Raw genomic sequence first — 72,089 nt, 5'->3', positions numbered from 1 at the left:
TACAGATGTATAAGATTAGTTCTTTAAATGATACATTAAAATCATGGCCAATTATGGTCCATGACATTAGCAAAGAAGTTCAAAGAATGTGCACCACATGGAAAGGAATCGGACTCTCATGCATCGGGCAGAGCAGGCCTTTCTGGAGGGTAATCTGGTAACATGTGCTACAAATATCAAGATTATACTGGCCTCTAACTCAACATTCCTCTATTTACAATCTTACCCCAAGTAAGTAACCAAAAATGCATGTGAAAAGATTTGTCTATAAGAATAACTCATTTCAGAAATTATTTATAATAGCAAAAATGTGTGAACAAACACATGTCAGTGGCAGGGAAGTGGTTTAGTGAGTCTGTAGTGATGGGACACCAGGCAGCCATTACAAGTGAGGCTGTGGACAAACATCTAATGACCTAAGAAAATCTTCATGAGATAGTGGTGCACAAAACCACAGCTTACAAAAGAGCATTTTCAACATGGCCACCTAAAAATATATAGGGTGCCTTAAGAGGACCTGAAAGAATCTATCCCAGAATATTAATGAATAATTTAATTGTATTTGTTGAATTTCCTAAACTTCGGAAGTATTTTTCAGTTAATCTCTATTACTTAGTAATCAGAAAAATACAATTATAAAATTAAAAGCATTGTGTATTGCATTATTTATACATACTCAAGATAGAAAAATTGTGTCAAAGTTCATCTAAATAACAATCTAAAATTGTAAGAAAATACTTGGACAGTAAAATGCCTTTATTTCTTGGAATTGCTTATTCCACTTATTTGTAACTGTCCATTTTTTAATACAATGTACTCTTTTTGCTTCACCTTATATAGTAAAAGGTATTTAATATCCAAGAAGCTTCTAAATATTTCCATATTGACAGAAGACATATTAGCTGCTTGCGCATGTTTACTAAAGAGACAGTAACTCAAAAAGCATAACTAGACCCGTCTTTTCATGCTTCCATCCGATGCCCACAGGAACCTGCTGGGTAGTGGGGGCAGAGGGGAAATCAGGTCCCCTCATAAGGGAGCACACAAGGGAATCCAAGGCAGTGACGGGGCAGAGTAGAGCTGACAAAGGAAACAGGGAGCCAGAATAGGCTTGGCAACTGAGTGCAATGGCAGGGGAAGGGAACCACTGGGATGACCCCAGAAGTAAACTGAAAGCTGTGCCCATGCATCATTCATTAAACTCAAGAAACAGCACTTTCCTCTTCCTCTGCTTGCCAAGAGTTTGGATTTATCTTGCTGTACTTTGTACTTTCCAACCCACAGTATTTATTGAGGGCCTGTTCTGTGCAGAGGACTGTACCAACTGTTATGACAGATATAAAGATGGGTCTGATGAGACCCCCCCGCCCAGCCCTCAGATACTTACAGTTTAGTCAGGTTGAATGACAAAGCCTCAAACAATAATAAGGATCATATTAAAACACGCTACATGTTTCTTTCATCTCTCTAAATCTCCCTCAATGCCTAGCAGAACGGTATTTAAATGTTAAATGCCAGTGTCTTTTGATACCATCTTAATTATTTACTGCTCCAAAAACATTCAGTAGTTTCTATGATTTTTAATTTTATTATATCTAGCATTTTTCTGACATGAAGAATATTTGCCTTAATAATTGCCTTGTATAATTCAAGATTATATAATTTCACTATTCATTTCATTAATACAAACTTTTCCAATAGTTATGTGCTTCAACATATGTCAAGGTATAAAATACCTCTAGCAATGTTAAACCTAAACCAAACAACATCTAATAAGAAACTTGTCTTACATCCCTTTTACTTGGTTCTTACACCAAAGTTGAATGATATATGTAAGTGAACACCACTCCCCACCTAAACACACAATTCAATATCATCTTTCTAAGTAGAAAAAAATATATACAATACATATACACCTCCTTTTTTATACTCATTTGAGACAACACAGACATTTAGTTATTCACACATCAATGAATTCATTTGGATCTTTGAATACATGGGCTTCAAATTCCATTTGGCTCTGTAAAATAAAAGTGCTAAAATTAGTACAGACTTACAAAAAAGGCAGAACAAAATAAGATATTCCGTATGTCTCCTTTGAGGAGACACAAGATAACAACATCAAGAACTTGTGATGGTCATGCATCTTCTGTTCACTTACAGATGGTGACAGTACAGACTATATTCCAAGTACAATACTTAGCGTGGGACTAGAAGATGAGCAAGACCACATGACCCAGATCTTCAGGAGCCTGCAGTCTAGTGGCAGAAACCAGGCAGAAACTGATGAGCTTAATTCACTGAAGTGAGGGCTGCAATAAAGTAAACACACAGTAGACTCTGGAGGCCAGTGGGAATAATTATGTCACAGCCAGTCTGTGGCAGGTAGCAGAGATGCTTCCTAGAGCAAGAGAAGCTGGCCCAACAGTTGGGCATAGGGAAGGAATGTAGTCCAGTAAGACAAAAACCCAAAAGCTGAATTCTTGGGATTTATTAATAGGGAGGGTGTGGTGACCTCAGCAAGAGCAGTTTCAAGTGTGGAGAGGAAGAAGTAATGGTAGTGTAGTTGAAAATATGGACAATTCTTTCAAGACAGTTGACTGTGAAAAAGAAAGCCACTGGACAGAAAATAAAAGTAGTTGTGTAATTAAGGTAAGATCTCTCTTTTTCTTTCCTTCCTTGCTTGCTTGCTTCCTTCCTCTTTCTTTTGCTCCCTTCTTTCCCCCCTTTCTCTTTCCTTTCTACCTCTTTTTTCTATTCTTTTCTTTTTCAAATGGGACAGGTTTAGACCTGTTTAAATCCTGATGAGAACATTTTAATAGTGAGGGAAGAGGCTGAAGATATAGGGTAAAAATAAAGCTTAATGATGAAATAGTTCTTGAGAAGAGGTAAGGGGCTAGATAGACCCAAAACTTTCCAACAGGCACTTCTGAGATCTATCCATTCAGCCAGCCAGCCAGCCACTGAACATGGTACCTACCATGTGCTATGCACAGTATATGGGGAAATGTGGTAGAAACAAGACAAGTTCCCATCCTCAGGGAGCTTATATCTATACTAGAGGCCTGGTGCACAAAATTCGTGCCTGGGGGTGTGTGTCCCTCAGCCCAGCCTGCACCCTCTCCAATCTGGGACCCCGCGAGGGATGTCCGACTGCCCATTTAGGCCCAATCCTACCGGGATTGGGCCTAAACGGGCAGTCGGACATCCCTCTCAGAATCCAGGATTGCTGCCTTCCTGATTGCCCCTAACCACTTCTGCCTGCCAGCCTGATCACCCCCTAACCACTCCCCTGCCAGCCTGATTGATGCCCAACTGCTCCCCTGCCAGCCTATTTGCCCCTAACTGCCCTCCCCTGCAGGCCTGGTCACCCCAACTGCCCTCCCCTGCAGGCCTGGGTCCCCCCCAACTGCCCTCCCCTGCAGGCCTGATCCCTCCCAACTGCCCTTCCCTGCTGGCCATCTTGTGGTGGCCATCTTGTGTCCACATGGGGGCAGCCATCTTTGACCACATGGGGGCAGCAATCTTGTGTGTTGGAGTGATGGTCAATTTGCATATTACTCTTTTATTAGATAGGATAAAGGCCTGGTGCATGGGTGGGGGCCAGCTGGTTTGCCCTAAAAGGTGTCCTGGATCAGGGTGGGGGTTCCCTTGGGGCATGGGGTGGCCTGGGCGAGGGGCCTGTGGTGGTTTTCAGGCTGGCCACGCACCCCGGTGACCCAAGCGGAGGCCCTGATATCTGGGGTTTATTTATCTTCTATAATTGAAACTTTGTAGCCTTGAGCGGAGCCAAGCCTTCTGCTTGCTCTGTGGCCGCAACCATTTTTGTTGGGATTTATCTATCTTCTATAATTGAAACTTTGTAGCCTTGAGTGGAGGCCTGGGCCAGCCAGGGTGTGCGGAAAGCTTGGCTTCCTCCATCGCCAGGGGTAACTCAATCCTCCTGCTCTCTCCAGCTCCGTGGCTGCCGCCATTTTTGTTGGGATTTATTTATCTTCTATAATTGAAACTTTGTAGCCTTGAGTGGAGGCCTGGGCCCGCCAGGGCAGGCGGAAAGCTTGGCTTACTCCATTGCCAGGGAAACCCAAGCCTCCCTCCTGCTCTCTGTGGCTGCAGCCATCTTGGTTGGGTTAATTTGCATACTCATTCCTGATTGGCTGGTGGGAGTGGCTTGTGGGTGTAGTGGAGGTATGGTCAATTTGCATATTACTCTTTTATTAGATAGGATGGTGACACACACAATAAGTATTTAAGTAGATATAGTCTATGTAATCATAAGAACTATAAAGTAAAAAGAAGTAAGATTACAGGATAAAGGAAGGGAGGAGTAGTTAAGATGGTCAATGGTATTTGAGCATCATGAGGAAATAGCACTTGAATAGAGACTGAATGAGATGACAGTCTGAGGCATGTGAAGGTCTGTGGAAAGGATGTGCTAGACATAGGCTATAGTAACTGGAAAAGGAACTAGTGAGGAATAGCGAGGTAGCTGGGAGAGGTCCAGGGGTAAGAGAGATTGAGGGAGAATGGGAGAGGTGGTTGGAGAGAAAGAGGCAACTGTATAAGACTTCAGAATCCATTGAGGGGTTTTGAGCAAGGGAGCAGCATGATAGCATTTGTGTTTTTAAATATACAGGATATTGTGAATAATAGTACGGGGACAACAGTGGAAGCAAGAAGGCTAGTGATCTAGGGACAGATGCTGGCAACTTGATTTAGGTTTGTGGTCAACAGACCTGTGGAAAAGAGGTTATATTCAAGGATACATTTTGAAGGAACAGCTAAAGGTGCTATTGGAGAAAAATTAAGGATGACTCCTAGGTTTTTGATTGATCAACTGAATGTATGGGGTGTCATTTATTGAGACAGAGAAGATGGGGAGGGACAAATTTTGGGGAAAAACCAAGAATTTATTGAGATTATCTATTAGACATGTATAGTAGGCAGCTGGAGATATAGACTAGAGACTGGGGGAAAGTATATTGTAATATTTATATACCAAATCATTCTACCTGCTTAAAATTTTCCAATGAATCCTCATGCACTCAAGATAAGATCCAAACTCCAAGCTCCCTTGGGATTGGCCCTTCTATGCATCTCTAGCATCATCACTCATCACCAGTTTCATACCACACCAAATACTCTTCACATACAGATTCATTTCTCACTCTTGCGCATGTCATGCCTTCCCTTTGCTTAGATTATTCATTATTTGTCCCCATTTTGACCTAGCTGACTATTGTGTCCTTGAAACCTAGCCTTCCTTGTCCCACCAGCCATTTACCAGTCATTTGATACATCTGGTTTTGATGTGCTCTTCATGACCACCACAATATTCTATGCATATCTCTATGGACTCTAGAACCAGGATACTCCATAATTATTGCTTGAACTTCAACAAGTGGGCTAAACTCTTCAAGCCTCAGTTTCCTCATATGTAAAATGAGAATAATAATACTACCTACTTCATAGGGTTGATAAGGGAATTAAATGAAGTGATGTGGGCCATAGTGCTTATAATACTGGCTGGCATAGATGAAACCTGTATAAGTCATTAACTATTATTATATTAATACTTATCACACTGTTGAGTAATTATTTTCATGTTGATATTCCCCCTAAAAATATTAACCCTTGAGCAATTCAATTAAGCCTTTCATATGTGCTTCTGGTCCACATTAAGCTTCAATAATTGTTTCTACATAAATGAATGAGTTAATGAGTAAACAAACAATAGCATTGGGCCACAACAGCACTATAAAATGACCCATCAGGTTCTTCTTCAGTGGGCTTTCTCTATTTAAAAGCTATTCTCTGTGGGTGAAGGTTGTTTGTTTGATCCACAACTCACCAAACCAAGAAGACTTGGATTGTTGATCCTACATTATATTTTGGTCACTGTTTAGTAAAAAATAATATCTTTCTTCCTTTTTAAAATACCTACCCTAGGATGTGTTTTATTGATTTTATAGAAAGGAAGGGGTGGGGGGAGAGAGAGAGAGAGAGAGAGAGAGAGAGAGAGACAGACACTGATCGGTTGCCTCCTTCACATGCTCCAACCAAGAATGGGACCATAATCCAGGTATGTGCCCTGACTGTGAATCAAACCTGCAGACTTTTAGTGCACTGAATGGTGCTCCAATCCCTGGCCAGTGTAATAATATCTTTCTTTACCTTTGGATCAGGTAGACATGGTCCAAAAGCTTCCAGTAGAAGAGTTTCTTCTCTCACAGCTTGTTCATAGTCTGAGAAGGACAGTTTCCCATCATGGTCATTATCCTAGGAGTGACCAGCCATATATTAGTCAACATGTAAAATACTTATTGCAAATACAACTGTCTTTTCATGGTCGAGTGTTAATGGAAAAAAAGTATTAGAGAAATGAGACTAATTAAATTGTAATGAACTATCAATATTATAAAAAAAGAGCACAATCCAACTGTTTGATTTCACCAAGCAGAAAACTGATAGTTACTATCATTTGCATTATTATTTTTATCCCACAACTAGCCTTTAAATTTTAATATAAAACTCTAAATTATACATATTTACCATTTTCTTAAGTGTTATTTCAACCAAATCTTTGATTCCTTCATCAGGGTCTTCTTCAGATGGCTGTTTAAGAAGGCTGTTCTTCAACATGTGGAACATTTCCTCCTTTGAAATGAATCCATCACCATTCAAATCAAACACTTCAAAGCAATCTTTTAAAAAATAGCCAATTAGGAATTTGATATTATCCTTAAGGTAACATTTGCTCTGATAAAGTTTTCAAGACCAAGGTCTATATTGATGTTCTTATCAATGCCATAGGCTTAAGACAATCTAATTTCCATAATAAATGCTTAATGTTCACTTGTTGAATATATGCAACAATGCTTAGAAAAATTTTCATTCCAATCAGCTATGGAAAAGCATGACAAGAAACAATAAGTTGGCATAATACTCTCCAGGTATTATGCTGAGTGAAATAAGCCAGTCAGAAAAAGACAAGTTCTTACCATTTGCAACAGCATGGATGGAACTAGAGAGCATTATGCTAAGTGAAAGATAAATATCACATGATCTCACTCATTTATGGAATATAATGAACAACATAAACTGATGAACAAAAATAGATCCAGAGACAGAGAAACATCGATCAGACCATTAAACCTCAGAGGGAAGGTAAGGGAGGGTTGGGGTAAGGGGGAGAGATCAACCAAAAGACTTGTATGCATGCATATAAGCCTAACCAATGGACACAGACAACAGGGGGGGGTGGGGGAATGAGGGGGGGGCAGGGGGGTAATGGGGGAATAAGGACACATATGTAACACCGTAATCAATAAAGAAATTAAAAAAAGAAAAAGACAAGTATCACATGATCTCACTTATATGTGGAATCTAATGAACAAAATGAACTGATGAACCAAATATATCCAGAGACATAGAAGCATGTAACAGACTGAGGATCCTCAGAGGGAAGCAGAAGGAGAGGGGAGGGGGGAAGTGATTAACCAAAGAACTTACATGCATATTATGCATATGTGCATAATGCATAGTCACAGACATAGTGTGGTGAATGCCTGGGAAGGGGGGATCGAATTGTGAAGGGGGTCAATGGGGGAAAAACAAGGGACATCTGTAATACTTTCAACAATAAATATAAATTTAAAAAAGGAAAATTAAGATAAAAAAGAAGCAATAAGTTGAAATTTTTCATCTTGAAACTCTTGGAAAACTGATTGACATTTAATTCTTTTATTTTTATTTAAAAATTTTAATGTTGACATAATTCTTAAACAGAGTTCATCAAAATTAAGAATTTACTAAGAATCAGAGCACTAGAATCAATATCCCCTACTTTTATGGTTATAATTCAAGTACTTAAATATGCAAAAACATAATCTTAAGACCTTTAATGTAAATGTATATATGCATGATTAGCATCTATAACATGTGCCTATATAGTCTTGCTTGACATGAATTACTCTTCAAAATCTCTTGATTTTCCTTTTAATTATTTTTTTTCAACCTTTAGCATTGACTTGAATTTGCTCCATAAAAGAGGCTCATGGGAATTCAAACCAACCAACCAACAGACAACCTACTCCACTGGCTGGGATGGGAGAGATCAATTTAAAATGTTTCAGACATGTTAATCACAATGTGCAAACCAGTAGGATAACCTGAAATCTTACATTTCATTTTTTCTTCCAAAGTTCCTCGAAGAAACAGTGATAATCCATATACCCACTCTGATACACTTACACAACCATCATTGTCTTTATCAAAACCTCGGAATACTAAAAAGAAAAAGAAGGGCAATATAACACTTGTGCTGCATTTTAAATCTCAGTAATGTATCTACATTGGTACTACTCACTTTTAAAATTTAAACAAAAGTTCAGGATCATATGGTCGAACATTCCCATTTGACAAAGGAAGAAACTAACTTTCACATTTTCTCCTCATATTTTGTGGGAACAAAGTAAATTCTGAATATCTAAATATGTTAATAACTAATTATTAACATGTAACTGTGTTGGTATATTAAATATGTTGCTGTATTAACATAAAATATATAATTTTGAACTTTTGTTACTCAGCAAATGTAATGCTTTATTACATGGTAACCGGAGTATATCTTAATTCTTATTGAAATACTTTCAATGATGTAAAGAAACTTAAATGTCCTTTTAAAACTATTCTTATTATTATATTTACTAAGTAAAAATAGAAATATTTTAGGTTTTCTGTTATAAGGTAAGGGAAACCTAATTATTCAAGCTGACTCTGTCCACTTCTTAAATACACAAAATAGAGTGGATACTATTTCCATCCCTATGGATCTTTTTCTTTTAAAAAAATTTATTTATTGGCATTACATTGGTTAACACAATTATATGGGTGCAAGGTATATAATTCTGTATTACATTATCTATATATGTATTGTGTGTTCACACCCCCAGTCATGTCTTTTTCCATCACCATTTATCTCCCCTTTCCCATCTCCTGCCTCCCTCACTCTCACTTCCCTCTCCTATGATCTTTTTCTTGAATATAAAGATTTAAATGTTATATTCGAGTGAAATTGGGAATATAGAACATCAAGCTTTTTACAAACAGTAAGTCCAACTCCATACTTTTTTTTCAGTTATGGCTGGATTTGTATTTCTCCTTACCTCTGTCCATAATCATGTCATCTGTCATTCCAAATGTCACATGCAGGATGTTTCGAAATGCATTACGATCCAGTCCATTGACCACACCTTGTCGCTCTGTTATATCTCCCACCAAGTTATAATAAAGTTTTATAAGACAATTCACTTCAAATTTATTAACTGTGGAAGAATAAAGTTAAGATATAACAAAAATGTGTTTTAATCTTTAATTTCTAACTTAAATTTTGCTTTAATGAATTTATAGACTAACATTTTAAAGCCATCAAATATGTAGTTGTCAGCAATCCTGTGGTATTTTTTAATCCTTATCCCAGATTATGTTTTTATTGATTTTAGGGGAGAGAGGGAGAGAGAGAGAGAGAGAGGGAGAGAGAGAGAGAGAGAGAAATTGCCTCCCCTACACATCCCCACCAGGGATCCAACTGCAGCCTGGGTATGTGGTATGTGCCCTGACCTGGAATCAACCCCCAACCCTGTAGTATATAGGGCAGTAGGGGATGCTCCAACCAACTGAGCTACCCAGCCAGGGAGAAGACAGTTCTGTTTTAAGATTCATGACCCTTAAGTCAATAGAGGATGGTTACTACAGAGGGTTTTCCATTAAAATGAGAGAAAAAGCCTTCCCTCCAATATCAAAAAGATGCAAGTTCAGTCACACTTAGGAAAAAAGAAGATAGTATCAGTCAAGTTACCTGAATAATGATCGTGAGGTCCAATCCTAAACTTTAAAAGGCAGTAGTGATATGATTCAAAGTAAGTATGGTAATGTTTAAGAATGCTAACTTTCCTCGCATTTTGATTATAGGCACTCATGAGACTTGTAATTTAGCATTCCCCTGGAAATAGATACCAGGCTCCTGAAAGTCAGGAAACAATTTTTATTTCATATTAGCCTTAGTAAATTCGTAATTGAGATTTTGGAAATAAAAATCACCCATTTTCCAATAAAAAGTGTTTAAGCGTATTTTAGCACTCTTGTAGCTCTTATTGTAGATGATATGAAATTAACATGCAATTATTCAGCAGTACTTTGAATGAAGGCAATTTTTATTGAAAGGATACACACACATTCATATTTGTCAACACACATCATTGTATAAAGGGTGGTGTTTTTAAAGACTGAGATAATTATCTGTGTTCCAATCCCCATTTCAGATATGTTAAGTGGAAGGGTTATTGCCTAGCATTAAGAGCAAAAAAGTGAGTTTAAATATGAATTATAGGTAGAAGATGGGGATGAGTTTATTTCAAAACAAGACAGAGTATTTTTTTAAAACAAGGACAAAAACTGCATGCATGTAAAAGAAGACAGAACATAGAAATGGAGAAATCACATCTAATCCTACAGGTCAGGACAGGCCTGAGTATGATTTCTGGTTTGGGATACCAAAATGTAAGAGGGGTATTAAAACCTTAAAACACAAATGATTTAGTAAATACACTAAATAATAGACAAGAGTATAATGATTATAATTTTTAAAAGAGCTGTTAGTTGCAGTAGAAAATGGTATACCAGTTTGTCAAAACATTAAACAGAAATTATGTGTAATCCAGTGATTCCACTTCTGGGTACATACCCAAAGAACTGAAAGCAGCGGCTCAAATACTTGTACACCAAGCATGTCAAACTCAAAGGATAACATGGGCCAAATAAACAAGGTTTAAGTTTACGTGGGCAACAAAACAAAAGCTTCAATTTTCATAGAAACGTAGGTTTACTTCAATAGAGACATGCTGAATGCAAAGGGCTGAAATAAATGAGTAATCGTTAACATAGAATAATGGAATATTTTAATAAAAAATAATATTTTTTCTTGAACATTAACTTACCAGACACTGAATAACTGCACAAATTATTAAGTGTAACTCAAATAAACCTATTTTTCTTGTTCTTCGAAAGCGAAATATTTCCTGTTGCGCACACCAAACAAGTTAGTACAAGACTAATGATGTGGCAATCACCGCTAAAATATTTGCTGCTAGTATTAGTGGAGAGAAATGGCGCGCCTGCGCATAAGGCGCGTAAGGGAAATGAATGCAACATGATTACAGTAATCAGTCATCAGCAAATGTTGTAGTTCATTATAATCCTATCTAATAAGAGAGTAATATGCAAATTAACCATCACTCTGCTACACCCACAAGCCACACCCACAAGCCACGCCCACCAGTCAATCAGGAGCAAATATGCAAATAGACCCAACCAAGATGGCTATGGCCACAGAGAGCAGGAGGGAGGCTTGGGTTTCCCCGGCAATGGAGGAAGCCAAGCTTTCCTTACACCCTGGCTGGCCCAGGCCTCCGCTTAAGGCTACAAAGTTTCAATTATAGAAGATACATAAATCCCAAAAGAAATGGCTGCCGCCACAGAGCAAGCAGAAGGCTTGGCTCCGCTCCAGGCTACAAAGTTTCAATTGTAGAAGATAAATAAACCCCAGATACCAGGCCTTCCGCTTGGGTCGCCAGGGGGTGTGGCTGGCCTGCAAACCACCACAGGCCCCTCGCCCAGGCCACCCTATGCTCCAAGGCAACCCCCACCCTGATCTGGGACACCCTTCATGGCAAACCAGCTGGCCCCCACCCATGCACTAGACCTCTATCCTATCTAATAAAAGAGTAATATGCAGATTGACCATCACTCCAACACACAAGATAGCTGCCCCCATGTGGTCAAAGATCCTGCCCCCATGTGGACACAAGATGGCCACCACAAGATGGCCAGCAGGGGAGGGCAGTTGGGAGGGACCAGGCCTGCAAGGGAGGGCAGTTGTGGGTGATCAGGCCAGCAGGGGAGGGCAGTTGGGAGGGACCAGGCCTGTAAGGGAGGGCAGTTGGGGGCGATCAAGCCTGCAGGGGAGGGCAGTTAGAGGTGACCAAGCTGGCAGAGGAGGGAAGTTGGGGGTGACCAGGCCTGCAGGGGAGGGCAGTTAGGGGTGACCAGGCCTGCAGGGGAGGGCAGTTAGGGGTGACCAGGCCTGCAGGGGAGCAGTTAGGGGAAAACAGGCTGGCAGGGGAGTGGTTAGGGAGTGATCAGGCTGGCAGGCAGAAATGGTTAGGGGCAATCAGGAAGGCAGGCAGGTGAGCAGTTGGGAGCTAGCAGTCCTGGACTGTGAGAGGGATGTCCGACTGCCCGTTTAGACAGGCAGTCACACATCCCTGGAGGGGTCCCAGATTGGAGAGGGTGCAGGCTGGGTTGAGGGACAGCCCCCCACCCCCCGTGCACGAATTTCATGCACCAGGCCTCTAGTTATGTGTAACAGGATATTGTAATGAAATTTTTATTAAAACATTTCTTACATACCGTTATATTGGCTGGGCCACAAAAATATTCGTTGTGGGCCACATGTGGCCCAAAGGCCGTGAGTTTGACATGATAGTTGTACCCCCATGCTCATAGCAACATTATTCACAGTAGCCAAAGGTGGAAGCAATCAAGTGTCCACTGGTGAATGAATGGATAAACAAAATATAGTAAATGCATACTAGGGATGATTATTTGGTTTTATAAAGGAAAGAAATTTTGGCACATGCTATAGCATGGATGAAACTTGAAAACGTTATGATGAGTGAAATAAGCCAAACCAAAAAGAACAAATACTGTATGATATAACTAGAGTGGTGCAATAAATACAGACAGAAAGTAGAATGGTAGTTGCCATGGGGTTTTGGGAAGGGGAAAATGGGGAGTTATACTGTAATGGATATAGAGTTTCAGTTGGGAAAGATGAAAATGTTCTGGAGATTAATGGTGGTAACAGTTGTGCAACAATTTAAATAAACTTAATACACAGAGCTGTATAATTAAAATGCTTAAAATAGTAAAATTTAGCCACATCTTAAAAAAATTCTCTAAGTAAAAAGGCTGTTGGCTAGTTGGGAAAGAAAAGACTGCATAAAGAATGACTATACAACATCCCTTTTGCTAAGCATTTTATGTTTCATCTTTTCCATCTCAGCTGAAATAAAGATTATAGAATATTAGCTTAATTTATTACCCAAGGATTCAAGATTAGCCATAAGAAAACTTTCCTTGCTGAAATGTTTCTTAAGTTCTAGAATACAATACTAAATACAATTAAGAAAAATTCAAGGATGGGCTTTCATTTTTTCATATTGGTTTGATTGTGCTTCAGATCATATCTGTAGAATCGCAGATTAACTATATGACCACTGAAGATACTTTCTTCTCTGATTCCACAAAATTTATCCATTTAATCCTAGTGGGATTATCATCTGCCAACTGAAAGGAAATATAACTTTAGGTGAAAGGTCCTCTGTTTAAAGGAATTTTAAATTATTATAATGTCAATGACTTGAAACTCTCTCTATAGAATTTAACTACTAATCATCAAAGTTTTTCAGGCTCACTTTAAAATGTTTATGTAAGTATAAAAAGCAAAAGAGTTTCTCTTGCCATGTGTCCCTTTATCTTTTAATACGCTCACCTCTTAATTATTCACAGAATGTCTATTTGCAAACTTACTGAACACCGAGTAAATTAAATTCAGCATCATATATTGAAATTATTGCATTTTTTATTCAAAGTGTTTACCAGGTGTTTTAGAAGGTGTGGTCTTCTCCCAGAAATGGAAGTATTTTAAGAAAAACAACAACAGATTATAATAACCATAATAATGCCTTAAATGAAAGGATGGCTATTTTTCTAAGAAGTTTAAGATGCTTATACACACTCTAATTTTCATTTACAGCACCACTCCACTAAGAGAGCCTTTCTTACTACTCATTGCATTAGATACACATACAATTAAAAGAAATGAGATCCTGTAATCTCTACTAGTAGAACTATATTAAAACATGTCTGTTCCTCCTTTGCACCGTGGGGGTGGTCTTGGGGTTATGTCTTCTTCTATTTCCTCAGGTGGCCAGTAGTTTTGCAATCAGCATATAATTCATAAGCTTGACCATCCTAAACCATGTCCTTATCTTCCTGGTCCAGGTACTGTTCTGTTTTTCAGTCTGAATACAATTCTAAAGTTACCTATGAAATTCTCGGACCACCTTTTAGAATGTGCAATTGGAGTAGATACCTTTAATAAGTGCTCATCTTGGCACCTGCAACCCCACCATCAACTGGAAAGTGGAAGTCTGGAGTTGGGAACAGATTCTTTACCGTGTGTTTAGCTTTGGTGAGCTCTTTGGGCCCACTTTCCTTCCAGCTCTGACACAGGTTTGTTTCCTAAGGGTGTTCAGTCGTTGATAACCATTTCCCCTTATGGATCTCTTGGTAAGCATCTAGAATTGAACCCTGTCATTTTATTTGCTTTAGAAAGCTATAATGCAGGTGTATGTTGCTTGTGATACTTTTCTCAACTCCCTGGTTTTTAATACTTACTTTACACCTATGACTGAGTGTAAAACCACGTGTCTCCCGGGTATATAAATCACGTTTCTGTAATGTAAGGGTAAATTAAGAAGAACGCTTGAGAAGCACGTAAGTGTACTTGTGGGAGTACAATCCTAGATGCCGGGACACCTGGATAGTGATCCTTAAGACGACTGGCAGGCGTGGGAGCCTGCTCCAAAAAACTAACATCCAGGTATTTTCTTCCAGACTTCTCTTTAAGTGTGGTGGAGGGGGCTCCAAAGCCCTAAGGCTTGGAGTTAGAAAGCAGGTTGGGCAGAAAATTTTGGCACCCGGTAGGACAAGAGACCTGGAGCCTCTGCTAATCCAGCACTTGATTCTTACTTACAGTGCTTGCAATTTTTTGTTAAGGTGTCCGTCAACTTCTGCAACTTCTTGCGGTTCATGCCGCGCGCTCAGGAAACCGGGCAGAGGCGGGTGTGTAGGGATGCGGCTGCCGGGAACCTCGCTGGGCCTGGGTCTGAGCCGGGGAAAAGCGCCCTGGGTCTCCATCGCCCCACACCTGCTGTGCTCTAACACACAAGGTAGCCATGGCAACGCCCTGGCCGGCCGCTGATTGGTTCCCTGGCGCGCGCAGTGTGCGTGCACCGCGCTAACACACAACGTGGCCATGGCAACGGCTGGGCCAGCTGCTGATTCGCTCCTGGGGCTGGGGCGCGCAGTCCCACTTGGAGGGTCCTGGCCGGACACACTGCGGACTATGTTCTGATTGATGTCGGAATTCTAATTTTTCAGGTGTTGCTGTCTTTTGGGTTCACAGCACCTTTGATGGACTGCACTGGGATTCATCAAGGTCTAAAATATCTTGTGGGCCCCTGACTGGGTTGGCTCAGTGGACAGAGCGTCGGCCTGGGGACCCAAGGGTCCCAGGTTCGATTCCAATCAAGGGCATGTACCCTGGTTGTGGGCACATACCCAGTGGGGAGTGTGCAGGAGGCAGCTGATCGATGTTTCTCTCTCTCATGGATGTTTCTAACTCTCTATCCCTCTCCCTTCTTCTCTGTAAAAAGAATCAATAAGGTATATTTTTAAAAAATAATAAAATATCTTGTGCGCGCTGTGTGAAGGGTGTTTGGGGTGGTGAGTGTTGTACCAAGGGAAGCTCAAAATCTACAGGGAGATTTGGGGAACTTGGAGGAACTTCCAGAATTAGCAGGTGTGTAATCCAGACGATTGTTTTATGGGGTACAGAAGGGTGAGAGGAACTTGGAATAGTTCTTCCCCCTCCCTCCCCACTTATTCTTGGGGGTGGGTGAGGCTGTCAGTAGAATCTGGGAAAAGCCACTGGCAATTTTTAAGCTAGTTAAAGGGGCAGCCTTTCTAATAAACAGACTGACCACTGCCACTTATCTGTGGGGTTGAGCCCAATCTTGCTTTTCGGGCAAATATTCCTTTAAGTAAAACTGAAGGAATTTTTTACTTATTTGAAAGACAAGTGTGCAAACAAAGAATAGTTCTTACATCTTTAAGGTGGGAAGACTTTCTGCTCTTCTTAACCACAGATGGAACACCATCTCTGAATTAGGACAACAATAAAATGGGTTAGGTCAGCCAGGAATACAAAACCTACAGTATTGCCCAATGTATCTACTTGTTTAACTTTAGAAAGGAAATACGTTGGAATACAAATTATCTTATAGTATACATACTGTCATTGTTAGGCTGAAACCAGAAAATTTCTGCCAACCATGAGTAACAATCCAATATAAAATAGTTTCGCCTGGCTGATGTGGCTCAGTGGCTGAACATCGACCCATAAACCAGGAGGTCACAGTTAATGTGAATCTTCCAGGTCAGACACATGCCTGGGTTGTGGGCTCAATCCCCAGGAGGGGACATGCAGTAGGCACCTGATTGATGTTTCTCTCTCATCGACGTTTCCATTCTTTATCCCTCTTTTCCCCTCTCTCTAAAAATTCAATTAAAAAATAGTTTCAGTGTTGAGGTCTCTGATTTTTTCCTTGTTTTATTTATTTGTTGAATAAAAAATTGGGATGCTGTTTGACACCAGAGTCAATGATGCTTGGTGAAGGCAGGGACTGTATTATCCCAAAGAAAATTTGCTGAGAACAGTTAACCAATATAATGATAGTTAGTGATTATGAGTTTCCAACAATTTTCTGGTTAAATAGTATTCCTATATGTCTTCTTACCTAGCAGCTGTGACATTTCTAATGAAATTATAGACAACAACTGGGGAGGACTGGACATATTCTAATTACACTCACCTGTGAAACCATAGTGGCTTTTGTTAGATTATAAAATTGTAGGAGATATTTAATTCATAGAGGTTATTGTAGTGCTCATTTCAAAAGACATGGAGCCAAAAGAGCGGTTGTCAGTAGTTATAAGAGAAGCTGTAGGTCCCATATGTTTCTGCTCATGGATCTAGTAAGAACCTTCCTTCTACTAGGTTTTCTGAAGGGACCCCTGCTGGCACATATTGGGGAGCAGGTCTCCTCTGGTGGGGTCACATTGATGGGCCTCTTCAGGTATCTCTGCAGATACACTTGGAGCTTGTTGGGGAACACCTATGGATGAACTAAACGGTTCTTAATTCACAAGCTTTAGGCCCAGGACCCTTCAACCATGTTCCCTTGAAGTGGAAAAATTAAAGTAAGGACAAAACCACAGAAAGTTGAAAATAAGAATCAAATATACCCTGGCTGGGGGAGCTCAGTTGGTTGAGCACTCTCCATGCACCAAAGGGCTGCCAGTTCGATTCCCAGTCAGGTTCAATTCCCAGTCAGGTTCAATTCTACAAACCCACGTTCGGGTTCCATTCCCTGTCGGGGTGTGTATGGGAGGCAACTGATTGATGTTTCTCTCTCACAGCCACATAAATGTTTCTCTCTCTCCCTTCCTCTGTCTCTAAATCAACAAAAATGTATTTTAAAAAGAATCAAATCTGTTCTTCCAAGCAAAATAAAACTTTTGAGGTGTCCTCTTTACATTCTTCCTCCTTCCAATACTCTTTCTTCCATGCTATTTTTTAGCAGAAAATTTCCAAATGCATTGTTATATAAAACTTACTTCTCTGAGAGAGTGGCCTACAAAATTAAACTTCCTATGAGGTCTTGAAAACCCCCAGGGAAAAGAAGGTATTTATTAAGGGCATGTTTTGTAAGCATATTCTTAAACTTTAGAACTTTCCTTACATTTTTGTGAAGTTTTTGCACTTAGTATTTGCAGACTTTAGAAACAAGAGGTAGGCCTGATAGACTCAACTAATCACATTTCAAGGCAAATTGAAATTTCTGTTCTTGTGTTGAGTAGATATAGGATTGCTTTCCCCTCAGGGCTTTTTCAGAGTAAGGCAATTAAGCCAGAACAGTTACCTCATATCAAATCAATTGACAATGGAATAATAAAAAACTGTGTTTAATTGTACTGTACACAAATTTTACTGTGCATGAAATGATCATAGAACGTTCCAAAATTCAAGCAACTTTGAGATGGATACTTTTGTAAATAAAAAGTACATAAAAGTGACTATTAATGCTATAAATATTTCTAATTCTGTGTGCAAAACAATCTTCCCTTTAACTCACAATTAGTTGGAATTTTGCCATGATAAATAATTGGGAACTTGAATTGATGAAAGTGTTTTACTTAATGTGAACCCTTTATGATAAAGGCATTTGGAAACTGTTTAGGAAATGACATCATAGAATTGATTTCCAAGTATATTACAAACTTATTATGAAATTACTTTAATAAAAGAAAAATATAAAGGTTAGCTATCTGTGCAATTTCAGTTTAATTTTACCAATTTTATTTTGTAGAGATAGTGAAGTTATGAGGTGATTTTAGCCAATTATTTGGGTGGTTGAATCTCCCCCGCTCTCTCTCACCACGTTCCATTTTGGCTGCTCTGCTGAAATGACAATCTGCTTTCAGTACCTCCAACCACCCAGCTGTCTCACCCCAGGCCTTCTGCATAGTCTTCTCCCATCCCCAGAGGAAACTCTTCAAAGACTTTTTGACTCCCCATATGAAGTGAATCCCTCCATACCCTGTGGTATTTTCTCTGCCTCTGGACCGGTTTCTTTCTAGTGCTTGCCACAGTGACTGATAGCTTTCTTTCTCTAATCTCTCCTCCCCACTATATTGTCAACTATATGACCGCCCCCCCCTTCTGTGCTCTCACTCTCACTCACATTCTCTCTTTTCCTGTGTTTATGTCTATTTGTATCTCTGTATCTATCACCTATCTTTCTATACCTCTGAAGTTTGACAACACAGTCCACTTTCTATTGTCTGTATTAAAGGAGAGTGATGGAAGAAATCACCTGAGCAGAGATGACCCTCTCCCCTCCTCCCGCCCCCACACAGCACCCCTTCATGGAGAGCCCTGTGAATACATACCAGGGCCTTTAAAGGGGCTAAGTACTAAAGAAGAGCTTTTCCCAAAATATACTCTCAATATTCACTGGTGTTAATACATTTCTGCATAAGTTTTTTTAAACTGTAATCAAGAGGTAAGGTAAATGCCTAAGGCTTACTAAGGATAGGATTCTTATATCTTTTCTGTGTGTTTTTTTTTTTTTTTTAAACCTCACCGGAGGTTATTTTTTCCACTGATTTTCAGACAAAGTGGAAGGGAGAGAGGAAGGAGAGAGAGAAAAAAACATTGACCTGAGAGAGACACATTGATTGGTTGCCTCCAGCAATTGCCACATGGGGCTGGGGATCGAACCTGAAACCAAAGTACATGCCCTTGACCTGGAATCGAACCCTAGACTTTTTGGTCCATGGGCTAACGCTGTAACTACTGAGCCAAACTGGCCAGGGAAGGATTCTTATATCTTACAGGTAATTTGTGAAGCTGTGAATTAAGATGTGGCATGTGATAAGTAATTAATGTGATGGCAATTATGTCTGGGTTGAGTAAGGAAAAAACCTGTGGAACCCTCTGGGCTCCTTCCCACTGAGTGCTGGATCATGGGCACCCAACTGCCCTATCTAATCACTATCACAGGGCCAGTGAATGCCTACCTCTTTCCAAGGAAGCCCAGAGCTCCCGGTGGTATTCTGACACTACTCATGGCCCTCTGCAGCTGTCACATGCCCCCTACACAGAACCAGACCAGGCTTATCCTCTCAGACCACGCCTAGCACTGCCTAGACCTCTGAAACAATGCCGGCCAGAAAAGGACATGTACCATCCAAATACTTGAGACCAGGCCCTTGTAACCACATTCTTCGCCTCCGTTATTCTTGATCACCCAGAGAAAAGGAAGCTCCCATAATTACTTTTCTCCAATGATCTTACCTCATTAGGAGACTTTATTTCTTAGCCTATATCTGTAGAACCCCTTTCAACTGTACCCAACCAATTTCTTTTCCATTGTGAACATTTACCTTACACGATCCATCTTTGCACAGGGCCCCTCTATTTTTCTTCTCTGAAACCTGCTTCTCCCCTAAAAAGACTGCTTCTTCTGTGATATTCCATACCTACACACTCACAGCCAGGAGGAAGTCCAAATTCTTTGACAGTATCATATTCTGTCTTTTCTTCTCATCTACCCTCCCAGGAAGTACAGGCTTGCCCACTGTCTCCACTGCTGCACCTCCTGTCTTATCCACCCTTTTCACCCTTGCCTAGCTCCCACAGTTGCCCACTGTCTCCTACCTGATGTTTCTTCAAGCCATCCAAAGGATTGCCAACGTGATTTTTACCGAAACCACAAAGCCAGTCATGCCTTTCTTCTGCTTAATATTGAAATGCCTTCTGGGTGCCTGCAAGATATATCCAAGCTTCTTGGCACAGTTTCCACAGTTCCCCAGGGCCTGGCCTCTGCCTGGCTTGTAAGCCTCTCCTCTCACATGCTCCTGTCTATTTAATGGCCGGACCTCCAGCAGACATCTTAGACCATGAGGTTCATGGAGGCCGGGAACCCATTCAGAGTGAAGGGGTAGAACAAAAAGGTGCTGTTTCCCTTACATATCCAGGCACTCCTGGATGGGGATGTGAAATAGGCTTCTATCACATTCCTCCTATTGATATTTGAGGGTTTTCAGTTACTTTAAATTATACCTAATTCTACTAAAACAGACTTTAAAATGAGAAAATTGGACTTATTTTCTTTAAGTCCTTCCAGCTTTGTGATTCTTGAAAACGAAACTAAAGTTGAGATGAGATTCATCTACTCTCATGGTCTCTTTACTAGGTTGAAATTTATGAAAATGTCAAGCAGTTGACCATTTTTGACCTTCAAAAACCTGCAATCTCATATCAACGGAATGTGTCATGATATCTTTTCATATTGCTCAATATTTTAAATGATCAAAAGCAAAGCCAAGATTTCGTCTGCAAATTCAAAGTGGCTATATTCTTCTTCAGTCACTCAAATTCCCGTGATTCCCATTCTAGATTTTTGGTCTAGATTTTTGTATGCTATCGAGAGCAGTTTGGGATATTTTTTCTTTCAAGTGTCTCCCGTATTGGTGGGGAGATACTAAATGGCTGTCCCAAAACAGTCCACACCTGGAGCAGGTGCTGCTCTGTTCTCACGGCTTGGGGATGACTGACCGAGAAAACCCTGGTGATGTGTTTTCTGGCCTTTCATTAAAATTAATATTGCCAACCAGACCACTCAGAGCACACTTTGTCTAGCACTTGAGAAACATAATTATGTTTAAAGAAAATATTTCCTGTTCATGTGTAATTGTTAACATGGGGTTACACACTGGTATGGGAGGTTTCAGAGACATTCTCTTTGAGGTATAGAGACACAGGAAAATCAAGAAAGACTATTTCACAGTGTAAGTTGTAGAAAGGACATGGCCAACATTGTTATCTTTCTATTTGCAGATATGCTTTTATTCTGTTTCAGGGAGGAGGACTTTTAAGATGACAAATTCCAGGAAAGTTGTGGGATCACTTTCCATGTGGTACACTGATTACATTAGTTCCTTTATTTAACTGATATGCTGGATGCCAAGTGAGTCACATTAAATACTCAAGGGTTATGCTCCATTCCTGCTTGCTGGGCCCTAACCACCTCTGGTCATGTGGTCAGTGGTGTATATGCTAGTCCAGGAAGACTATATTTTGAACTCTGTGGGGCCCTACAGGAATTCAGTCCCTGGGACATGCTAGTCCAGGCAATGCTTCCTAAAATCTAGAGTGGGGAGGGCTCAATTTGTTCACTTATTCAAATACGATGATAAAATAAAATATGACCTGAATTATTATAGAACAATGGGCTCTCTGCTGAGGTGAGAAGAACAGAGAAGTGGCAGGTTCCAGCAATCCTTTCCAGAGGTGCATTGATAGAATGTCACAGTTAATCTGTGGGGCACAGGCCTGGGACATAAGTGCATTCTTTTCATTTGCATCATACTCTCAATGTTATGCTTCATTGTTTTAAAGGCAGGGAGAAATGATCAGCCTTCCGAGAGGATAACAGAAGCGGGATGTGTACTTATATGCTATTGACTTGCTCATTCATTCATTCATTCATTCAACAGGTACATGTGGAGCCCTTACTGTAATCTAAGTGTCAGCTGGGACATTGACATACAATACTGAGTAGACATACATGATCCCTCTCCGGACAGTTATAGCTTAGTGAAAAGACAGATGCTGATTACATAATTTAAAAAGCATGTAACTGCAAGCTGTGCAATATATTGTGAGAGAAAAATTCAAGTAATTCTAAATGAAGGACTGGTGAGAGGCCATTGTTACTTTTGATTAAGATCATCTGACGAGAATAACATAGTAACCAAAATACAACCACCATCAGTTTATTGCTTTGCAAGCAGATAGATATGAATATAATATCTTCCCCATCATTAACCAGCCAAGTGATACTGGCAACTTACAAACCTTCCCATGCTCATTTTCCACATTGAACGATGACCAGAGGATAGTGCTCACCTCTAACAGCAGCTGGGAAGATAAACTTCAGCAATAACTGTGAAGCATTTAGGTCACTATCTGGCAAACAGTAAACTGCGCTCAGTGCCTTGTTGGATGTTATCATTACCAGTGGTGTGGGCTATCTGTGGGGGCAACATTATGTTCCCCAAGAAGATTCATGGCCCAATCCCCAGGACTGTAGATGGCAAAGAGGCATTGTAGATGTCATCAAGGTTACTAATAACAGTTTACCTTAAAACAAGGGGGTTATATTGGATTATCCACCTAGGTTCAATATAATCACATGAGGGAAATGTAGAAGGGGACGGCAAGAGATTCAAAGCACAAGAAGGACTGCACATGCCATTGCTGGCTTGAAGATGGAGGGGGGCTACATATCAGGGAAATGAGAACACCAGTCCTACAACCATAAAGGAGCTCATACTGCCCACAGCCTGAATGAGTCTGGTAGATCTTCTCTCAGAGCCTCCAGATGGCTGGCATTTTCATTTCTGCCCATGAGGCTCTGAACAGAGAACCCAGTAGAGCCTGACAGAACGTTGTACTATTGTTTTAAGCTGCAAGATTTGTGGTATTTTGTAACAGAGCATTAGGAAATGAATACACCATTACTTTCCATTTTTTTAATATATTTTTTATTGATATTTTACAGAGAGGAAGGGAGAGGGATAGAGAGTTAGAAACATCAATGAGAGAGAAACATCGATCAGCTGCCTCCTGCACACCCCCTACTGGGGATGTGCCCGCAACCAAGGTACATGCCCTTGACCGGAATCGAACCTGGGACCCTTCAGTCCGCAGGCCGACGCTCTATCCACTGAGCCAAACCGGTTTTGGCTACTTTACATTTTTTTAAACTTCAACAAGTATTATAATAATAAAATCCAAATCTCAAAAAATATTGAAAAATTTTATTGAGATAATTTACCTAAAATAAAGATCACAGATTTTAGTCTATAATTTGATGAGTTTTGAAATGAATACGTTCATGTGACCATTCACAATAACCATGCTATAGAATGTTCCATCACCACATAGCATCTACTCCTATCCCTTGGCAGAGAACCCCTCCTACCATCTACATGTTTTTTCTTTGTTTTTTTTAGTGTCATATTAATATCATCAAGTGGTTTTGTATCTGGCTTCTTTTACTTAGTATAAATTCTTTGCAGACACTTTCATGTTTTTGCATGCATCATTTATTTTATTGCTGTACATTGTATAGATGTATGTATCACATTTATTCACCAATTGGTGCACATGTGCACTATTTTTAATTTTTGACTATTATTAATAAAGCGGCCATGAACATTCAAGTGCAAGTTGGTGAGATCATATGTAGTTACTTCTCTTGGGTAAATACTTAGGAACAGGATTTTTGGGTCAAATGATAAATATAACTTTAACTAGGAGGGACTATTAAACTGTTTTCCATGGTGGACATACCATTCTGCATTCAATCGAGCAATGTAGAAGAGTCCCATTTGCTCCTGTTCCTCACCAGCACTTAATAGTGCCAGTAGTCTTAATTCTAGTCATTCTGTGCCGGTGCATAGTGGTAAATCTTTGTGGTTTTAACTTGCATTTCCCTATTGACTAGTGGATTGTATGACTTTAATATCGGGTTGTAAATATTTATATATTATGGATGGAATACTCTATCAGATACCAGTCTGTAACTTATCTTTTATTCTCTTATTTGTGGCTTTTGAGAAGAGTTTTGAGTTTTGATGAAGTTTAATTTGTCAAATTTTAACTTCACAGTTTATGCTTTTTGTGTCCAATCTAAAAAACTTTGCTTGCTTAACCCAAAGCCACAAGAATTTTTTTCTGTATTTTTTACATGGTTTATGGTTTTATCTCTTACATTTATATCTCTGATCCTTTCAGTTAATTTCTGTATATGTGTGAGGTAAAGGTTGATGTACATTATTTTTCATATGGCTATTCAATTTATATAAAAGACTATCAATTTTCCACTGCATTACCTTGGCATTTTTGGTAAATGATTACATAAATGTTTGTTTATTTTTGGACTCTTTATTCTGTTTCATTGATCACTATGTCTATCCTTATGCCAATATCACACTCTGTTGTTTTCTATAGTTTTATAGTAAATTTTCAAAATAGGTAGTGTAAGTTCTTTAATAATGTTTTTTTCAAAAAATTTTTATTAATTAACATCCTTTTCATTTCATCTGAATTTTAAATCAATTTGCCAACTTCCCCAGTAAATTTTGCTGAGATTTTGATTGGGATTATATCATACCTATATAGCAATTTGTGTAGAATTTGCATCTTAACAATATTAATTTTTTTACTCATGGACATGATATATCTCTCCATTTATTTAATTTTTTTCATTAGTTTCAGCATTGACAAGGTTTTAAGTGTACACTTCAGAGCTTTTTAAAAACATTTTCCCAACAGGTATTTATTATTAGTTAAGCCATGATTCGGTATTCTAGGGTGGGATGTACCCAGGTCCCCTTTCACCTCTCTGGGAGAAGGATGGAAGACAGAGGACAGGTGGGGTGCACTCAGTTCAGATCTTCCCAGGGAACGTGCCTTCTGCCTGGCGGTCATCCCAGGCTGAAACCCAGGATATGGGGCACAGATACACACGCCGGTACCATTCACACACAGAGATAGTCAACCCCTTTAGCAGTCATTGTCTGCACACAGCAGTGGAAGTCCAGGTAGTTCTGTGAACAGTTCCTGGTCTGGTTCTGGTTAGGGAAGCAGCTGTCAAAAGGAGCAGTCTGGTAATTCTTGATTTTAGTCTTGATGTCTTCTGCCATGTGGCTGATTCCTAAAGACTCCCCTGAAGCCGCTTACAGCTCAATGTGACCTCAGCAAAGAGCCAGAGCATCTTTTGTTACTTGTATTCATAAGTTTTTTCAATGCTAATATGAATGCAATGTTTAGTATTACAATTGTTTTTTGATAGTACATAAAATATAATTGATATTTGTATATTGATATAGTATCCTGAAACTGTCTAAACCCATATATTATTTTTATTAGTTTGTAGATTACTTGAAGTTTTTCACATTGATGATTATATTGTCTACAAATAAAGGAAGTTTGACTTCTTTTCCAATGTGTATACCATTTTTCTTTCTCTTTCTTTACTGGCAAAACACATTTTCTCTAACACAGGACATAAACCAAGAATTTCTATTTTTTACTACTTTAAGTGTAATGTTGAAGAGAAGTGATAAAAGTAGAAATCCAGTCTTGCAACGTTGGAGAGAATGGGCTCAACATTTCACTATTAAATATGATGTTAGCTGTAGACTTTTTTATATATGTCCTATGTCAGATTAAGAAGTTGTCTTCTATTCTGAATTTCCTAAGAGTGTTTATCATCAGTGAATTATTGATTTTTTTTTCCTTTTTGCTCATCCACTGTTGCTGGCAGTGGCATAGATATCTATCAGATGAGGGTTACATATCACAGAAAACGTCAACAAATCAAGAAGGCTTTTCTTTTAGTAAAATAAATGATTTGCAGCTCATTCTGAAATTTGACAACTTTTGTGCCATGCCCTGACCAGTAAGTATCAGTGTGGTACAGAAGGTTCATATCACTCTCCCCACTCATTATGCATTATTATCAAGGTTTCATGATAAACATTTGATGTTTTTATAAAGTCAATTCCATTACTAGCTTTATTCACTTTGAATTTAATGTCCTTATGCAAGTGCTTTGCCTATGAACCATGTAATAGATTCAGTAAAGGACCAATGTCACGGGCCATGTTCTAAATGTAAGTTTCCCAAGAAGCTGATAAGAAAACATGGCTAAACCTCCCAAGAACTCTGCTGTGGCTGCTAAGTGACCAGAAAGGGTTCTTGTAGATTATTTTTATTATTGAGAGTATTACAGATGTCGCCCTTTTTCACTGTTTCCCACACTGTTCCCTTCCACCCAGTTCTTGAACCACCGCAAGCCTTCACCTCCCTATTGCTTGTGTTCATGGGCAATGCATATATTCCTATAAGTTCTTTGGTTAATCTCTTCATACCTACCTTCGCTGAGATTGATCAATCTATTCCATGCTTCCATATCTCTAGATCTATTTTGTTCATCAGTGTATTGTGTTTATTAGATTCCACATATAAGTGAGATCATGTAATACTTGCCTTTCTCTGACTGGTTTATTTCACTTAGGATAAGTAGCAGGACACAAAATTAACATATAAAAATTGATGGCAGGGGAAAAAAATGGCGGCGGAATAGACGGACGTGTCCTGTGCCTTGTCCCAGAGCAGATAGAAAGAGCAGGTGAGGTTTGCACAGAGAGTGTTTGTTGGTGAGTTAAGGGACAGCTATACTCCAGGAGAAGGTGGGGGACTGCTGGACGGGGCTACCCTGACCGGGCAGCCTCCACTGCTGCTGGGTCCCCTCCCGGAGCCACCGGCTCGGATGCAGAGACCGCACCATCTTGAAAGGGAAAGTGGATGTTATTGGAAGCCTGAAAATCTGCAACTATGGCACCCACCAAACAGCTGCGAACCCCAGAACACCAGTCCCCAATTGGCGCAAACATGCGGATTCAGAGGAGCTCTACACTCCACCATGGAAAGGTCAGATTTCGCCTGGGATAAGGAGAGAGAGAACTACATAACCAGACACACGGAGAAGAGAGACCATAGGGAGACAAAGAAACAGCCCGCATATGAAAGAAAAGCAGGCATCACCAGAAAAGGAAGTAAACGAAATGGAGGCAAGCAACCTCCCAGAGAAAGAATTCAGAGAAATGGTCATAAGGTGGCTGAAAAGAATGGAAGACAAATTTGACAACATGAGTAAGAACTAAGAGGAAATGAGGAAGAACCAAGAAGAAATAAAAAATGACATTGCTGCTGTAAAGAACTCAATAGAAAGCATCAACAGTAGACTAGAAGAAGCAGAGGACCACATCAGTGAGCTAGAAGACAAGGTAGGAAAAAATACTCAAGTAGAGCAGCTTCTGGAAAAAAAAATTAAAAAGCAGGAGGAGAGCCTAAGGGAACTTTGGGACAACATGAAACAAAACAACATCCGCATAATAGGGGTTCCAGAAGGAGAGGAAACTGAGCAAGGAATAGAAAACCTGTTTGAAGAAATAATGACAGAAAACTTCTCTGATATAGGGAAGAAAACACACACACAAATCCAAGAAGCTCACAGAGTTCAAAACAAAATGAATCCCAAAAGACCGATGCCAAGGCACATTATAATTAAATTGGCAAACACCAACAACAAAGTAAGAATCTTAAAAACAGCCAGAGAGAGACAGAAAGTTACCTACAAAGGAACCCCCATCAGACTAGCGACTGATTTCTCAACAGAAACTCATCAGGCCAGAAGGAAATGGAATAAAATATACAAAGTCATGCAAAGAAAGGGTCTGAATCCAAGAACACTGTACCCAGCAAGGCTATCAATCAAAATTGAAGGTGAAATCAGGAGCATCACAGACAAAAAAGGACTAAGGGAATTTATTACCACCAACCCAGCAATGCAAGAAATGCTAAAGGGTCTGCTGTAAAAAAAAAAAAAAAAAGAAATAGGAAGCAAAGAAGGAACACAATGGTAAAGAATAAAAATGGTGACAAATAAGTACCTATCAATAATAACTTTAAATGTAAATGGATTAAATTCAAAAGACATAGGGTAATGGATTGGATAAGAAAACATGACCCATATATCTGCTGTCTACAAGAAACCCACCTCAGAAAAAAAGACATACACAGACTGAGGGTGAAGGGATGGAAAAAGGTTTTCAGGCGAATGGAAATGAAAAAAAAGCTGGGGTAGCAATACTTATATCTGACAAATTAGATCTCAAAGTGAAGGACATAACAAGAGATAAGAAAGGCCACTTCATAATACTAAAGGGAGCAATCCAAGAAGAAGAAATAACTTTGGTAAACATATATGCACCCAATACAGGAGTACCCAAATACATTATAAAAAAAAAAACTCCTGGAAGATATCAAGGGAGAGATTGACAGCAATACAATCATAGTAGGGCACTTTAATACCCAACTATCACCATTGGACAAATCCTCTAAACAAAAAATCAGCAAAGAAACATCAATCCTAAATGACTCACTAGAGCAGATGGAATTAATTGACATCTTCAGAGCATTTCACCCCAAAGCCACAGAATATACATTCTTTTCAAGTGCACATGGGTCATTTTCAAAGATAGACTATATGTTGGGTCATAGGCAAAGTCTCTTCAAATTCAAGAAGGTAGAAATCATATCAAGCATCTTCTCAGATCACAGTGGCATAAAACTGGAAATCAACTACAATAAAAACATTCCAAAAAAATCAAACACATGGAGACTAAATAGCATGCTATTAAACAATGACTGGGTTATCAGAGAGATCAAGGAAGAAATAAAAAACATCATGGCAACAAATGACAATGAAAACACAACAATCCAAAATCTATGGGACACAGCGAAAGCAGTCTTGAGAGGGAAGTTCATAGCTCTACAAGTCTACTGCAAAAAACAAGAAACAATGGTAATAAATTACCTAACCCTACAACTCAAAGAGTTAGAAAGAGAGCAACAAGAAAAGCCCAGTGTAAGCAGAAGGAAGGAAATAATAAAGATCAGAGCGGAGATAAACAACATTGAGACCAAAAAAAAAAAAAAAAAAAACCCACAAAAGATCAACAAAACCAAGAGCTGGTTCTTTGAAAGGATAAAGAAGATTGATTAACCTCTAGCCAGGCTCACCAACAAGCAAAGAGAGAAGACCCAAAAAAACAAAATCAGAAATGAAAGAGGGGAAATAACAACAGACCCCACTGAAATACAAAAGATTGTTAAAAAATACTATGAACAACTCTATTCCAACAAACTGGACAACCTGGAGGAAATGGACATATTCCTAGAAAAATATAACCTTCCAAAACTCAATCAGGAAGAATCTAAACATCTTAATAGGCCAATAACTATGGAAGAAATTGAAGCAGTCATCAAAAAGCTTCCAGCAGACAAAAGCCCGGGGCTAGACAGCTTCAAAGGGGAGTTTTACCAAACATTCAAGGAAAAACTAAAACCTATCCTCTTCAGACTATTCCAAACAATTCAAGAGGAAGGAACACTTCCAAGCTCCTTCTATGAAGCCAGCATCACCCTAATACCAAAACCAGATAAAGACAACACAATGAAAGAGAATTACAGGCCAATATCCCTCATGAACATAGATGCCAAAATCCTCAACAAAATTCTAGCAAATTGGATCCAGCACTACATCAGAAAGATCATACACCATGACCAAGTAGGATTTATCCCAGAAATGCAAGGATGGTACAATATTCGCAAATCAATAAACGTGATACATCACATAAACAAATTGAGAGATAAAAATCACATAGTCATATCAATTGATGCAGAAAAAGCATTTGACAAAATCCAACACCCTTTCTTGATAAAAACTCTCAACAAGGTGGGAATAGAAGGATCATACCTCAACATAATAAAAGCTATATATGATAAACCCACAGCTAACATCATACTCAATGGGCAAAAACTAAAACCATTTCCCCTATGAACAGGAACAAGACAGGGATGCCCACTCTCACCACTCCTATTCGACATAGTACTGGAAGTTTTAGGCATTGCAATTAGACAAGAAGAAGAAATAAAAGGCTTCCAAATTGGAAAAGAAGAAGTAAAGCTGTCCTTATTTGCAGATGACATGATATTGTACATAAAAAACCCGAAAGACTCCATCAAAAAACTAATAGACTTAATAAATGAATTCGGTAATGTAGCAGGATACAAAATTAACGCCAAGAAATCTATGGCATTTCTATACACCAATAGTGAACTTACAGAAAGAGAGACTGAAAAAACAATCCCATTTACCATTGCACCAAAAAAATTAAGACACCTAGGAATAAACTTAACTAAGGAGGTAAAAGACCTATACGCAGGAAACTACAGGACACTGAAAAAAGAGATAGAGGAAGACGTAAACAGATGGAAGAACATACCATGTTCATGGATTGGGAGAATCAACATTATTAAAATGTCCATACTACCCAAAGCAATCTATAGGTTCAATGCACTCCCCATTAAAATACCAACAGCATATTTCACAGACCTAGAAAGAACTCTCCAAAAATTCATCTGGAATAAAAAAAGACCCCAAATAGCCACAGCAATCATGAGAAAGAAGAACAAAGTAGGTGGGATCTCAATACCAGATTTCAAGCTGTAATACAAAGCCACTGTTCTCAAAACAGCCTGGTACTGGCACAAGAACAGACACATAGACCAATGGAATAGAATAGAGAATCCAGATATCGACCCAAACCACTATGCTCAATTAATATTTGACAAAGGAGGCATGAACATACAATGGAGTCAAGACAGTCTCTTCAATAAATGGTGTTGGGAAAATTGGACAGATACATGCAAAAAAATGAAACTAGACCACCAACTTACACCATACACAAAAATAAACTCAAAATGGATACAGGACTTAAACATAAGATGGGAAACCATAAAAATACTAGAGGAATCCACAGGCAGAGAAATCTCAGACATATGCCAAAGCAATTTCTTCACCGATACTGCTCCTAGGGCAATGGAAGCTAAAGAGAAAATAAACAAATGGGACTACATCAAAATAAAAAGCTTTTTCACAGCCAAAGAAACCATCAACAAAACAACAAGAAAGCCCACTTTATGGGAGAACATATTTGCAAATGTTATCACTGATAAAGGTTTAATCTCCAACATCTACAGGTAACTTATACAACTTAATAAAATGAAGATAAATGATCCAATAAAAAAATGGGCAACAGATCTAAATAGAATCTTTTCAAAAGAAGACAGAAGGAAGGCCAAGAGACACATGAAAACATGCTCCAAGTCACTGATTATCTGAGAGATGCAAATCAAAACGACAATGCGGTATCATCTCACACCTGTCAGAATGGCAATCATCAACAAATCAACAAACGACAAGTGCTGTCATGGATGTGGAGAAAAAGGAACCCTCGTGCATTCCTGGTGGGAATGCAGACTGGTGCAGCCACTGTGGAGAACAGTATGGAGTTTCCTCAAAAAACTAAAAATGGAGCTCCCATTTGACCCACTAATCCCACTTCTAGGAATATATCCCAAGAAACTAGAAACACCAATCAGAAAGGATATATGCACCCCTATGTTCATAGCAGCACAATTCACCATAGCTAAGATTTGGAAACACCCTAAATGCCCATCAGCAGATGAATGGATTAGAAAACTATGGTACATCTACACAATGGAATACTAAGCTGCTATAAAAAAGAAGGAATTCTTACCATTTGCAGCAGCATGGATGGACCTGGAGAGCATTATGTTAAGTGAAATAAGCCAGGCAATGAAAGAAAAATACTACATGATCTCACTCATTTATGGAAAATAAAGAACATTATAACCTGATGAATAAAAAGATAGATACAGAGGCAGTAAAACACTGAACAGACTGTCAAATTACAGAGGGAAGGCTGGGGAGTGTTGGGGAGGGAGGGAAATAGATCAACCAAAGGACTTGTATGCATGCATATAAGCACACCAATGGACACAAGACACTGCGGGGCGGGGGTGGGATGAGGGCATGCGACAGGGGGTAGGGGAGGCTGGGGGAAGGTCAATGGGGAAAAAAAGGAGATATATGTACTAATATATGTAATACTTTAAACAATTAAAAAAATTGATGGCATTTTTGTACACCAATAGTGAACTCTCAGAAAGAGAAACTAAAAAAAAAATTCCCATTTACCATTGCAACAAAAAATAAGATACCTTGGAATAAACTTAACCAAGGAGGTAAAAGACCTGTACTCAGAAAACTATAGGACATTGAAAAAAGAAATAAAAAAAACCCAAACAAACAAAAGGAAGAATGTTTCGTGTTCAAGGATTGGAAGAATTAACATCACTAAAATGTCCATACTACCCAAAGAAATCTATAGATTCAACGCATTCCCTATTAAAATACCAGCCAGCAGTATATTTCACAGATCTAGAACAAATACTCCAAAAATGTATATGGAACCTAAAAAGATCTTGAATAGCCTCAGCAATCTTGAAAAAGAACAAAGAAGGGGGGGATCACAACACTGGAAATCAAATTTACTACAAAACCATTGTAATCACAACAGCCAGTTACTGGTACAAGAACAGGCATATAGATCAGTGGAACAGAACAGAGACCCCAGAAATTGTCATCTGCTCTTTAGGCCTCGGTGGCAATTCCACCTCAGTTTAGCTAGACCTTCACTTTCTCTTTTACATTGCATACTTTCTCAACGAATAGAAGTAGCATTATTGGTCTTCTGTTTCCATACGTAGTTTAGCTACATTTGAAGAGTTAGAGCCAAGTGATTCTTTATTTTAGTAAATTATCAGTTTTACACATTTGACTTGATTTTATTTTGAGAGAGCTTTAGGAGAATCAAATATATTTTTCTTCTTCTTAATTCATCTTTGGTGAAATCAGTTACTGATTTAGGTCAAGTTTTTCCTTTGGCAAATCTAAGAGTCTCTTATTAAAGCTGTGATTGCATACACATGACTGTTCAAGAAAATAGGTCAAGGAACACAGGCTGATGTTGTTCCTGCCTTTCCCCAAAGTATCCAGCATGTTAGAAATTGTATCATTTGACTCTGTGTCAGTGACACGTCATAATTGATATCTCCTTTTGTATTCCCCCGAAGCAGAATTATTCCATTCAGATCTAGGGATCTATGAAACAAAGTATGATGAATACTGATTTTAGAGAACATGGTTAACAAGACAACTGGTATCAAAGATTTAGAGGAGAAAGACTAAATTACGGACTAAGCAGTATTTTTATAATCACTATGGCATTAACTGCTTGGTTTTCTGAAGATGGCAATGATGCATTTGAGAAAGTGGCTATTGTGGCTGGGAATGTTGTGTTGCTAGGGTTAAGAAGTGTAATGGCTGCTATAAAAAGGAAGGAACTCCTACCACTTGCAACAGCATGGATGGAGCTGGAGAGCATTATGTTAAGCGAAATAAGCCAGTCAGAGAAAGATCAATATCACATGATCTTACTCATTTGTGGATTATAATGAACAATATAAACTGATGAAAAAAAAACAACCACAGATCCAGAGACAGAGAAGCATCGATCAGATGCTCAAACCTCAGAGGAAAGGTAGGGGAGCGTGGGGGTTAGGGAGAGAGATCAACCAAGGGACTTGTATGCATGCATATAAGCATAACCAATGGATGCAGACAACAGGGGGTGAGGGTGAGGGCATGATTGGGAGGAGGGAGAAATGAGGGGATAAGCACACATATGTAATACCTTAATCAATAAAGAAAAAAAAAGAAATAAAAAGAAGTGTAATGGGACTAGCAGGTACTTGGGAAATTAGAAGACACCAGTAAATCTCAGTAGAGTGATTCAACTTAAGGTGTACTTGAATTAATCAGTGGCTAATCAGTAAAGTGGTTCAGTGATAAGCCCTTGTTAAGTCAATGGGGGATCCTGTAATTCCAAATTCAATGCATGAACTTAAATATTGTCCCTTTTAGTGGTCAGAGAACCTTGCATTTAAAGAAAATGTATGCAAGTGTTGTAGAGCCTTTTATGTTGATCAATTCTGAAGTGTTTCTTCTTGTTCCAGATTTCAAGTTTTTAAATGTCTGTTTCAAAGTCTTTTGTTTGAACTGTTTACGTCATCATGCACATATTAAAACATAGTTTATCATTGTTTGTTTACATATCAACCTAAGCAAGTAATAGATAGTCAAGTCATTTCTTATTTAGATTAAAACATGGTTCATTTCAATGTTTCCATTTTTACTAGCAAAACTCTGGACAATGGACAAGTGCAACACAAAGGGTGACTTATAAAAAAGCCTCTCTGATGCCAGGAACAACAGCACAGAGTGAAAGTTCTCCCATTTCCCACTCTGGCTTTGCATACGATCTTCCGTACAACTTCCCTTTAAAAATAACGCCAGCTTTAGTAGTAGAACTGGGAGTTTCAGATCAACCAGTATATTTTGAAGCACTTTCAGGATTATTCTCTTAACAGTTGCTGAGAAGTTGTTATTTAATGCGAACCTCCAAGGGCAATGTAAACTTCCATGAAGGGATCTCCCCTCCAGCTGGCTTCGTCCTGTGGCATCTCTGATTTGTTGGACCTTCTTCTATCTAGACAGAACCATTTGGAAAGAATTCTTACTCCTAAGCATGCCTGGCCTTCCTGAGTGCATCAAATACATGCAGTGCCCATGTTTACATTTACAGAAGCATCCGACAGAAGTCATCTGCAAAATAACGAAATTTTACCTCTAAGGTGGTCACAAAATGCCCCCCATGTATTTTCCTTCTTACCACCAACTAGTAAGAGGTATGATTGTCACTGTCAGAAGAGAATTTGCTAATTTAGAAAGGTACAGATTTCCCAAATAACATGCCCCCAAGCTGGTTGCGTGGTGCCTCCCTTCATCTGGTCCAGCTCATATCCAACATTTCTACAGCCTTCTGGTCTCCAGTCTGCTTTCATACTCATTATTTTACTTCATACTCAAACATACCTTCTCAAAGCATTTCCTGATTTTCTAGGGCAAGAAGCTGGTGATCAGAATGATGAATTATTTAGTGTCCAAACCAGCCAATCACAGGCAGAGTTGGACTTGAAACAGGAATGGTGGTGGCTTCACATCCGTTGCACACTCCCCAGAATCATAGCTCTCTGTCACCCTGATTTCCTGCTTAGTGTGAGATCAGATGGTTTTTATCTCTCTGCTGACTTTCTGCTAGTCCTTGTGGCTGTGGATCCTACCAGCTAATCCATCACGTCTCTCAGCTGAGCATGAGGATCCTGTAATGTGTTTCTTGTGGGTTTTTTTTTTTTATTGTTAATTTCAACATTAGTTATTTTGATACAAGTTCCTTAAGAACAATTCCTGGGAAAGCTGTCCACTTCTGATAGAATGGTGGCCAAGTCTATTGCTGGTACTCAGAGTCTATTATTTACCTCCACATGGTAATCAATTTGTAGTTGGGCACGAGGCTGCCCAGACAGACCCTAGCTTCCACCTCCCATGTGGGTAGGAATGGCTGTGCGAACAAAAGAGATTTGTACCACCTTGGAGTCTATGACTTAAGGCAAGTTTACTTTTCCCTTCCCTTGCGTTGGGATAGAGAGCTTTCCTGCCATCTGTACTCAATTATGCAGGCGATGGTTGAGAACTCAAATCTAGTCTCTGTAGGGTCTCATGGGACAGAGCCACCTGCTGGCCTAGAAAGCTCACCTAGGATCTGAGAGAAATAACTTACCTGTTGTAAGTCACTAGATTATTATTGGATCTCTTTTATTACAGCAGCCAAACTTAGCCAAGCTAATGTAGCTTGCTGTGCTAGGTGGTGTTCTAGGACCAAACCAATGACAAATGCCCTCATGAAGCTCTCCTTCTACTGCAGGAGAAAGATAGCAAACATACTCTATTAGATAATTATGTGTGCCGTGGGGGCCAAAGGGGTAAGGACGGGAGATAAAAACATCAGGGGAAAGAGTGAAATTTTAGAGGGGGCAGGGAAGGCGTCAGGAAAAAGAGACTTTTAAATAGACATCTAACAAATACGTGAGAGCTAGCCATATGCAGAAGACACTTTTGGAGAAAGCTCTGCAGGGAGAGGGAACAGCCAGTGCAAAGGTCCCAAGTGAGGACCAAGCCTGGCACGCTTGAGAAAGCAGAAGGAGGTAATCAGCTGTTAGTTTCTATGGACTAAAGCACTACACATCTTAGTGGCTTAAAAGCACTGTCAGTTATTAGCTCTCAATTCTGTGGGTTAGCAATGTTGGTTTGGCTTAGCTGAATAGTCCTTTCACGGGTCTTATGGGAACTGATGCCTCCAAAGGAATGAGATAGTCTGAGGTGGCTCCACTCTGGGATCGGTGCTGGCTGTTGGCTGCATTTCTGTCTCTCCAGGTGGTCTCTCACCTTCAAGGAAGCTAGCTCATTTTTATTTTATTTATTTATTTTTTTTTGCACAAACATTAATAGCAGCAGAAAGAGCTAGTGTGGTTGCTGCCAGCTCCCTGAAGCTATGACTCTGCAGCCCCTCACCTGCTCTTTTGCCACTTTCTACTTATCAGAGCAAGTCACAAGGCCAGGAGGAACCCAAGGGGTGGAGAAGTAAGTGGCACCTCTCACTGGGAGTAATAACCAAGGCACACTGACAGCAGCATTTTGGAAGGGTTGGATGAATCCCTGCGGCCATCTTTCCACTTTCCACGGCAAGGGGAAGTGAAGAAGGCAAGGTTGAAGTACCTGGGGCTTGATCACATGTGAATTCTGGTTCTTGTGACTTTGTCAAGATAACACACTTCAGATTTTGGCCAGCTGTATTAGGATTTCTCTAAAAAATCATTGGAAATAGATTGCCTAAATGAATATTGTGAATATTATGTAACAGGAAATAATCTGGCTATTAGTACCACTATAATACCACTACTACTAAATATATCTATTTCGGGCTTACTGGCACTAGGCAAAACCTTTTATTCCTAATGTCACTTAATTCAGAGCAGCAGAGCATGGTGTGGACACCAATTCCCGGAGAGGATACGTTACTTTCCTAGATGGCACATGTGGCGGAGCTGGGATCCCTACCTACGCCCATCAAAACCTAGAGCCTGATCCTTCCACCATGATCTGCTGTGGCCGCTGAGATCCGGCATGGCTCAGTGCTACCAGAAGTTGTGAAGTCAGAGGCATCACCCTGGGAATAATGTCCACTTCCTCACTTTTCACAGTTTGCTAGCAGAGAAAGGAACTACAAAAATAACTAGCAGAGGTTCCAGAGGAAGAGCCAGAGAGGCACTTCCCCATTGTTTTTTTTTTTTTTTTTTTTTTTTTTTACTAATATGGACTTTCTTGGTCTTGAGGAAGTACTTTGTTTCAAAAATAGCTGATGCTTTTCCAAGAGGAGACTTGGAGCTGTTAGCCATTCACCTCATGCCTAAGATGCATTGCTCCTGCAGGCTGGGAGAGAGGCGGGCCGCCATCCCAGAGCCTGCAGGAGGCAGATAGCCTGCTGGTCTCCGGAACTGCCAGGACAGGGTTTCCTCATTCCTGCTGGTGCCCAGATATTTCTGCCCAGGGGTAGAGGGGACAAAGAGATCAGTAGGAAGGGAGGGTTTTCCCCTCTTTGTTCCCTTAAGTTGGAATTGCTAGTGTTGAGCAAGCATCTGAAAACACAGCTGAGGTAACTGAACAAGTTGGTTAAGGATAAAGATTTGTCCTAAGAACAGCTTTTGAGCTTTCCTAATTGGAATTTACCAGCATTTATAATCAGAGGTGCTTGTTTAAACAGGTACAATTTGGAGGTGGAGGGTAGATGCCGGAAAGGTGGCAATGAAAAATCCACATCTAGTTTTATAAGAATAAACTGAAGTTACCATGTGCTAGACACTGCTCTTAAAATTTACTTGTACTAAAACATCTAATCTGGTGTGATCCCTATGAATCAGGCAATGTTATTTTCTCTCTTTTATATTTGAGGAAACTGAGGCTCAAAGAGGCTAAATAAAGTGTCCAGTGTTGTAAGCAAAAGGCAGAGTTCCACTTTCAAGAGGCTTCAGTTTCCTTTCCAAATGGCCTGTTGATTGTTTCTGTGCCACCTGTGTGTGCATGTGTACATGCATGCTTGTGTGAATATGTGTGTGAATGTGTGTATGTGTGTGTGTGTGTGTGTGCGTGCGCGCGATGTGTGAGATGTGTTTGGCAGGTATGCATTTGCCTGCATAACTCTTGTCAAAATGTAACTGGCTTCCCAACCTCAGGGGGCCCTTTATCCTCTGACACTCGTGCTTCATTTATCACTTGCCATGTCTTATCAGCCTGCAGTCCCTGGAAAGCCATTTCTCCTGGAAGATGGATGTAGACAGTGCTTTTTGGGGAAAGAGAGTGTTCTGTTTTCACAGGCCCCACTGCTGAGTGTTTTCAGCAGACATGGCTGTGCTGTGGTTTAAGGGCCAGGTCCTGCTCAGATTGCTTTGAAGACTGCTCTGACTTCTTGTCTCAGGGGCGGATTTAGTTATGTTATTATACGGGCTAGAAAGCAGACTTCTTTCTGCAAAGAGAAGTTAAAAGTGAAGAGGAGAATCTAGGTACCTGATAAGTAAACTTATCTTTATGCACATGAGTGTATATGAGCTTATTTAAATACTTTGTATACTTCATCATATTATATTATGCATTAGAATTGACCTCATTTGGTAGCAAGAAAGCATCTTTTTTTTTAAAACAGATAAAAAATCATTTGTGTTTATAGCAAAACCTTAAATCAGATTCCACCATACCAACTATCTTAGCTTGGCTACAATTTAAATTTGTAATATATATGAAGAATCACTTGCTTAAAATTAATAATACAAGTAGGGCTTGAGGCTTACATAGAGTGTATTAAAGATTATATCTCTAGTTCTTCAGTATATAACATATGTAAATTGATGTTAATTACAATATAGGACTGGTTATTCATTAATATCTTCCAACGTTTTAACAGTCCAAATTACTAGATGTGAAATTACTCAAAAGAACTGACACTAAAGTTGTTTAAAATTTATTATAATCCAAAATATTTCTTATTCCAGAACTTATCCCTACCTGCTGTGTCCTCATTAGTACTATTTATATTCTTTGAAATGCTTATCAGATTCTATATTACTTTGATTTCTCTGTGTCTGTCTTCTTTTTTAACTGAGATGAGTTTCAGCTATTCAAAAGGCCTAGCTAGCATAGTGCTTCCGAGGCTGTGAGACTCAGAAAGAACTGTGTCTCCATGGCTCCTGGCATTCGTTCAAACTTCAGTGTTCCTTCTGCCTGGGGGTAACTTGGAGCTTCTATTTTCTAGAATAGATTTTTATATAATTAGTGTTAATTGTTCTTTAGAGGTTTGGTAGCATTCTCCATGGAAACAATCTGTGCCTAGAGATGATCTTTTTCAGATGCGTTAGTTACAAATTGGATTTCCTTTAAAAGTTAAAAGGCTATTCAATATACATATTTTATAATGGGTAAGTTGTGGTAGTTTATGCTATTCAGTGACTTGTTCAATTTCAACTAAGTTGTCAAATTTGTGTGTGTATACTTGTCTGTTTTATTCCCTTAATATCATTTCAATATCTGCAGGATCTATAGTAATATCCCTGTTTCATTCCTGATATTGGTAATTTGTATCCTTTCTCTTTTTCTTCTTTTAAGTCTTAATAGAAGTTTGACAGTTTTCTTGATATTTTCAAAGAAAAAACTTTTTGTTTCACTTATTTTTCTCTATTGCTTTTGCGCTTTTAATCTCAATGATTTCTACTCTTTTACATTATTTTCCTCCTTGGGTTCCTTTGTCTTTACTTTCCCAGTTTCTCAAGGTGAATACTGAGCTCTTTGACTGAATACTTCTCTCTTTTCTGATATAAGCATTAAGTGCTATAAGTTTCCCTCCGAGCACTTTAGGCAGGTCCCACAAATTTTTATAAGTTGTATTTTCATTTTTATTAGGTTCAATGTATATTGTTTTATTATCTTGAGACTTCCTCTTTGGCCAATGGAATATTTAAAAGTGCATTAGTTTCCAACTGTTTGGAGATATATTTCTGTTTTTGAATTCTAGTTTGATTCCATCGAGGGCAGCAAAAACAGTCAGTATTATTTCAATTCTTTTAAATGTGTTGGTTTTCTTTTGTGACCCAGAATATGGTCTCTCATAATATGTCAACTAGATCTTGTTTATTAATAGTGTTGCTGGGTTCTTCTATATTCTTTTGGTGGTGTTCTGTCCAATTGTTCTGTGAAGTGCAGAGCGAGGGATAAAGTCTCCAAATGTAATGTGGGTTTGCTATTTCTCTTTTCAGTTATACCAGGTTTTACTTTACATATTATGCAGCCCTGTTGTTTGGTACATATACACTTGGGATTATGTCTTCTCAGTGGCTTGACCCTTTAATTGTTATGCACTGTTACTACTCTCCGTAACTGAAGTCTACTTTATCACATATTAATATAGCTTTGCTTCCTCTTTTGATTAATGTTTTAACGATATACCTTTTTCCTATTTTTTTCTTTCGACTTACCTATTGAGGAGATAGAAGAAGAGGGCTAGCTAGAGAGGGATGGGATCACCGGGGCTGGGAAGTGGAGCAGTGCAGACGTAGGCAGAATACAGCTTGCAGACTGCACCACAAAGACAAACAAAATAACCTATAACTAGACTCAGTTGGGCAGGGAAGACTAGACCCAGCTAAGCAGAATTGCTAAGGCAACCCAGCTGAGTGGAGAAAGAAGGGTGTGCACGAAACATAAACTTCAAAATGTATGGATGTTGTTAAGACAGGCAACTTGCAGATAACCAATCACAAGGCAGCGAGACATATAACCAATCCCAAGAATGTGGCTAAGGAAGAATTCTTTGAAAGAACCAATCAGAAGCTAGCAAGCATGTATCTACCCCTAGACAAAGAAGCATGCACACATTCACCCCCCAACCCCTCTCTCCTAAGTTCCTGTGGCAGATCCTGCGCCCACAAGGCTTATGGCCATGTGGGGCCCCACACGTGCACTAATAGACTTTAATTAGCTTGGATACTGAACTACACCTGGCTACAACATGGAAGAGAAGCTCTCGACACTGACCTACTTTTGGAATCCCAGCTGCACCTTTTCCCAGGACTGGCTTCTCTCAATAAAGTTTGCTTCTACTAACCATTTTTGCCCGCAAATTCATTCATTGATTTTTTGAGATAACGAACTCAGACCAGAGACACATCATTTTGGTTTTACTATGTCATCACGTTTGAAATGAGTTTGTTATAGGCAATATATAGTTGTGTCATGATAGTCAATCAACTTTGCCAATATTTGTCTTTTAAGTAATCTATTTAGAGACCATTTAATATAACATAATTTTGAATTGTTAAGGCTTAAGTGTACCATTTTATTTTCCTTTTCTATTTAATCCCTGTTTTTCATTTCTCTGTCTTTTTTCATGGCTTTCTATGGGTTACTTGAAATTTTTGAATTTCATTTTTATTTATCTCTGTGCTTTTTAACCTTTTAAAATCACAGTCTATGGCTGTCAATATATTCTGATTTGACTAAAGGTTAGAAACTACCTTCTTTTATATTCTAATTTTGACTTTGTTCAAAATACAATTGTCTTAAATACTTCCTCTATAAACTTTTGGAGTTACATTAGAAGGTGTTATCATTTTTATTTTAACCATCAAGTGTAATTTGGAAAACTCAATAGGAGAAGAAAAATATATTATCTAACTATGTATTTTTACCTCTTCCATTGTTTGTTCTTATTTCCTGATGTTCCAAGTTTCCTGCTTTTATCATTTCCTTTCTGTTTTCATTTAGTCATTATTTTGGTTTGCTCTTCTGGCTGCAAATTCTTGCTGTTGTTGTTTTCATCTGAGATGTATTGAGTTCTCTTCATTGAAGAGTATTTCATAAATAAGGATTCTGGTTTGCTAGTTTTTTTCTTTCACCACTTAAAAACATTGTGGACACTAATTTCTGAAGATAATTTCACTCTCATTAAAATTGACTTTCCCTTGAGAAGAGGTATCCTTTTTCAATTGCTATTTTCAAGATATTTTTTCTTTGTCCTTCCATTTTATTAGTGGGACTATAAATCTTTTGGTATGATTTCTTTGGGTTTATCCTGTTTGGAATTTGTCTAGCTCTTTGCATCTTTAGGATTATGTCTTTTGCTAAATCTGGTGATTTTTCAGCCATTATTTCATTGACTAGTTTGTCAAACTCAGTCTAATTCTCCCTCCATTCAGGGATTCACACCACAAATGCTAGATGTTTTTGTTTGTTTGTTTGTTGAGTAGTCTGAAACTTATTCAATTTGTTTGTTTGCTTTCTTTTTTCTATCTTTTTCTTTGGACTATTAAGATTAGGTAATTTCTGTTTTTCTATTATCTAGTTCACCGATTTGTCCTCTGTCTTCTTCATGTTGTTGTTGAGTCCATCTATTGAAGTTTCTTTAAAATTTCAGTTATTGTGTTTTTCTGTTCTAAAATATTTTTGTTTTACTTTATATATTCTATTTGATAATATTTTATCTTCTTTAACTAGAGGCCCGGTGCACAAAATTCATGCACGGGGGGGGTGTGTGTCCCTCAGCCCAGCCTGCACCCTCTCCAATCTGAGACATCCCTCTCACAATCCAGAACTGCCGGCTCCCAGCCGCTCGCTTGCCTGCCTGCTTGCCTGATTGCCCCTAACCGATTCTGCCTGCCAGCCTGATCACCTCCTAACCACTCCCCTGCCAGCCTGTTCGATGCCTAACTGCTCCCCTGCTGGCCCAATTGCCCCTAACTGCCCTCCTCTGCAAGCCTGGTTGCCCCTAACTGCCCTCCCCTGCCAGCCTGGTTGCCCCCAACTGCCCTTCCTTTCAGACCTGGGTCCCCCCCAACTGCCCTCCTCTGCAGGCCTGATTGCCCCCAACTGCCCTCCTCTGCTGGCCCAGTCACCCCTAACTGCCCTCCCCTGCTGGCCTGGTCCCTTCCAACTGCCCTCCCCTGCTGGCCTGATTGCCCACAACTGCCCTCCCCTGCTGGCCATCTTGTGACAGCCATCTTGTGTTCACATGGGGGTGGCTATCTTTGACCACATGGGGGCAGCCATCTTGTGTGTTGGAGTGATGGTCATTTTGCATACTACCTCTTCATTATATAGGATTTGTTTTGTCAACTGATAATCATTGGTGCTAACTCAACACCAACAAGCATCAGCCGTTTGGGGTGTGATGAAGAAGGAAACTATTCAGTGCAAAACAGCTCAGTTGTGGCACAGCAGAGAGAGCATGGCTGTGGAACAGCTCAGTTGCCATACAGGATGGCTGTGGAAAAGGAATGGCTGTAGAACCACTCTGGGAGCTGGCAACTCTGGGGCCAAGCCCCTTTCCAGCTAGACAGCTTTCTGCTGGGCTGGCATGCTCCATTCCACACTCCATGATGGTCTGCATTAATTTGCTCCACTCAGGGCTGGACTGCTTCATTCTGCTCTGGGTAAATATCTGTGCACTCCTCATTCAGAGGGAAGTTGGCTTATATGGACAGTAGTCCCTACCCCTCATCTCCAATTGCTCTGTCCTCATTCAAATGAGGGTTTCAAATCCCCACAGTTTGGTCCAAAAAGCACTCTCCTGATGGTCAGAAGAGAGCCACTCTATTGGTCAGAACTTCTCAGCTCTGATTAGATAGGGAAAGCCTCAATCCTATTAGCTGAAATAGGATTTCAGGAAACCTTTATAAGGGCTGGCTTAGATGGCAGAAACACAGTATAGGCAGGCAGTTCAGCACTGGCTTCTCCATGAAGTGCAGTTTGTGTGAGAGCCACCTGTGCAGAAATAGCTGCTAGGGTCTGTTTTTTAAAATTTGATCCCAGTTAGCCACCATGAGCTTTTCTTTTCCTTCTTTTTTTTTTTTTTTTAAAGTTGTGACATTTATTATTTTTTTCTTCTTTTTTTCTTTTCTTATATATTTGTATTAATTTCAGGAAGGAAGGGAGAGGGAGAGAGATATAGAAACATCAATGATGAGAGAGAATCATTGATTGGCTGCCTCCTGCATGCCCCACACTGGGGATTGAGCTGGCAACCCAGGCATATGCCATTGATCAGAATCAAACCTGGGACCCTTCAGTCCGCAGGGACACTCTATTCACTGAGCCAAACCACTTACGGCATGACCTTTTCTTAATAGGTGTCTTTTTTTCCCACCCTCATGGATCACAGTTTTAAGTTTGTAATTGCTCACTGAAGCATGTTTGTGATGGCTGCTTTAAAATCTTTTTCAGATAATTGTGACATCTTGGTATTGCATGTCTGTTGATTGTCTTTTTATTTAATTCAGGTTAAGATTTTCTTGATTCTTGGTATGATGAGTAATAGTCCACTGAAATTTGGGCATTTTGGGTATTATGTTATAAGAACCTGCATTTAAAAGAAATCTTCTAATTTAGCTGCCTTCCTCTGCCTTAATTCCAGCAGAAGGAAGGGGCCCTTGCCTCAATCCAGCCAGGCGAGGGTAGAAGTCTAGGTCCCCCATTTGGAGTCATAGACGTCCATGGGAAGATGGGCTCCTTGCTCCCTGTTGGTTGAGAGTCAGAGTTCTGACCTCCCACTAGGCCCCCACTGATACCACCCTGTTCAAGATGGTGAGGACTGCCCTGTTAAGGTCACCATGTGGCTTACACTGACACTCATCAGGGTAGGTGAAAGTCCTGGCTCTCCATTGGGCCTTCAATGGGGAATCAAAGGGGCTTCTCTTTACTACTGGATTAGGATCACTGTCTACCCTCTGACACTGTGGGGTAGAGTCTTCATATCCTCATTGGTGATGCAATTCTCAGCCCATTACTCAGCCTGCAGTGACATACCCTGGCAGGGCAGTTAGGTATCTCATTACAGCTTAGAGAGAATAGGGAGTATGATCCTCACTTAGCCTTTGCTAATGGGAAGAGATTGGGGCTACAGTTCTGCTCTTGTTTTTGGCTGGAGTAGAGCAGCTGTTTTATAAAAGGTTTCTTTCTATTGCTGGTTGGTTGGTTGGTTTTTGTATTGGTAGGCTCCCTATTTCCTGGTCCTTTGGCTAGAGATAGTAGGCTTTTCTCAGGGCTTCTGTGGTCTGTATCTGTTAATACATCTGGGCTGCAGCTATGTGTCTGGGACATACAAGGCTAGAAGAGAACCCAAGGAATTCATCACCATTTTTCTGTGTACCCGGAGTTCTCTAGCTTTCTGTCTTCTTCTTTCTACCTTTAAGAGTCTTCTTATGTTTGTGTTATATATACAGTCTATTGCTTTTATTTGTACTTAGGAGAACATGCCTATTACATATTACTGAAAGCAGAAGTTCAGTGGGAGGCTTCTACATTTTTATGGTTTTTATTTTAAATATTTTACAATAATCTTACTTATGGCAAGTTTTAGAACTCACTAAATTTTTGTGGTTTTCATAAAACAGCAACTCTTTTTACACACATCCTTATTCTGTGTATATAATATTTAATATATTAAATAGTTATATAATATAGAAAATTGTATTATTCTATGTATTTATATAATACAATGTGTTATATACATAATAATAATATATTAGTATGTAATACAATTATAATAATTACATCTTATACATTAGTTATACTATATAATATATTAATGCATTAGTTTATATAATTCTTGTGTATTATATATAATTTATATCTTATTCTATCCTATATAATAAAAGGCTAATATGCAAATTGACTGAACGGCAGAATGACCGGTCGCTATGACACACACTGACCACCAGGGGACAGACGCTCAACGCAGGAGCTGCCCCTTGCTGGTTGTGCGCTCCCCAGGGGGAGCACTGCTCAGCCAGAAGCCGGGCTCATGGCTGGTGAGCACAGTGGCGGTGGCGGGAGCCTCTCCAGGATGTCCGACTGCCGGTTCCCTGCTAGAATCCCAGCTAGTGGTTCTCGTGACCTACAGGTTGAGAACCGCTGCTGTAGAGCCTAAGACCATCGGAAAACACAGATATTTGCACTACGATTCATTAACAGTAGCAAAATTACAGTTATGAAGTAGCAACGAAAATAATGTTACGGTTGGGGGTCACCACAACATGAGGAACTGTATTAAAGGGTCGTGGCATTAGGAAGGTTGAGAACCACTGCTCTAGAGGCTGGAAGTCTGAAATAAAGGTATTGGCAGTGTTGGTTTCTCCTGAGCCTCTTTCCTTGACTTGCAGATGGCAATCTTACCTGTGTCTTCACATGGTCTTTCCTCTTATATGTGAGTGTCTGTACCCTAATCCCTTCTCATAAGAGCACATTTATATTGTGTTAAGGCCCATCCCAATGACCTCATTTTACCTTAATGACCTCTTTAGGGACCCTATCTCCAAATATAGCCATCTTCTGAGGTACCGGGAAGGTCAACATATGAATTTTTAGGGGACTCAGTTCAGCCCATAATAGAAGCCGAAGGCATGATCATTGCTGTTGGTAAGCTTGAGAGAGTGGAATAGGCCATGTGAACAGAAAGAAGAGCACTTGCATTAGCCTGTTTGACTGCTCCTGGATTCAGAGGAGGCAGCCAGGCCTGGGGCTGCACCAAGAGGTGCTCACTAACAGAAGTGGATGTTATGCTGGGTGTTCAAGGAAGGTTAGGTCCAACTTCAGGGAGGGACACTTCTAAGCTAGAAAGGGCCTCTTATTCTTGCTTTGTTCTCCTCCTGCTATAAACGAATAAAGAATTCTTATTTGCACAAGGGGAACTGAGCACCAGGAATGTATCTCCTTGTCCACTCTGATAACTGTACGCTCTTATAGTCTAGAGTTGCCCAACAGTACTCACAAAGATACGTCATAATTTTTAAAAAGATCAATTTATTTACAATTTTGAAGGAAATTGATTCTTATATTTGCACAAAATAGGAAACAAATGACACATTTTAACAGAACTTTTTGTTAAGGATTCATACCCTAGCTGGTTTGGCTCAGTGGCTAGAGCATCGCCCCACAGACTAAAGGGTCCCAGGTTCGATTCCGATCAAGGGCACATACCTAGGTTGCAGGTTCCTGGCCCTGGTTGGGGTGCATGCAGGAGGCAACCAATCAATGTGTCTCTCTCACATTGATGTTTCTCTCTGTCTCTCCCTCTCCCTTCCACTCTTTCTAAAAATCAATGGAAAAAATATCCTCGGGTGAGGATTAACAAAACAAAACAAAAAAAAGAATTCACATGTCCTGCAGCTATACACTTTATCATTTATTTTACCCAATATAACAAATGCACTTAAATATATCAACCGAATTTTCTTTTACTTCAAAAACCCATGTGAACTGAAGGTCCAAGCATGAACTGGATTGTTTGTCTATGTATTTGTTTATTGCCTCCCACCTCAGACAAATACACATTTTGTGTTGGATTCCAACAGCCTAGTGCAGTCTCTGAGCAGCCGTTGGAAGAGGGGGAAATGGCAGTCTCCTTGCAGACGTGTTTAGCAAACGCTTTCTTATTTTAATCTTTCATTATGATTTATTGAAGTATTCAGAGTTTGTCCCAGCAACCCCAGCCTACGGAGATAAATATCCTTGCTGACTCTTAGCTGCATTTGGCAATTTATTCATGGCTAATTTTTACTGCACCCCTAAGGAAATAAGAGCACTGTGTATTCTAGGGAAAAAAAACATTCCTTTCAAATACTTCATTTTCCGTGGCTGTGTGCGCGCTGTGTGAGCGCTATTTGGTGGCCGGGAACAGAGTGGCTTTCTGTGGAGCTGCGGCTCCTGTCTCGGGCAGCAGACTCCCTGTCTGTGTGGGGAATTCCTGCTCCTGGCCCAAGCCCACAGGCCTCGCTCAGGACCAGCCAGGGCGGCCGCGGCACACACCCCGCTTTTTCTTGCTTGGATAAGGATCTGTGCTCTGGGGACTCTTCCACAGAGCCCTGAAAGAAAAGAAAGAACGGAAGAAAGAGAGAGAGAGAGAGAGAGAGAGAGAGAGAGAGAGAGAGAGAGAGAGAAAGTTTTCATTCTCATCCCTGACTGAGAAATTCAAATTGATCTTTTTAAATCAAACTTCCTATTCGATCTTTCAAAGGGGGGTGGAGGTGGGGGGTGGGGGATGCAGATAAAAAAGTGATCTACAAGCCCCCACATTTCTTGACTCTGAGGTAGCTATGGAAACCGTAACTCAGAATTCATGTTGCCAGTTGTGCGAGGGCTGTTCTTACCCGTGTTTCACACCTTCTCTTCTCCTCAGGTTCTCATCAGAGTGGCTGGACTGGTGACCCTGTTTTCTACACTGACCAAGACTCGATGTTGGACAGGTAAGGGGACTCCGTCACTTCAGATGTAACCCAGCCTGCCCAGGAAGCTTACCAGGGTTTTCAGAGCTGCGTGTTTATGTTACTGGACAAAGTTCTGGGCTTTGAACCTAGCTGCATGCTTACATCTGTTGCTTGTCTATAAAACACCTCCGTTTCCCTCCACAGATAAGAACTCTCTGGGATATGGTCATCAGCCTCCTAAAGGCTGTGTATTCCGAGCCATGGGCCAAGGCACACATTGAACAGAACACTGGCCTGGAGTCTGCCTTGCTGTTTGCAGGCTTTGTCGGTAGCTTGATGTGAAAGACAAAAGAATAAAGTGCGGCTTGTGGCTCCAAACCTCTCGGCTCATCGGAATCACTGGGTGGAACTTTAGAAAAACAAGGTTCCCCAGGCCCTGCCCTAAGGAGAGTCTGATTCACAAACATGTTCCCTTCCTGGGAAGTGCATTTCTGAAAAGCTCCAGATGTGATTCTGAGCTTGCGAAAAAGCCCCAGCGAGATTGCGAACCATTTACTCTGATGAATTCGGATGCGCTGTGTAATTCTGAGGGACAGGTGACTGGGAAGGAAAGACCCCAAGACGAAGCGTTGCGAGTCTAGCCTAAGGCCTCTGCCTCTGTGCGATGCACCGTGGCTGGCGTCATAGAGGGTACAAGCTAAGAAGCTGAGGGGTTGTCCTTTTCAAAGGCACTCTTTCTGACTGCCTAGCTCCAGAGCTCAGATCTTACCCAAAGGAGGCAGGAGGAGGAGCTGGGAGAGGCTGTTCTCTCTGAGAGGCGCTTGCGCTTTCTTCAGCACAAGGACACTGGGGACTACCAGGCGTCCTCAAACCACGGCCCGCGGGCCACATGCGGCCCGCCGAGGACATTTATCCGGCCCGCCGGGTGCCGCTGCCTGTCCTGCTTAGCAGCCAACTCGCCCCAGGCCCGCAGTGCGCATAGGAATTTGTTCATAGTTTTTTTCTTAAACTATAGTCCGGCCCTCCAACAGTCTGAGGGACAGTGAACTGGCCCCCTGTTTAAAAAGTTTGAGGACCCCTGAAACCCCTTTAGAGATGTTATCCTGGTAACCAGAGGAATGTATGAATTCTTACCTAAATTTTCAGATTACAATTGAAAATTTCAAGGAGTCCACAAAAAAACTCTTAGAAGTAAGCAAATTCAACAAGTTCACAGATTACAAGGTCAACATACAAAAATTAATTGCATTTCTTTATACTAACAATGACCAGAGACAACAACAATATAAATAAGAAACTACTTACAAAGTATGTACTGTATACTGAAACCTATAAACTCTTATGAAAGAAATAAAAGGTTTAAATAAAGGAACAGGCATACCTGACCTGCTTCATGAATTGGAAGACTCGACATACGAAAGAAACTAATTCTCCCCAAATTGGTATATATGTTTAACACACTTCTTATCAAAATATGAACAAGATTATTTTTTATTGTTGACACTATTACAAATGTCCCCCAATTTCTCCCTTTTGTCCCCTCCACCTAGCCCCTGTCCCCCCCCACCTTACCCCCACCTTCACCACATTGTTGTCTGTGTCCATGGGCTATGCATATATATTATTTTTTTTAACTGATTTTTAGAGAGAGAGGAAGGGAGAGGGAGAGAGAGAAACCTCAATGTGAAAGGGAAACACTGATCGCTGCCTCCTGCAAGCCCCCCACCAGGTCTCGAGCCCACAACCTGGAACATGTGCCCTGAATAAATTTCATTGAAAAGGGTATGTAGATGGTAAATAAACACATAAAAAGATGTTATCAATATTACTAGCCATCAGGGTAATGCAAATTAAAGCCATAAGAAAATATACCACTATTTACCTATAAGAATGGTTAAAATTAAAAAATAATGACAATACCAAATTCTGGCAAGGATGCAGATAAACTGAGTCACTAATATATTGCAAATAGGAATTTCCAATGGCAAAGAGTTGGACAGTTTCTTAAAAGAACAAAACAAAACAAGAAACAAACAAACAAACACCCTAAACTATCATTCCACTGAGCAATTGCTACCCTGAGCATGTATTCAAGATATACGAGACCTGTGTTCCCACAAAAATCGGTCCACAAATATTCATAGCAGCTTTCATAGTCAAAAAATCTAGAAACAGCTGGATGTCCTTTAACACATGAATGGCTAACAGACTCTGGCATGTGTGTACCATAGAATTGTACTCAGCAGTCAAAAGGAATGAATTACTAATACCAGCAACAACTTGCATTGAATATACAGAGAAATATGCTGAGTAAAGAGAAAGCCAGTTCCAAAGGGCATGCACTGTATGATTCCATTTACATAATATTCTTGAGATGAAAGAACTGCAGTGATGGAGTAGAGATTAGTGCTTGCCAGGAGTCAAGGATGGGATCAGGAGGGAGGACAGAGGATCTACTTAAAGAACTGCAGCAAGGAGAACTTTGCCTTGGTGGAAATGTTCTGTATCTTGACCCTCTCCGTGTCAGTACCCTGGTTATTATATTATACTCTGGCTTTGCACGATGTTCCCATTGGAGGAACTAAATAAAGGTTAAAGAAATATCTCAGTATTTTTATTTATTTATTTATTTTTAAATATATTTTATTGATTTTTTACAGAGAAGAAGGGAGAGGAATAGAGAGTTAGAAACATCGATGAGAGAGAAACATCGATCAGCTGCTTCCTGCACACCCCCCACTGGGGATGTGCCCACAACCAAGGTACATGCCCTTGACTGGAATCGAACCTGGGACCCTTCAGTTCGCAGGCTGACACTCTATCCACTGAGCCAAACTGGTCAGGACTCAGTATATATATATATATATATATATATATATATATATATATATATATATTTTATAACTGCAGGCGAATCTACACATATTTAAAAAATAAATATTTCATTTAATTTAAAAAATTGTATTCTGACCAGGTGCAAATCTTTCAAACTCCTCTTTATGGAGAATGCCTGGAACTCCTCCACCCAGTGCTGAGGGAACCTTTGCTAAGGATGCCTGCCTTTTGTAGTTGAGGACAGAGTCAGGCTGCATACTACTGTGACAGCTTAATAGTGTTAAGTATCTCTAGCAAAAGAAGTTCTTAGAGGTAGGAGTTCTTTGTTTCGCTCGTTGAGGAACCTGACTTACCTGAGCTTCAGAAACTCTGAGTTGATCCCATTCTGCTGAATTAAGCCTTTGTAACCCTTGAAACAGTGGAACCATATTCTCTCTACATTCTCCCAGACTCTAACATTAGATGTTTTCTGAGTCATTTGGAGTACTTTTGCCCACCAGTTAATGGAACCCTTGATGCTATGTATGTATCGAGATTCAGGTTCTTTCTTCTGCTCCGTCTTTCTTTGTTTATTTATTTTTTTAATATATTTTATTGATATTTCACAGAGAGGAAGGGAGAGGGATAGAGAGCCAGAAACATCGATGAGAGAGAGAAACATCGATCAGCTGCCTCCTGCACACCTCCCACTGGGGATGTGCCCACAACCAAGGTACATGCCCTTGACCGGAATCGAACCCGGGACCTTTCAGTCTGCAGGCCGAGGCTCTATCCACTGAGCCAAACCGGTTTTCGGCTCCGTCTTTCTTTGTATTCATGTAACAACATTCATCCTCAGGTCAAATCCAGGCCCAACTCCCAGAGGGAGACAAAGGAAGATACATCCTTCCCTTTGTCTTTATCTTAAGAGACAGATTCCTGTTTCCAGAAGCTGTCCACCGCCCACCCACCTCCAGCAAATTTCCCTCTTCACCTAATTGGCTGAAATCAGGTCATATGCCCATTGCTCACTAGGCCCAGTCCCCTGGGGAGATGGGTGGTTGAGTGAGGGAGGATGGATGTCTGAAATATTGCCTGTGAAGGAGAACAAACGAGGTGTTTGATGCTGAGAAGGCATCACTCCCTACTATGTACTAGGCACATGGTAAGTGCTTTGCATTCGCTCCTGACAACTTCATGAACTTACTAGGTGGAATGCCCAGCTTATAGGGGAAAGTGAGTTTCCCAGTGGCTAACGCATACAGGATCACTGAACTAGTAAGTGACCTGGCTAGGGTCTGAAGAGAGTTTAAAAACAGAACTGTCTTCATTCTTAATAAAAGCCTCACTTTTTTTGTTGTTAATCCTCATCTGAGGATATTTTTCCCCATTGATTTTAGAGAGAGTGGAAGGGGGCAAAGCTGGGGGAGAGAGAGAGAAAAACCCTAATGTGAGAGAGGCACATTGATTGGTTACCTCCCACACATGCCCTGGCGGGGCCAGGGATTGACCTGCAACCCAGGTATGTGCCCTTGACCTGGAATCAAACCAGCTACCCTTCAGTGCTGATGCTCTAACCAGTGAGGAGAACACCGGCCAGGGCAAAAGCCTCACTTTTGACAGTGGTTATTTTGTGGATTTACATTGTCTCAATAACTTTTATTATATTAATCTGTTTGTTAATTATTTTTGACAAAAGTAAAACTATCAGCGAGGGTGACTACTTGATCTGGATGTTGGTGGATGGAATTCAAATGCCTGGCAGAGATTTGGGGCTGCTCAGACCCTTTCAAATCTGGGGTTCATCCTTTTGAGTAGTACAGGCAGGATTAACACAAACATAGAGGGAGTCTGGAAATGAACATTATTACATTCTGGCCAAAGTTACCCGTTTTTTATGCTGACTTTTCATTTCTCTTAATGGGTACTAGAGAGGTATACTTTTCAATTCCATCTATTGATCATTCATTGTCTTTAAGGTTTGCGGGTGGGGGTCTGGGGCACTGACCATCCACGGATTCCTACACAAAGTTCCTTCCTGGGCAAATAGCCAATCATTTAAAACTGTTGTCACAGATTTCTCAAAGAAGTATGCCAAGCTTTAGGACCTCTTTCTGAAGGAGAGAAAGAAAACTTGAAAGCATGGAAAATTTCCAGTTCCTTATATTGGCATTTTTTACTTAAGCAGAATACTGCATCTTATTCCCACCATCCCAAACATTCCTTGCTTTAGAGCTCCCCAAGGCGTTGCTTGTTGTTTTGTTTGTTTATGGTATATAACAGGCATTCAGTGAGTGTGTGCTGACTAGCTTTTAGTGGGTCTGGCATCTCTCTTACAGCACCTAGCTTTTATAATGATATTTTAGATTAATGATCACTTAAAAGAAACAAAACCCAAAGTTAACCCTGTTTTTTTTCTCATTATGATCTTCAAAGCAATTTTGGTTTGGCTTAAGCATCTGTTATTGGAAACGGTTTGTATCAAGTTGTATTTTATCTGTAATTCTTCCTCATTTTAGGTTATTAGACAGTGCCTTCAATCCTTATGGGTATTCCTTCCAACCTAGACTAAATAGAGCTGATTGTATATATAAAACATGCATAGAAGTTTAATAAGCAAGAGAAGCAGGAGAGATACTTTTAAATTCTCATCAATGCTCAAATATGTTTAAGTTTCTTAAAAATAAATATAATGTGTGTTGAGGATCCACCTTAGCTAAGTTGCAGAAATGCGCATGTGTGTGCACTTGTGTGCTTGCACTTGAGGTGATGGTGGGAGGAAATAGCCCTGGAGACTCTCTGTAATTGGATTTAGTCACCATTCTGTATAGCTGCTTGTTAAAATATTATGGCACTAGCCATAGGGTGAATACTTATCTACATTTCACAGTAGTTCCTTTCTGAAGGGTTTCATACCAGAAAAAGTTTTTAAAGACTGAGCCAGCTTGCTCAGCAATATTATGTATTTATTTAATTTTATTTATTTATTGTTTATTTAATAACTCCTGGGACCTTAGGCATTGGGACTAATTCATAAAAAGGCTCACTGTGTTTCTCTGAAGTTTATTTTATAGTGAGAGAATATTTTTAATAAATTATGAACTCTGTGAAATGTATATGCTATATATGGACATTGAATAATATATTCATTCTCCTTGGATGATTCTTATATCAAAATGTGTTTTTCAAATTTAAAAGTACAGGTCAGGCACTATTATTAATTCTGTCATATTTTTTATTCTTCTTCTAATCTTTAAGTAGCAAATGGTTGCCTTTATCCTTTGCTCTAGTAGATCTTATCAACATCTTAATTATTTAAATGAGAATTAGCAATGTTATCAGGAAGGGACTTGTTAGAGGGTAATTCTTTAGGCAGATCAAAGAAAAGACAAAATAAACACTTCAGAATGGTGGCCTAAACTAATTTTATACCAAAAAAATTTCTATTCAAATAACAGGAAAATTATGTATATTTTTCTTCAGACACCAAATGTTTTTAAGATATGAAAAATAATTTTAATTAATCTAAATTTGATAGAAGTTCCATTTTACAAATAGAGGATATGATCAGTGTAATATTATGTAACTTGTATAAGATCAAACATGAAACTAATGTTTTAGTCATAAGGGGCTGCCATCTATAAACATGCATACCCTTAATGAACTTATAGGTCCCATCGCTTAGGGTCATGGCTCCTTTATGTTTGCTACCTGCTGTGCAAAATAGTAATTGATTCCTTTTGTCCTGAGAATGACCAATTTTACCATAGCAGTATTTAATGAAATGGTCCATATTGAACCCATAATGCAGAGCTAAACGCCAGAGTAACTTGTGCTGCGGATCCTGTCAAGTCCGGGTAACAGACCTCTAACATAGGCACCCTGGCATGGATGACCCCCTCATGTTCTGCAGACCAAAGCGTCGTCCATGGAGCCAGCCTGGTTGGTGGCTTTCACCCTTCTGTCTATTTTGCCTTGTTTTTCTGTTGTGACACAAACAGATGTGTGATTTATGTCTGAAGCATCGTGAAGACTAACCTGTGATATCCAGCTGCTGTAACTCTACGCCTCTCTTTTCCACTCCAGGAACCACTGTCACACACAAGAGTGATTTCACTATGGGGAGTTGGATACTTTCCAATTTACAACCCTTGATAATTTATTACCAGTTAACAACTGATGTTCGCCACCCTCTTAGACGATGTGACTGTCACTCTGCTCTGACTGTGGCTGCGCAGAGTCAGAGCCCCTGAGGAAGGCATGGTTCATGGGGTGGAAGGCAGACTTTATGGGACTGCTCAGACTCACCTGCCTCCTGGATGAGCCTTCCAAACCTCAGTTTCCTCATCTGTAAAGCTGGGAAACGAATCATCCTTACCTCATCGGACTTCTGTGACTGTTCAATAAAACAACCAGCAAACGGAATTGAAGACAGTGCCTGAAACTAGTGAATAACTGGTACACATCAGCTCCATTATCACCTAGCTGTTATTTGTTTACCTTCCCAAAGAAATGCCATCAGTAAGTGACATTTTATTCCAGGAAGATCATACAACTTCAAGTTCTAAATTTTTTCAAACTTCTTAGCAGCAAACAAAACTTTTTTTATTGCCAAACAAAATTATTACAGAAGGAAAAGTGTGAAATTTTTAAGACTATTGCCAATATGAATAACATTGTATGTCATTATTCAATGGTATTTTGAAAGACGCTATCATTTTCACAATGAGAGTTTTTAAATATCTTTCTGTATACTGAGAAGTCCATTTTCTCTAGAGATTTTTATAGGACCCATAATTATCATGCTTCTTTCTGCTATAGCTTTCTTCCTTTTGTTTGTTTACTTTTTATTGTTGAAAGTATTACTTAGGTCCTCTTTTTCCTCCATTAACCTCTTCCAGCCCACTCCCCCCACCTCACTGCCCCATTGTCTGTGTCCATGGGTTATGCATATATGCATACTAGAGGCCTGGTGCACGAAATTACTGCATGGGGGGGGGGTGGTGGGCAGGGTGTCCCTCAGCCAGGCCTGCTCCCTCTCACAATCTGGGTCCCCTTGGGTAGGGTGCTTAGGCCTGGCCAGGGATCAGAACCTATTGGGGCTTTTCTTCCTCCAGATGCCAGCAGCTGGCCCCACCCCTGCACTGCCACTGCCTGCCATCTGTGCAGCACTGCTCCCCTTCCCCCACCACGGGTTGCCTCCTTCTGTGGGCAACAGGTGTGGGGTGCGATCGCTGGGCTGGGCTGGGCCTCCCTCTGCAGGGCGATTGCTGGCCGGCCCTGCCCACCCACCACAGCGTCACTGGCCAGTGGCCTGGGCCTCCCTCTGTAGGGTGATAGATCACAGGGCCTCCAGATCGATTGCCCAGCAGAGGGGGGCAAGTGATTGCGGCCCTGACCACCCGGCCGGAGCTCCGCGATTTATCGCCTTGCAGAGGGAGGCCCTGCCCACCCGGCCTGGGCTCTGAGATTGATCACGGGGCAGAGGGTATCCTGGGCCTCTCTCTATGGGGTGATCACCCCGACCAATCTCATTGCACTCACCTTGGCTGGCCTGGCGCCAGTGCGTGTCATAGCGTGGTCGTCGGGAAGGTTTTCTGGATGGTTGTTCTGCTGTTTGGTCATTAGGTCTATTTGCATATTACACTTTTATTATCATATAAGTTCATTGGTTGATCTCTTCCCACCCACCCTCCCATGCCTTCCCTCTAAGGTCAACAGTCTGTTCATCTTTCTATGACTCTGGGTCTCATTTTGATCATCAGTTTATTAGGTTCATTAGATTCCATATGTGAGTGAGATTATGTGATACTTACCTTTCTCCAACTGACTTATTTCCCTCAGCATGATACTGTCCAGGTCCATCCATGCTGTTGCAAATGGTGAGAGTTCTTTCTTTTTTATTGCTCATAGTGTTCCATTGTGTAAATGTACCACAGTTTTTTTATCCACTCATCTGCTGATGGGCATTTAGGCTGTTTCCAAATTTTAGCTATTGTAAATTGCACTGCTATGAACATAGGGGTGCATATATTCTTTCAAATGAATGTTTTGGGTTTCTTAGGATATATTCTTAGAAGTGAAATGACTAGGGTCAAATGGGAGTTCCATTTTTAATTTATTGAGGAAACTCCATACTGTTTTCCACAGTGGCTGCACCCAGTCTGCATTCCCACCAACAGTGCACGAGGGTTCCCTTTTCTCCACAACCTCACCAACACTTGTCATTTGTTGATGATAGCCATTTTGACAGGTGTGAGATGGTATCTCATTTCATTTTGAATTGCATCTTTCTGATGATCAGTGATTTTGAGCATTTTTTTCATATGTCTCTTTGGTTTTTTGTATGTTCACTTTGCAGAAATGTCTACTACTTAGGTCCTTTGCCCATTTTTTAATCGGATTGTTTGTCTTCCTTTTGTTAAATTGTATGAGTTCCCTATATATTTTGGAGATTAACTCCTTATTAGATATATCATTGGAAAATATGTTCTCTCATGTAGTGAGCTCTCTTGTTATTTTGTTGATGGTTTCTTTTATTGTGCAGAAGTTTTTTTATTTTAATGTAGTCCCATTTATTTATTTTCTCTTTAGTTTCCTTTGCCCTAGGAGATATATCTGCAAACATATTGCTATGAAAGATGTCTGAGATTTTGGTGCCTATGATTTCTTCTAGGACTTTTATGGTTTCACATCTTACATTTAATTCTTTTATGCATTTTGAATTTATTCTTGTGTATGGTGTAAATTGGTGGTCTAGTTTCATTGTTTTGCATGTATCTGTTCAATTTTCCCAATACCATTTATTGTTTCTGCTCAAATGTATGCTCTTGCCTCCTTTGTCAAATATTAATTGAGCATAGTGCCTTGGGTCAATTTCTGGGTTCTGTTCCATTGATCTATTTATATGTCTGTTTTTATGCCAATACCAGGCTGTTTTGAGTATAGTGGCTTTGTAGTATAACTCGATATCTAGTATTATGATTCCTCCAACTTTGTTCTTTCTTAAGATTGCTTCAGCTATTCAGGGTCTTTTTGGTTCCATATACATTTTTGGAGTGTTTTTTCTAGGTCTGTGAAATATATTATTGGTATTTTAATGGGGGTTGCAATGAATTTATAGATTGCTTTGGGTAGTATGGACATTTTAATGATGTTGATTATACCAATCCATATTTGTTTGTATTCTTTTGAACTGTAAAGATGCCATATAAGCTAAAACTTCAAATAACTCAACAGGTATTTTATATTTTTGAATTATTCAATACTCTTACTGTATTTACATAATAGTGTGATCTATTATCATACTTATTACAATATCCATAGTAGACGTTTTAATAAGCTCTTTATATGCTCACATTTCTTTCTTAAGGACTATGCAGCAAATTAATTTGAATAATTCTACAAACTCATTTTAATATGGCTTGAATATTTTCAATAATATGCCATACATTCTTTGCATTACAAAACATTTAAAAATGTTTTTTAAAGTTTTCTATTGTTTTACTTAAAAATATTCAAGGCAAAGATCCTAGAATTATTTTGTAAAATTTCATTATGCAAGTTGCTCTTAAATTTAGTATTTTTTTCTCCCATTTTTTGGATATGTTTTGCCTTTTTTTTCCCCCCATGAACTTGGCTGAAAGGTCACCACCCATTGTGTCACTTCATAGATTGTCACTGTGGTCTGTAGTAGTTAAGGAATCAGTCCATGCAATACAGTTAACTTCATGTTAAGCCAATTGATAGCATCAGACTCACTTTTATAATTTCTGTTAAATATCTTTTTGTTAACCAGCAATTTTTACTAGTTTTAAAAGGGATTATCTAGAACTCCAAATTTACAATAAATTCTATAAATGTAATGCAGGCAAAATACAAACCTTACATTAAGCATTAAAAATGCCTTTAATTCTATCTTTTTTAAATTTTTAAAATTTTTATTTTGTATTACAGATGTCCCCCATTTTTCCCCTTTGCCCCCTCCCAGCCAGCCTCCACCCCACCCCAGGCCTTCACCACACTACTGTCTGTGTCCACGGGCTATGCATAAATACATATAAGTCCTTTGGTTAGTCTCTTCCACACTCCCGCTCCCCTCCCCTCTGAGATCTGTCTGTCTGTTTCATGCATCCAGGACCTATTATGTTTGTCAGTTTATTTTGTTCATTAGATTCCACCTATAAGTGAGATCATGTGATATTTGTCTTTCTCTGACAGCTTATTTCACTTAGCATACTAATCTCCAGGTCCATCCATGCTGGTGCAGAGGATAAGAGATCTGAATATTTTTTATAGCCTCAAAGTACTCCATTGCATAAATGTACCACATTTTTTTTACCCACTCATCTACTGATTGGCACTTGAGCTGTTTCCAGATCTTAGCTATTGAATAACCAGGCTGCTATGAACATAGGGGTGCATATATGTTTTCTGATTGGTGTTTCAGGATTCTTAGGATATAGTCCCAGAAGTGAGATCACTGGGTAATACAGCAGTTCCATATTTAAGTTTTTGAGAAAACTCCATACTGTTTTTCACAGTGGCTGCACCAGTCTGCATTCCCACCAGCAGTGCACGAGGGTTTCCTTTTTTCCACATCCTGGCAGCACTTGTTGTTTATTGATATTTTATGGTAGCAATTAATTTACTTTAGTGTCATTTCCCAGAGCAATAGTGAGAACATGCCCCGGAAGGGATTTCACACCAAAAAGCAGCAATGTGGGACACAGTCTCTTAACGCCCGAATGTTCTTCATGCTGGGCAAGTGGTGTCTGGGAGCTGATGTGGACAGAATTTTGAGGAGAAACAATGATCTCTAGGGTAATCCACCAGAGAAAACATTCACAGCTTGAAAATGGTAACTCCACTTTGAGTAGATCCGTTTGTTATAATATATCAGCTGAAAAAGACAACTGGTTATATTGGAATAAACAAGGGAATAGAATCTAGGTTCAAATCCTGGCTCTACCACATCTAAATACAATGTAATGTTTATATTATTGTAGTCCAATTTCAGATGGTGGATTACATTTACCAGCCCATCCCAAATTTACAGGGTTTAAAATGTCAAATAAAGGCTGACTATTAAAAAAAACAACCAATGTTGGAGTGGTATATTATTAGTAAACAGAACATTCTATTTCATTAACAATATGAAGTCTCTAAACATAACTGCTCTTGTAGATACTTTGTCTCAAAACAACCATTTAATTTGTGTCTCATGTATTCATTTCCTTCCATTTTAAGACTTGAGCCCTGGCTGGTTTGGCTCAGTGGATACAGCGACAGCCTGTGGACTGAAGGGTCCCAGGTTCGATTCCAGTCAAGGATATGTACCTTGGTTGCAGGCACATCCCAGTAGGGGGTGTGCAGGAGGCAGCTGATCGATGTTTCTCTCTCATCGATGTTTCTGACTCTCTATCCCTCTCCCTTCTTCTCTGTAAAAGAATCAATAAAATATATTTTTTTTAAAAAAAGATGAGTTTATCATAAAAACAGGGGGTAAAAAATGGTTGCAGGAAAGTAAGGGAAATAGGGAGAGGTTACTAAAAGGGTATAAATGTTCAGCTTTAATGTAAAGAGGGTCTGAGGATCTAAGTATAATACGGTGACTGTTGGTGTCCCTCATTAGGGCACCATAATTGTTGGTGTCCCTCGTTCGGGCCACCATAATGCCGGGGTTCTTTTCCCAGCCTTACAAAGGGTTCAGCATTCTGGAGAAAGGGGCTGCGTGTAGATTCAAGGAGTCTAAGGACGAAAGATATTTTTGAAAGGCATTGGGGGTCAGAGGAGCGTCAGCTAAAAGGAACTGAAGACTCCTACCTTGACCAAGGACCTGTGCTTTTATTCTAACACAATTTGTCCCAAGGAAAGGTGGAAATATACACCTCAAAGGGTAAGGTATCAAAGGATAGAATACAGAAGCATTATCAGTTTGGGGAATAGCCTACAGCTGTTCAGGTGTTTGGCCAACAGGAGGCAATAAAATGCCCTGAGCTGTCTGGCAGTTAACAATCCTATTCAGGTTTGGGGGAAGTGCCTTTTAGCCGTTTCCAACAGGTAAATTACATATGTGGCTCACGCTTGTTGAGCCCCCCAAGTCCCATCAACCTTTGGATGGAACTCTTGTAATTATTACATGCTGGAATTGGTTCTCGGCAGGTGACTACAGTTGATAACACTGTATCGTATAATTGAAATTTGCTAAGAGAGTAGAACTTAACTATTTTCACCAAAAATAAAAAATAAAAGATAAAAATCTGAGATGATGGATATGTTAAGGTAGGGGGAATCCTTTTACAACATACACATATGTCAAACTACTTCATTTACTTAAAAAAACAAATTACAATGTACACTTTAAATGTTTTATTATTTTATTCATCAATTATTACTTAGTTAAAAGTAATAATTCTAAAAATGTCTTTACTTATTCTAAAAATGTCTTCTTTATTATTTTTTCTCTAGTTAGAGGCCCGGTGTACGAAATTCGTGCACGGGGGGGGGGGGGGGTCCCTCAGCCCAGCCTGCACCCTCTCCAATCTGGGACCCCTCAAGGGATGTCCAACTGCCCATTTAGACCTGATCCTGGTGGGATCGGGCCTAAACGGGCAGTCGGACATCCCTCTCACAATCCAGGACTGCTGGCTCCCAACTGCTCGCCTGCCTGCCTTCCTGATTGTCCCTAACCACTTCTGCCTGCCAGCCTGATCACCCCCTAACCACTCCCCTGCCAGCCTGATTGATGTCTAACTGCTCCCCTGCCAGCCTGATTGATGTCTAACTGCTCCCCTGCCAGCCTGTTTGCCCCCAACTTCCCTCCTCTGCTGGCCTGGTCACCCCTAACTGCCCTCCCTTGCAGGCCTGATCGCCCACAACTGCCCTCCCTTGCAGGCCTGGTGCCTCCCAACTGCCCTCCCTGCTGGCTATCTTGTGGTGGCCATCTTGTGTCCACATGGGGGCAGCCATCTTTGACCACATGGGGGCAGCCATCTTGTGTGTTGGAGTGATGGTCAATCTGCATATTACTCTTTTATTACATAGGATAGAGGCCTGGTGCACGGGTGGGGGCCAGCTGGTTTGCCCTGAAGGGTGTCTCGGATCAGGGTGGGGGTTCCCTTGGGGCATGGGGTGGCCTGGGCGAGGGGCCTGTGGTGGTTTGCAGGCTGGCCACGCCCCCTGGTGACCCAAGTGGAGGCCCTGGAATCTGGGGTTTATTTATCTTCTACAATTGAAACTTTGTAGCCTGGAGCGGAGCCAAGCCTTCCGCTCCCTCCGTGGCAGCAGCCATTTCTGTTGGGATTTATGTATCTTCTATAATTGAAACTTTGTATCCTTAAGCGAGGCCTGGGCCGGCCAGGGTGTGAGGAAGCTTGGCTTCCTCCATCGCCGGGGAAACCCAAACCTCCCTCCTGCTCTCTCTGTGGCTGCAGCTATCTTGGTTGAGGTTAATTTGCATACTCGCTTCTGATTGGCTAGTGGGCGTGGCTAGTGGGCGTGGCTAGTGGGTGTGGCAGAGTGATGGTTAATTTGCATATTACTCTTTTATTATATAGGATAAAGCTGAAATTAAAAAATAAGTTTTAACATGAAAAAGAGAGATGAGCAATATTGAGGATTTTTCGAAGAATCTATATTCTAGATGAAATCAGCATTTTACGGAATGGCTTATAAACATCAGCCAAAATATGAAGGCATCTTTCAATTATTCTAAAAATGTCTTCTTTATTATTTTTTCTCTTTCTTCTGAAGTTTTGTTTTCTGTGGACAGAGCCAAGATAACAAGCACCAAGGATCAGACCAGCATGGGGAACCCTGGCCAGAGAAGGCCCTTCTTAGACCATCACTCGGTTGGAACATGAGCAGAAAATGTTTGTTCCTTTGCCACTCCTTCCACGAGCCCCGTTTTCAAGCTCTCTGGTAAACGCTTCTTGTCCTATGTTCTTTCTTCTTCAAGTCAAGACATTTCCAGCACTTGTTAACTTCTGCACTCCTTTCTCTACTGACCTTTGTCTCCTGGACTCAGCAATAAGGGTATAGAAAATAACAGAAAGAGCACAGATAGGTTATTTTGCCAACACTTACTTAAAAAACAAACCCTCAAAAAAATGAACTATTCTGTTGTTACTTTAAAAGTCTGTTTATGATGCAGGCAGTGAACGATTCAATTTATATAATTTTAATTAATTAATAGATTATTTTTTCAAAACTCAGTACCTCTCATTGGCATATGTGGTTATGGGAGATTGCTCAAGAAAATAGTCATAGTTTATCCTTCAAATACTATGTAATGTCTTTTGGCAACAGCTAAGTCATTGCCACCAGGCATGAAATCCTTTGGTGGTGTTTAAATGCCTGTGTACTCAAATATACATTTTCTACTCTGCAGCAGAAGAAATACTGGAAAATTCACATTTAGGTTTTTTTTTTTTTTTTTGGCGGGGGGGGAGGACTACAACTATAAAATGGAAATTATTTATAACCGTTGCTCTTATTCAACCACAAAGGGTGTGGATCACCATTTCATAAAGGTCTATTTGTTGGGTCCAAAATCCAGACTCCGGTAAGGGAAACATAAAATAAAAACCATCATGCATAGTCATAGAGTTGATGTGTTTATTTTTGTGTAATACAATCAGTTCACCAAGAATTTTGGACCATTTAGTAAAATGTGGCCATTATTTACTTATCCTCCCAATCTTAACTTTACGGGATGGGCTTCTTATTCCGCTGGTAGTTTTATATACTGGAAGACTTGGTGCGCAGTCACATATTCTTTGGAATGTGTTCGTAAGTCACTCAGACTTTAACTGATTTGCTCATATGTTTGTGTACTTTTGTGCACGTAATGCGTGGCCAGAAGGCAGGGAGAGGCCATGTTCTTTGCAATCTCCACCCCCACTCCCCACCCTCCTTCCCTGGTACCAGGAAAGAACTTTCTTATCATCCAGGACACTTTGTGAACATGGTGTCATCACAGGTGCTTGCTCACCCCAAATTAGAAAGGCTCTCCCCACCCTAACCCAGTGCTGCCACCTCTGTCTTCCCTTTAGAAACTCGTAGGCCCTCCCAGCCTCAAGCTCTGTGAGCTGGGTTGCCTCCCCGAGACACACTCTGCCCGGCAGCCTGCTGAGTAGGTTCTAAAGCCAAAGTCTTCTTTACAGAGTGTGGTCTTCCACACAAAGCTGCTGCCCCGAAGATGCAGGGAGCATTGCCCTGACAATCAGAGTGGGCAGACTTACAGGATATTTGGTCTATTCATCTCTTTCCTTAAAATGAAAAGACCCACTTGGACTATTCAGATAACATGCCTCCTTGCTGGAGTTAGATCCAGTAAGGTGATAGAAGCTCTCAGTATAGAGTTTTGATTTTCAAGGTGGGTTGATGAGGAGAGGGAGGAGCTGTGCCCTCTAGGCATTTGGGGAAAGGACAGCCCCAGGTCCTGGCGGCCCTAAGGGCTGGGCTCTAACGGCGTGAGGGTGGACGGAGGCCGCCTCTTCCCTGAGACCTGGGGAGAGAAGGCAGTCCAGCAGGGAAGTGGCTTGAACATACATGGAGTAACTATGACGTGTCTCTAGGTCTCCAGGTGACCGTTCTCCAGGTTCTTGTGCTTTATCTCCAGTTGATGCCCCTCCCCAGAGCCCAGATGACAGGTAACATAATGAGTTCCAGTAAGAACTCAATAAATGTTTGCATTTGTGGGCTGAATTGAACTTAAGCCTTTCCCAAGCCATGGTGTTTGTCCTTCAAAGGCTAAATAGCAAAAAGAACCTGTGGCATGAATAGAATGTAGCACTGCTTCACAGAGAATGCGGAATCCAAAGGATTTGCCAAGGTGAGGGGGAAAATAGTTTAGCTAAATGGGAAATGTACAATTAAAATTTGCCTATTGAGCTTTGTTACAGTGGGGAAGCAAATATATTTCAGGCTTGTGATTTCTCATTTTATTGTCCAAGGTCCCCCCCACCCCGCCCCATGGTGATATGATATAGGCATAGTAATGTTTTCTTAGCATATGGGTGCCTGGAGTGAAATTGCACATAGTATAACATTGGGACTTAGTCATTGAACTCCAGATTTTTCATTTGACAAACTTCCACTTATAAGAAATATTATTCTTTTGCCAAAAGGGTCAGGTAATTCCTGAAATACTGTGTTTTCTGTCTTAATCAGAGGCGATTGATCTTCAGAAAGATGCAAGAGATGTTCACAAAGTCTTATTCACCAGATATAGACAACATATTTAGGGCTTAGCAGTATTCAACGATTTACTTTCTTGGCAGCTATGTTTGTATCTTAGGTCTGCATAAATCCTGTATTGCTTTTCATGCCACAGCTCTTTTCCAAGTCTGTGTTGTTATGAACCTCATCCGACTTTATATTGTGCTGTTATTTAAAGCAACACCCACTTCGGACATAATGCACCTGAAAATTTAAAAAATAAAAGAAATATGCGAAGGAGAAAGCAGCTGATTTGGATTGTCCTAAGTAAAACAGCATATTCTGGTGATGTGTATCCAATGTTGAAATCATGACAGACAAAGACTATGAGCTCTGTATTTAAAATATAAGCTGCATATTCTATACTATGCAGCTGTAAAAAGAAAGAATTCTTACCATTTGCAACAGCATGGATAGACCTAGAGAGCATTATGCTAACCGAAATAAGCCAGTCAGAGAAAGATAAGTATCACTGATCTCACTCATTTGTGGAATCTAATGAACAACATAAACCTATGAACAAAAGTAGACCCAGAGACATAGAAACATCCAACAGACTGTCAAACCTCAGAAACCTCAGAGGGAAGGCAGGGGAGGGGCAAGGGGGGAGAGAGATCAACCAATGAACTCATATGTGTATATGCATAACCCATAGACACAGACAGTGGGTGGTGAAGGCTTGGAGGAGAGGGGGGTAAGAGAGGACAGTGGGGGGGGGGAGGGACATATGTAATACTTTCAACAATAAAGATTTATTTTAAAAAATAAGCCTAATAGCTAACATTCAATCTGAGTTTAGATTCTTCTCTAATGGGCCAACAACTCCATGTCTACGTTTGATAATGTCAGTACATTATCCTGTCTTTCAAGAGACAGGTGTCCATGTATTCTTCGTATCTGCAGAAACTATGAAATGAGTTTTCTTTTTGTTGGAAATTTACAAATAGGAAAATTTCTCTCCTTGTCACAGAAAAACACTGCCAACATGTGACCTTTGGAACTAAGGTTCAGGGCAATTAGCAGAGGTAAAAGGAATAAAACTGATATTCTGACCTTTATGCCACCTGAGCAATCACACAAACATTTTTCTAGTTATTAACAAATAATCCACTAACTTCACGAAAGTTCAACCAGTTATAGATTTATGGTGTTGTTAGAAAACAAATGCATTATATCATTTCCTCAGTGTTATCTCATTTCCAGGTTCTTTTTTACTTGTTTTCCTTTCGAAGGTGACTTCTTGGTGACCCATACAAAGATGTTTGCACTTTGCTACTTTGTATGTCATCTCTTCTCTTGTGGAGCATTATAACTCACTTTCAAATGCAATACATTATAATTTCCCCCTCGATTAAAACTTTATGAACGTTTTTCAGTCTTATTCTGTTGTGTCTCTGATATTTCTAGCATTTCTCAAATGAACACCCTTAGGAAAAAACATGTGTGTAAACTTATTTAATATCACAGTGTATGTTTCTACTCTAAATGGATCGCTTATCCATTGGAACATCTCTTTCTCCGTTGGAAAGGAAACCTGAAAAATCTATAGGTCTGCATAAAATAGGTTAGGAAATCCAGGGCTAAACTTTTAAGTATGATACTGCAGTAAATATACTTCAAAACAAGAGTCTTTCCGAGCACTTTATAACTTATTGCGAGAATCATTTCTTTGAGTCACTAAGGCAAATTGTGTTCAAAGCATCTCATAACTTTACTGGACAAGAAAATCTCTTTAATAGCTGTGGAGAGAAGTTCACAGAAAGGACTGATTTGGAGAGAATCAATAAAGGATTGAGTTGGCATAGATCTGGGACTCTGGTTATATGGTAGAATCCGGAGGGGAATCCTGATTTATCCTGTATGCCCACTAGGTCTCTATATCTTTCATCATCTATGTGTATGCACTTTTTTTGTTTAATAATATTCTTTTTTGTTACTCCACATGGAGTAACAAAAGTACTGAGGAGGACTTAAGAACCACTTTAGTAAACCAGGTACAGAGGATTCTACAGGCTGGCTGTTTATGTCCAGTTACATATCGCTTCTGGGTCCTCGTGGGACTGGACTCTTGGCTGAAGTCACAATAAGGACAGAAACATAATGAAGTCACAATGACAGTAATGGTGACTGGAAACCAAGACCCACTACCCCAGCATCCACCAGCACCCTCAGTAGAATCAGAACTCAGAGCTGATTTTTAGGCCGGCTACTGTTTCCCACCCACAGAACCAATGACCACAGGCTGAGGAAGAAGTGTGACCAACATTTATTTAGCTTTTACCCACAATGGTTTTTCTTCTTTTTTAGCATTGTGTATTTAATTCAGGGGAAGTATATGTAAAAATGTTGTGAAGTAATTTATTATATAATATGCCAATAAATCTTATATTCTTTTTTTTAAATTAAAGTGCTTGCATATCTCATTATACTGTATAGGATTTTCATTTAAAATCCTATATGGTATAATAATTATTTTAAGTTTTATATATGTACATATGCAAATATAGTTAACATATGTGTATATATAATTTCAAAGAAAAAATTCCAATCACATTTGTAAATTGGAGGCAGTAAAAAAAGTAACCTAGTTAGCAAAGAGTATCATAGAGACCAGGAAGTATTTGTTGAGTACATTTATTCATTGGTGGGGATGTGACTAAGTATAAGCATTTCTGTTCTCAATTGAAATTATTTTCTGGTGTTTATTTGATAACATGGGAAAGCTTTTATACTAGAATAAACATTTAAGGGGTATATTTGCAAAAAGAAAAAACATTCTACTTATTAAAGTGATTTTCAAAAGTCTGGAATTTCACAGTATCTCAGAGGATTAAAAAAAAAATACAGAGACTATCAATATGCCCAAACACATTTGCTGAACAGCTTTTTTTAAATTTTTAAAAAAATATATTTTATTGACTTTTTACAGAGAGGAAGGGAGAGGGACAGAGAGTTAGAAACATCGATGAGAGAGAAACATCAATCAGCTACCTCCTGAACAGCCCCCACTGGGGATGTGCCCACAACCAAGGTACATGCCCTTGACCGGGATCGAACCTGGGACCCTTCAGTCCGCAGGCCGACGCTCCATCCACTGAGCCAAACCTGTCAGGGCTGAACAGCTTTTTTTTTATGTTAAAACAAAACAAAGCAAAAAGATTTCTAACAAAAGAAAGCTGAAAAACAAGCAAAGAACAAAAAACTTAAGAAACTGTTTCTGTGTATTCATTTTAGTGTACTTCCACTGAGATTTGACTGACTATAACAATGATTAGATAGAGGCAATTGAACTGCCTTTCTGATGTAACTATTACAAATGTACTTTTTTTATTTGAGTCTAAAGATTTTGCATAAAAAGAAATCTAAAATGTGAAAGCAAAGGTTTGACATTGATTGGAGGCATGTCTGGCAAAGTGCTTAATGCCTTCAAGCATGAATTAAATATTTCCCAAGTGAAGGAATGAAGGAAAGGCCACATTACTCTGCTTTTTTTTTTTTTTTTCATTCATAAACACCATTACTGCCTGTTGCCAGCCTATTGCATTTTAATGTGTAGGGTGCTGTCTACCCACAGTCCAAGTCCACTTCTTGAAAACTAGAAATCATTTTTTTAATCCTCACCTGAGAATATTTTTTTATTGATTTTAGAAATAAAGGAAGGGGGGGGGAGGGAGAGAGAGAGAGAGAGAGAGAGAGAGAGAGAGAGAGAGAGAGAGAGAGAGAGAAATTGATCAGTTACCTCCTGTACCCTCCCCAACTGGTGATCGAACCCACAACCTACGTATGTGCCCCGACTTGGAATCAACCCTTAACTTCTTGGTGCATGGGACGACACTCCAACCAACTGAGCCACCGGCCAGGGCCCTAGCAGTCGTTTTTGACACCTTCTGTGTGTTCACACCCTCTGCCCAATATGCCCCTTTGTAAATTCCTCCAGCATTTTCCTCTCTTCAGATCGCCTAGCTTAGGTCAGGAGCTCCTATTGTGCTTTCATGAAACACTGCTTTTCCTTCATAGCACAGGTCACATTTTATAATTATATAGTACTTTTTATTTTGCTTAAATAATGGCATTTTACTAGAGTGTAAGTTCCATGAAAGTGTCAACAAAGTAATAAAGGGAGCCCTTTAAAATGAAGCCTGAGCTGCCATGTCAGAGGAACTACCTTGCATGTCCTATGCTTCAAACCTTTGGAATGTAATGATCCCCAAATAGCTATTCTTACTGATCTCAGTAGATGCTTGCTGCCTCCCACTTTGAATGGCCTTTTACTTTTTAGGTTAGCAAAGGCAGGGTGACTTGCTCACTGTTGTATCTCTAGCATTTGTGCTAAATACACATTTTAAAATGAGTGAATGAATAAGATCATTGTAACATTAATGGTCAAATTACTCTGGCCCTTAGCTCTGACCTCCTCAGGCCCTTACAGAGCTGCCTCAGCTCGAAGGCCTGCCTCGCTGGTTCCTCAGCCCTGCAGTCAGCACAAACAGCCCCGGACCTCCCAGTCTGCCATCCCCTCCTTGTCTTCTCATGGCAGTAGGAGGGCACTCCAGCTTTTCCCTGTTCGTAGGGCCCTTGGTGAAAAAACACGCCTGCTGCCAAGGACAGGGCTCCATGACGCTCCTGAAGCTACAGGTAGACACTCGGGAAGGGCTCCCTCTCCCTGCTCTGTGCATGCCCTGCACTTCCTTTTCGCCCAGAAAGAAATCTTCTTGCAAACTATTTGCTGGTTAGATGTCAACCCAATATCATGGTCATGATCATCCCATCTCCTTTTATTTTTCTGTTATTAGGACAAAATAATAACAATAAAAATACCCTCTTTCTATTATGACAATAAATATAATAATCCCACATTCATGTCAATGCATATAAGCAGACCCCTGAGAATCTGTTTCTCATTCATTCTACCAAAAGGGAAGAAGGAAGAAAAGGTAGGAGGGGGGATTCTTGCTATGATCTCCAGTTACCCAGTTTGGTACATTTGCACACTGGGATGCCATTAAGCTGTGTTAACTGTCGTCATCGTGTTGTATATTAATTACATCCCTGGTACTTATAACTGGAAGTTTGTACTTTTTGACAACTTCATCCAATTCCTCCTCCACCAACTTTTCACGTCTGGTAACCACAAATGTAATTGCTTTTTCTATGAGGTTAGGTGTTTTTTTTAATCTATATTTTTAAAGATTAATCATTTAGGTGAAATCATACAGTATTTGTCTTTCTCTGGGTGAGAGGCACCTCAAGCTGTGGCCCCAGGTTCCCTCACGGCCCCAGCCAGTCTTGGGAGCCCAACTTGACCCGCCACAGCTTGAGGTGCCTCTCACCCAGGTTGGACCGTTGCTGCTTAGCCTTCATCTGGTGGGCCAGGCAGTGCTGTTGGTGTGCATCCCTCTGCCCGAACCACCCATGGCTGGTGTCGGGGAGCCTGCGGCCAGGGCCCCGCTGGAAGCTCCCCTGCATGTGTTTAAAGTTCTTCATGGTCTGTTTTAATTTTGATGGACTCTAATTTATCTTTTTAATTTTGCTTAGCGCTTTTTCTGTCCTCCCTAAAACATTTGCATACTTAAAGTTGAAAAGATATTTCCCATTGTTATCTTCTAGAAGTTGTAGATTCTTACTTTTATGGTAAATCTCAAATTAATATCTGAGTGTTTCTGAATGATAAAGCCTGAGTCATTTTCCACATATTTATGCAGCTGAACAGATGTTTAGCATATTCTGATGACAAGACTTTCATGTCCCCCATTGAATAGCCTTGACTCCTCTGTCAAAAATTTAAAAAAATTAAAAATAGGATTACCATAAGATTCAGCAATTCTACTTCTGGAAATACATTCAAAGGAAATTAAAACACTCTATGTGGCCCCATGTTAATAGCAGTATCTATAATAATTCACCAACCGCCTTCTGGGCAGCAAGGGGGCAGCTGATGAGGGCTGACTGGGTAAAAAAGAGGCTGGCAGACCCTTGGTAGAAAGTCATGAGATGCCAATGAAGCCTTTGGAGAAAATTAGCAATTTTTGAAGAAGTTTTGATGACTGTGTCATGTAGTCTATTACACTGGACCACATAAAATGAGGCTATTTGCCCATTTTCTACTTAACCAAAATATGTAGTGTAGAGAGTACCTGATCTGTTTTAAGGTTTAAGGAGTATGACTTCCTTCACCTTAGACAGAAAGAAAGCAACAGAAAGAATAAAAAAATGAAAATGCCCTAGTGGTTTGACTCAGTGGATAGAGCATCAGCCTGTGGACTGAAGGGTCCTGGGTTTGATTCCGGTCAAAGGCACATGCCCAGGTTGCAGGCTTGATCCCCAGTAGGGGGCATGCAGGAGGCAGCCAATCAATAATTCTCTCTCATCATTGATGTTTCTATCTCTCCCTCTACCTTCCTCTCTGAAATCAATAAAAATATATTTAAAAGGAAAGAAAAAAATGAAGAAAGAGGTAAATTGTAAAAATAAAAAGTGAGCTTTGTTTCTTTTGTTTCTTACATGTGGATAGGAGAGAGTTATAAGCATGAGCTATAAAGCATTTCCATGGATAAATTAAAACATAGACTCAAAGATTTCTGAGCGCATGTGGATCTCCTTCCCCTTTTCTTGCTCCTTCCTGGCACTCTAGCAGGTCCTAACTTTGTATCTAAATTATTTCCTTGAGTCTTACTGATCCCCATGGCATGGAGGCTGGGAGTGGTCAGCAGTGAGAGGCTCAGCCAGGAAAAGTCTCTTAGTCACTGCGTGTTGG

At 40.0% G+C, this 72,089-nt stretch overlaps 1 protein-coding gene and 1 pseudogene across 2 annotated transcripts; both read right to left on the bottom strand.

The window, feature by feature from the left end:
• Positions 1–1,960: 1,960 nt before the first annotated feature.
• Positions 1,961–14,936, bottom strand: CLXN (calaxin; the record flags this gene model as incomplete). The annotated part of the gene is made up of 6 exons (XM_080646560.1): positions 1,961–2,020; positions 6,175–6,279; positions 6,553–6,704; positions 8,184–8,288; positions 9,168–9,326; positions 14,879–14,936. 6 exons carry the CDS (start codon positions 14,934–14,936, stop codon positions 1,961–1,963), a joined length of 639 nt encoding a protein of 212 aa, XP_080502686.1.
• A 10,053-nt stretch (positions 14,937–24,989) lies between these two features.
• Positions 24,990–25,245, bottom strand: LOC308236681 (cytochrome c oxidase subunit 6B1-like; annotated as a pseudogene). The gene has a single exon. The product of its transcript is annotated as a cytochrome c oxidase subunit 6B1-like (transcript).
• Between the last annotated feature and the right edge of the window lie 46,844 nt (positions 25,246–72,089).

The sequence above is a fragment of the Plecotus auritus genome (assembly GCF_963455305.1).
Source record: "Plecotus auritus genome assembly, chromosome: 11".
Classification (NCBI taxonomy): Eukaryota; Metazoa; Chordata; class Mammalia; order Chiroptera; family Vespertilionidae; genus Plecotus; species Plecotus auritus.
The sequence above is the reverse complement of the archived record's forward strand: the minus strand, read 5'-3'. Positions and strand labels throughout refer to the sequence as shown.